The following is a 60,948-nucleotide window of genomic DNA, read 5'->3' on the forward strand; positions in this document are numbered from 1 at the left end:
TCCTCCCCCCCCCCCTCACCCACACACCATTCACTAGCTGGGACATGGGGGAAGTCAGGAGTGAGGGTCAGGCAGCTCCCCCCTGTCTGTGAAGCCAGCCTCTCACTAGTAATGCAGGGAGGGAGCTGTCTCAGACTTCACCATCCTCCCCCCCCCCCCCCTCACCCACACACCATTCACTAGCTGGGACATGGGAGAAGTCAGGAGTGAGGGTCAGGCAGCTCCCCCCTGTCTGTGAAGCCAGCCTCTCACTAGTAATGCAGGGAGGGAGCTGTCTCAGACTTCACCATCCTCCCCCCCCCCCCCTCACCACACACCATTCACTAGCTGGGACATGGGGGAAGTCAGGAGTGAGGGTCAGGCAGCTCCCCCCTGTCTGTGAAGCCAGCCTCTCACTAGTAATGCAGGGAGGGAGCTGTCTCAGACTGGTATCAGGGTTAGGGCACTGTGTGCAGGAAGATCACAACACTCCTGGTATTAATAGGGATAGGGCACTGTAAGAGATGACTGTAGTAGATTGAATAAAGATCTGATGTTTCTGCTCTCCTCACACCAAACAAAAACAACACACAAGCAGAGAAGCCCTTCTTACAAAGCTGAGCTAGTGAGTTAAGTAGGAGGAAAAGTAAACATACTGGTGCCAGTGTGGCTACTTAAAAAATACACTTACCAACAATCAATTACATATATTTGAACTGTGTACAGTTCCAGCCAGGACCACCTTTCTAAAATGCACAGTGATTGGCAAATTCAACATGCACTAGCATTTCAGGTGCCTGCTAACAAAAATAATAAACAAACAAGTTCTAGTCACGTGAGTGCTGATCATTACATTACTTTTTTTGTCAAGCTTCCAACTGTTTCCATTTCACATCCCCCCAACCATATTGGTAACATCAATAGATAAGAGCACAGCCAGCCAATAGGAATACATACATACATATTCATTCCTAAGTGACCTTTACTGACCTGGGAAGTGTGAACACTTTGTTTCATTTTCTGTTGGTGTTCGTTAGTTTCCAGTTCCATTTCCCATCCCCCCAACCATCACCTCAGTGGTAACCTTGGTAACATCAATAGATAAGAGGGCAGCCAGCCAATAGGAACACATATTCATTCCTAACTGACCTTCAGTGACCTGGAAAGTGTTTATTTGTATCATTTTCAGTTAGTGCGCACTAAATTGAGTTAGTGCGCACTAACGGGGAGTTAGTGCGCACTAACTCGAGTTAGTGCGCACTAACACGATTTAACGATTTTTAACGATAAATCGTTAGAATTTCTATTGTATCGTGTTCTATAACGATTTAAGACGATATAAACATTATCGGACGATAATTTTAATCGTTGAAAAACGATTCACATCCCTACACATTAAGGTGAATTTTCAAAAGGCTGCACATGGAAAAATTACCATATATTCACTTAAATAGCATATACTCATATGAATGCAATTTTTAAAAGTCAAACATACATACATAAATATGCACATGTAAAAATGGGGCAGTCTAGAGGTATTCTGGGACAGGGCCAAAATGAATATATTTAAGTTTCTACTTTATAAGAGTCATATGCATGTAGATTTGTCAATTTACTCGCATATATTTATACCTGCTGATTATCTAGATGAAGTGATATTAAACATTTATTGTGAATTACAGACCAGGTGAGAGGTCTGGGTAAACTGGGGGGAGATCAGATTGAAGGGCCCAGTAGGGTTTCGATGATCCTGGAGATGGATTGGGTGATCTGGTGGAGGAATCCAAAATCGGGTTCATTTCCTTCACGCACATGTAGATAGGGATTTATGCGGCTAAATCCTAAGGTAAAATCTCTGTGTGCATATGTTTAAAATAGAAAGTAGGAATGTACACGTTAAACTATATTATATACGCATACAGCGGTTCAACACCATGTGGCCGGATAAATATAGTAACATAGTAATGATCGCAGAAGAAAGACCAAATGGTCCATCCCCAAGCCTTAAGTTAAAGGTAGCATTATTTAAAATCAAAACTAAGCAACTGCCAAAACCCATAACAAAATTATTACAAGCAGCATTTTTACAAGGTGAGCATCCTTCTTAATAATTCAGACAGTGCTGCTTGAATGTGCTTTGCTTAGGACTTAGCTATAGAAGCAATCATATGCTTTATCCCTAATGTCAAACTTATATACTGATTTCTCACTTTATAAAGAACTTATGGGATACAATTACTGTATGAAATAAAGCAACCTTCATATAGCACTAGGTTCCTGAGAAATGTATCGGGTAACCTAGCAGAGCTGAAATAGCTTCTGTGTGCGGTGTTGTATAATCATAGGTTGCTTAGAATACTTTGTCAAGCTAGCCTCAGCTTAGCTATTGTAGTTAGTAAAGTACTTAACTTGAAAATTGTTGCCAAGTGCCGCAAAAAGTACTTAACTTAGAAGTTGTTACCATATGCTGCGATGTACTGTAAATCCAATGACAAGGTCCCCTTCAGGTACGCAATTATGTTTCCCGGCCGGGGCTGTGCATTAAACATCCTGCGAACGGATCCCTTTCAAGTCCTCATCGCCGCTTGCTGTCTAAACACCGGACTCTGCAGGGTTTTGGAATCTCTTCCTTCTTCAGGGGTGCAGCAAGCTGATAAATAGCGGCCAATCCTATGGATATGCAACTTAATATTTATGATCAGCGCAGAGTTAAAGTAATCTTCCCGTATGTAGCTACAGTAATCTTTGCACATACAGGGGGGGAACTGCATAGATCAACAAAGCAAACTGGAAAAAAAAATCATTGTGCAAAATTCACTAGAAAAAGTGTTTAAATCTGGAGGCCCAGCAGTTTTAACCATTAAAACAAATGATTGTGTTAACTTTTCATTGCAGTCAATAGAAAACGTTTCTGAAAAATCAACCCGCATTCTCCCTCTGTATGTAGGAGTAGTTGCTTTCAAGATTATAGACCTTAGGAAACTGGGGGAGCTGATGCATTGATTAGAATGCCAGAGCAGGGCATCACACTGACAGAACAAAAGCATGGACAACACACACAGAAGCAGACTGGCACTACTTTTGAAAAAAAACAAAAACCAAAGCACTGTTTGCAATTTCTTTTACCCTTTTTTTCTGCTTTTGTAATATCATTATTATTTAAAAAAAAAATAAAGGAATCAGTTTGGTAAGTGTATTGCTTCCTAGTAGTATGGGGTTCAATGTTCATATGCAATTTTCAGAATTATATATCTGGGACACTTACAGCTGGATATTAAAAATTTGACCTTTGCTTGGATATATTGCTTTGCATTATTTTATCATAGCCATGAGTCTGTTTTTCCACCTATCGTCATTATGGGGTAGATTTTAAAAGGTGTGCACGCTACCCTGCGCGCACACATGTACGCCCGATTTTATAACATGCACGCGCAGGCCTTAGTCATTTATATCTTATCTGGCTAAGTTACGATGTATATTCAGTGGCACAGTGAAGCCGCAAAAATATACGCATATAAATATATATATATATATACCTTTCACCCCCCTCTCCTATCCACCTGTCTCTTCCCTCCTCTTCGTTCTTAGATCCTCATATTTAATCAATTAATTGTTTTATTGTAACTTTTCTTCCATTTCCGCTCCCTCTGCTTCCTTTGTTTAATGTAAACCGATGTGATGTCCATACGAACTTCGGTATATAAAAGTGTTTAAATAAATTAAATAAATATATATATATATATATATATACTCACTTAGCCAGTTAAGTCTATCTGGCTAAATTTAGACCTGGTCTAGGGAGTAAATATACTTACACATATACGTATGCGGCTAACTCAGAATATCAGTAATTATTAGAGATGTGCATTCGTTTTTCCTAAATTAGGCACACTCACAAAATTAGGCACCTCACGAAATTGCCTAATTCAGTATGGTTCAGTGGAACTGAAAAATGAATAGAATTTTTCCAAAATTTCAGAAAAATTCATTTTGCGGGTTAGTGCGCACTAACTTTGACCCATTAGTGTGCACTATTGGGAGTTAGCGTGCACTAACAAGAGTGAGTGTGCACTAACCCGAAACAAATCCCCGAACCATGAGAAAAACAAAATTACCCACGGGGGGGCCCAAAACGATCAACAAAAATTATGCACAGCCTTAGTAATTATACAACTATCTCACTTTTTCCCCAATCCGCCCAGTACACACCTACTTTTTGTGCATGTAAATTTTGGTTGTATAAGGGACATGGCTAAGTGGCAACTGCTGAACATAGGCACATATTCAGCAGCTTTTGATATTGGGCCCTCTATATTTAATATCTGTGCAACCCTTAAATTTGGCACATGGCAAGTAGCAATGGGTGTAGGCTGGCTTTGCCATCCCTCCTGTCCAAGAACAGGAAGGATCCTCCAGAATGGTAACTCTGGATTTCAGAGGGGTGACAGAGGATTGGGGAGCTTAGGCCTTCCTGCAGAGAGGTACTTACAGGGCTTGATTTAGGGAGATGACTGTGAATCAGAGAAGAACTGTTTCCTGGGGTGGGAGGGGAACAGGGGGTGCAGGGTGCGGTTTATACTCCAGAGTAGTTTTATCACACTGTGGGAGAGTTCTGATTTTGGGAGGCTTTCACTGGGGGACTTTGACTTGTGAAACTTTATTAGTGGGGAGTGATATGACTCAGAGGGTACTGTAAGGGTGATGAGGCAGAAATGGGAGGCTATTTCTCCAGGGGGCTGTTTGCTGGCTTGGAGGGGATAGCTTTTTCAGGAGGGTATTGGTTTGTGGATAGGGAATCTTGACTCTTTATTTTTTGGGGTGAGGAGTTTGAATGGCAGTGATATAGTGAGGTACATGCTAATGAATGGATGCGGTATCCAGGGAGGGATTATGCCAGTTATCATGGGCTGTTCTAGTAAGCTAGGGAAGGGGAAATGATATTGATTGGGAGTGGGATGCTGATAATCTGCATGGTGGGAGGAGGGAGGAAATCTCCCCATCCCTGTTACTTGTTGTTTTTTCTTCAGGGTGGTGAGTAAGCTAGATATAAAGACTAGTGATGTGCTGTCATTTGAAACATCAAGATTTTCTTTGTCATTTTTAAAACTAAACAATTGAAAATACAAAATTTTATCTTTTCTTTTCTATTATTCTTTTACACGCACTATTGCAAACAGTGTGCACCAGTATCCCTGACAAACATCCCAACCAGGTCGTCTCTGGAGACCCCTTCTACTACCTCACTCCTCCACTCCTCCTTAGATGTGGCCATTTCCCCAGAAAAGGTAATATTTATTTACAAAAAAAAAATAGACCCCTGTAACAGGCCCCACTCCAAATCCCTCTCTCCTCCCCTTTATTTAAAAATACACCCTCCCCCAAGGAGCTGGCCACTATTGTCCAACCTAGCCCTTCATCCAAGCCCCTGTAGATTTAACAAATTTGCCCTAGTGTTCTACTGGGAACCTAGAGTGAACCCTCCACTCCTGAACCCAGAGACCACCATTTTCCAAAATGGTGCCAGATGGCCTTATGCTCCTATCATGTGACAGGGCTTCTATTGCCATTGTATTCCTTTAATTACATTTAATATTGTTCCTTGCGGATCAACACCTCCCAAGATTACATTTATTTCATGTAACATGAAGACCAAGAAAAAAAAATACCATTCATTGGGGTGGGTGGTACTGATTGGTGTTAATCCATGCAAACCTTAAATTATAGTTTTGCAACTGAACACGCTTATTGGGTATCATACTGTGGAAATACAGAAAATCCATAATGAGCAGCTCCAAGATCAAGTTTTAGGCACTGGTAGTTTTCTTAATAAAAGAGGTGCCGGGTCAGTGAAAGCTTTCAGGGCAGTGAAAGTTTCCACTTTTTACATTTTCCCCCAGTGAGGGAAATGAAGTAAATTTCTAAAAGTTTCTGTTTGTTGACCTGAAAGAGAATCGCATTTAGAAGCTGCAAAGAAAGAGCTGTGGAAAGTATTGAACAGATCTCCGCCCCAGCTCTGTTCCTCCATTTGGTTTTGCATGGGGCAATCCTCAGACATTCGTCTGTGCCACTTATCTCAGGATGAACTGGATAGAGCATCTGAAATCTCCTTGCTCGGGCCATTTTGGTTTTATTGCAAATCAAGCCCATGTGTTTTGTTTCCCTGTGAGACTAAAGCTATTTCACGATGTATGAGGGTTTTCTAAACCAGTTTGATGTCCAAAACTTATACACAGGCACAAGATCTCTTTGAGAATTTTCCCCTGGAAAGTCCATTATTTTTGCCTAGAAATTAGTGTCTTCCACTATAGTGAAGATGGAAGCTTCAAAGAATAAGTAGGATAGGGACATTTTTCATTGTGACTCACATAGCTTATTAGATAATATGGCATCTAAATGTTAAAATAAATACATAGAATGGAAGAATCTGTGAAGGTCAATTTTCATGCTGTTGCTGCTGCATCACAACTGAAAAGAAAACAATATAAATGGTGTTGAAACTGGGTGGGAGACACCGGGAAAATTGAGCGCCCGGTTTTCAACCTACGAGCCGCGGGCCGATTTCACATTTTTTTAAAAAAACTTTTTATAACTTTCGGGACCTCCGACTTAATATCGCCATGATATTAAGTTGGAGGGTGCACAGAAAAGCAGTTTTTACTGCTTTTATGTGCACTTTCCTGGTGCCGAAGAAATGAATGCCTACCTTTGGGTAGGCGCTTACTTTCTGAAAGTAAAATGTGCGGCTTGGCTACACATTTTACTTTCTGAATCGCGCGGGCATAACTAATAGGGCCATCAACATGCATTTCCATGTTGCGGGCGCTATTAGTTTTGGGGTGGTTGGACGCGTGTTTTCGGTGCGTTATTACCCCTTACTGAATAAGGGGTAAAGCTAGCGCGTTGAAAACGCGCGTCCAAATGCGGGTTAACAGTGCGCTTTACCGGAGCGCACTGTACTGTATCGGCTCGTTAGAAAATGAACTTTGATGAAACAATGTTGTCTGTAATTTGGATAGACAGGTCAGTACTGAAAGAACATAAGAACATAAGAAAATGCCATACTGGGTCAGACCAAGGGTCCATCAAGCCCAGCATCCTGTCTCCAACAGTGGCCAATCCAGGCCACAAGAACCTGGCAAGTACCCAAAAACTAAGTCTATTCCATGAAACCATTGCTAATGGCTAATGGCAGTGGCTATTCTCTAAGTGAACTTAATAGCAGGTAATGGACTTCTCCTCCAAGAACTTATCCAATCCTTTTTTAAACACAGCTATACTAACTGCACTAATCACATTCTCTGGCAACAAATTCCAGAGTTTAATTGTGCATTGAGTAAAAAATAATTTTCTCTGATTAGTTTTAAATGTGCCCTATGCTAACTTCATGGAGTGCCCCCAAGTCTTTGGGCATGCAATGTGTTTTAGATTTTTATATGCTTATAGTATTAATAGATAGGTGTAGGGCAAAGCCTTATGACTTTTGTTAGTGTCTTCATTTCCATAATGTATCAGTTCTAACCTGGTTCTCCCATGAACTCTTTGTATGATCTTGTGCATGTCATGTTTTCTGCCAAGGCCTCACAATATCTGTTTATTTTTCTATCAAAGGAATAATAATTATAGAGTATCAGAAATGTGTCATTGGAGAAAATTAAGATCCTTTGAAAATTAATCTTATTTGAATTAATAAATGAACTCCTTTTTCCTCTGATTTAGCTATTCTTACTTTTTTCAGGTTTAACACTGGAAGGATGCCAGGAGAAAACCAGACAAAAATGATTGAATTTATTCTCCGTGGAATTGCCACAAATGGTGGCGCACAAATTGCACTATTTATGCTGTTCTTAGGGCTCTACATCCTTACGTTGGTTGGAAATGCAATGGTCATCATGTTGGTGAGGTCCAACACTTCCCTTCACAAGCCCATGTACATCTTCCTGGGCAACTTGTCATTTGTTGAAATCTGGTACACAACTATCACTGTGCCGAAAATGTTGTGTGGCTTTCTCTATAAAGATAACTACATTTCCTTTACAGGCTGCTTCCTGCAGTATTTTTTCTTCTTCTCCATGGGTCAAACTGAATGTTGCCTTCTTGCTGTCATGGGTTATGATCGATATCTGGCTATCTGCCAGCCCCTCCGCTACCATATGTTAATGAACAGCAGAATATGCTCCATCCTCTCTGCTTTGTGCTGGATCAATGGGTTCCTCTGGTCTGTGGTTCCAATAACTGTAGTATCGCGACTGCCCTTCTATGGGGAGAATGAGATCGATCATTTCCTTTGTGATACAGGGCCACTATTGGAAATTTCATGTGTGAGATATTTTGCAACGGAGGTGACCAGTGCTGTAACCATTTCATTTGTGCTCCTTGTTACCTTTTCCTTCACCTGCATCTCATATATTTTCATTTTAGTAACCACTATAAGAATCCCTTCCTCATCTGGGCGTCGCAAAGCCTTTTCTACCTGTGCCGCCCATCTTACTGTGGTGATCATGTTCTTTGGATGTGCAATGTACATGTACATTAGACCCTCAGGGCACCACCCATTCTACTTTGATAAGTCAGTGGCTGTATTCTATACTATTGTGACTCCTTTGCTGAATCCTATAATCTATAGCATGAGAAACAAGGAGTTCATACAGGCAGTAAAAAAGGTAATCAAACATTAAAAATGGATTGGAATATAAGAATTTTTTTTCACTAAATCTTTCCATAGTAGTGTATATATTTCTGGAATGTGTCTGTACAGGATTTATTTTTCTATCCATTTATCTATTCATAATCTCATTGTTTATATCTATCTACATTTGATTTAATTTATCTTCTGCCTTTCAGATACTTCAAAGCAGATAGCATTCAGGTACTGTAGGTATTTCCCTGTCCCCAGAGGGCTTACAATCTAATTGGTGATTTTTTAAAAACATTTTATATTTATTACTTTTTTTTTTAATCAAAAATTACAAAGAAATAAACTTTGCAAATGCAATAATAGGCTGAACAACATGTGTTATCATAATCTAAACAAATAATAAAAGAAATTTTTTACTTTTTTTTTTAAATTTTTCTACACATATTCAGCACTTTTCATCATAGAGGTAATATGCAGGAGATTAAACAATGTAAATGAGGATTAATAAAAAAGAAATATTAACTAACTTACTATCACAGATAACTATGAAAGGCTCCAACTTAATAATCTAATTACCTCTTTCATTAATAGAAACTAGCATACTAGCATTCAAGAATTCTTGTAATTGAGTGACTTCAAAGAAAATATATATATTCCCATGCAGTTTTAATACACATTTACATGGATATTTAGTAATCATAGTTGTACTTAAAGCAATAACATTAGGCTTTAAGGAAAGAAAAGCCCTACATCTAATCTGTGTACTTCTAGCAAGGTCGGGGTAGATCCTAACCAAACCTCCCAGAAATAATGTACCCATATTCTTAAAATATGCCTGCATCACAGAATTAATTTCTTGTTGGGTCTGAAAAGTCACTAAGGGCCTCATTTTCTAACGCTAGCGCAATCATGCGCTAGCGTCATCAGGGCAGAGTCGGCCCCGTAAGAGGAGGAGTCGGGGATTCACCGGGGCCGACTCCGTGAAGAAGGCGCAGACAGAGAAAAGGTAAGGAGCCTTTTTGCTGCCTATTTCGCGCCCAATAACTACACCTTTTATGGTGTAGTTATTGGGCACGATGCCCTCAGCGATCGCACCGCGGAGGTGCAATTGCTGCCGGCTAGCGCAGGACCGCCCCGCCCCTCATTAATGCATTTTTCTAAAGTATCGCAGGCCTAAACATTCTAAAGTATCACAGGCCCTAAATGTTCCACAATCTCAACTTGTGTTTCCTCTAAATATTGGGTAAAGATTTTGAAAATCTATGGGTTCCCTAGGAAAACTATTGCTGATAGGGGTTTGTTTAAATGGTAAATGTATTAATTTTTTTATTTCAGGAATATTGTCTGAAGGAATTTTTAAAGTTTCCTTCAGATATTTTTTAATGGTAATCAACAAACTCTCCTCTTTCACCTTAGGAAAATTTAATATTCAAATATTCAAATGTTTAATTGTATTCTCAAGGAACTCCTTTTTCCTAGATGTAGCAAATCTTTCTCTGGTAATAACCTCTGTTAAATCTTTTAAACCCTTTACCTCCTCTTCCAAGGATAGAATCTGTGTACACTGTTCTGAAAGAATTCGCTGATGGTCTTGCATTACAGAATCAAGCTTCTTAGAAACTTGATGTAATATTTTTGATTGATCCTGAATACTATTTGCTAGTTTCTTCATTAAGTCTGCTAAGGACTCCAATGTTAGTTGTTTTTTCTTCAATCCCAGCTAGGAAGATATTACCCATCCTCAGAATGTGTTTCTGATCTTGACTGCTAGAAGCATTGATATTTATCTCTAGGCGAGTTTCCATTCTCCCAGGTAAATTTAAACTCAAGTCTGGAGTGGAAGTCCTAGCTATACTAATTCCTCGCAGTTTCCAGCTGGCTGGGATAGTACAGTAGAAGTATCTCCAACTATACCAGCAACTGAGGGGAAGCTTAGAGGGGAAGCTATAACCAACTGGCGAGGTACAGGGAGACTCAAATATATTTCCCCAGGGTACAGTTGTGTTCCTCCCACAACTTCCCCAATGGGTGTAGTCAAACTCTGTGTTACTGTCAGAACGGCATATTCAGGTATGAGACGTTGTTGAGAAGAAGGATTGGGTTCAGCTGGGAAAACCCTTATCTTAGCCTTCCCTTTATGAGGCAAAATATTTAAGGAAATTACAAACAAACAAAGTTTCAATTCCTAAAACAGCTCTCTTGCACAGTTCCGATATTCAAATGTATACTTCCTGCTGGGGCAGCCCCGGAGAATAGGAAATTGTATACTAGTTCTCAGGAAGATCCAGCAGTAAAACACCAGACAAAACCCAGACAAATCTGGGTGAAGCTGGGCCCCATGGGTGAAGCCATGCCGCGAGCCCCTTAGGTGCGCGGCATGGCTTTGGCAGCGTGCCGGCGGCAGTGGCGTGCCGCAGAAGTGTCAATCTTGTAGGCAGTTCCTGGACCCTCCCACTGACATCAGAGTCATAGCAAAAGGCAATTCAGTGAGTTAAAAACTCACCCGAAGTATAGAAACAATCCTGCCAGACTCCCGGAGGGTTTTTCAGAGGTAATTATTTCTCCAGCTGCCCCTAATTGGTGAATTTTAAAAGAGTTGTTCACATAAAAAGGTCAATATACATGAATATATGGGCCAATCGTGCACAACTGTTAAAAGCTGCTATATACATGCATATATGCAAGTGTGTGAGCAACAGAAGTCACATAAAAAAGGGGTAGCTAGGGGTGTTCATAAGTTTCAAGCTGGAGACGGAAGGGTCTTCACAAACAACAGATGGACTGTGCAAAGAGATTGTAAAATTGGTAAAACTGATTATTTCATTGCCATGCTCATGTTATAAAATCCCCTAACTTATACATGTAAAAGATGACTTCTGAGAAGTAAATGCATGAAATTAATGTGATTAAAATCTACTTGTGTATCTTTTTAAAATTTGAAGTACGCGGGTATATGATTTGCGCACACTTATCTGGCTAATTTTCAATTATATGGCTATGTAGCACCTTTCCTGCTACTTAGACGGACAGATTTGAATTTAACTGGATAAGTAGCATCACTTATCTGGTTAAATGCCAATTTATCCAGCTAAGCAGTAGCAGGACAACAAAGCCAGATAATTCAGAAAACCGCTACTTGTCTGTCTAAATCATGCTTTTCGGACTTATCTGACTACATGCTGTTACATAGCCAGATAAATTGGCATTTATCCAGATAAATCCAAACTTGCACAGCCAAATTTTTGTTAAGTATTCATTGAAAATTTTGGCTAGTTCTATCAAAAAGCTGGGTGGCCATTTGTTTCTTTTGATGTTTCTGCTAAATTGGCCTGCAGCACTCCTAGTCCAATCTAATATTTGCTTTTTGACAAACAGGAGATTATTCTGCATATTCCCAAAATAGAAGCTTGACTGCGAGCTGGAAAATTTTGAGAAGTGCAGAGGTAAAATTATATTTAATAGGATGCTCAATACTAAAGTAATGTTTTTTTTCCAGTTCTTAGAAATGAAAGTCTAAAGTATTATATTACATCAGCAAAGGGTAAAAGACTATTGCATGCCCCATTTGTATTTTATCAAAGTTCAGTGAGTTTCTTGATAGTAAATATAATTCAAATTTATCACTTGCATTGATGGGGGGGGGGGGGGGGTGTTTGAAGAAATTTGATTAGTTCTTTCATATGTCCTCATCTGGAAATGTTTTATCACATTTTCCACTTATTTCTGTACATAAAACAAGGTGAAGTTTAGGAAAGTACAACCAGAAAATATATTTGATTTATTTTGGAGATTTTCATTTGTTTATTTGTTGGGGTTTTTTGGTTGTTTTATTTTCACTTCTGTTTATCACATAATAACTCAAAATAGTACACACTATATCTGTTTCCATCATACTACTTTTATTTAGAATGCACTTTGATTTAGTGAGTATTATTTCAATTTTGTATGCACTAATTTTTGTTAGTGTGAACTTAAAAGATTATTGCACACTAAAAAAACAACAATAATAATAATAGTAAAACAAATGAAATCCGTAATGAAGATATGAACATGCAGAATTTGATATATCTGAAAATTGTAAATTTTCTTTGTAATCCACCTTGATCAATTTTTATTGGAATTTCACAGAATATAAAACTGTTTAAATAAATAAATAAATAAAAATAAATAAATATTTGTGAAGGAATTCCTTTTGCCTCTGCATTCTCACTGAATTATTTGGGTCTTTTCTGGTCATGTAAGCAAGGTTAGGGGTTACAGGAATCTGTCTGCTACAAGACACTGCCAGCTGTCCTCCCACCTTACTTGTGATCCTAAGTCAGGAAAAGACACTGGGGTAGATTTTATAAATTTACGCACGCGCGTACTTTTGTTCACACACCAGGCGCGAACAAAAGTACGCTGGATTTTATAAGATACGTGCGTAGCCGTGCGTATCATAAAATCCGTGGTTGGCGCGCGCAAGGGGGTGCACATTTGTGCAACTTGCGCACGCCGAGTCCTGAGCGTGCTGTCCATTCCCTCCGAGGCCGCTCCGAAATCAGAGCGGCCTCGGAGGGAACTTTCTTTCTATCCCCCTTCCCTTCCCTTCCCCTACCTAACCCACCCCCCTCTGGCCCTAGCTAGACCCCCTTACCTTTATCGGAAAAGTTACTACTGCCTCCAGGCAGTAGTAACTTACGTGCGCTGGCGCGGCAGGCCCCAACAAAGGCCGCTGTGTCGGGGCACTCGGCCATGCCCCCGGACCACCCACATGCCCCTCGGACACGCCCCCGATCCCTAACCGCGCCCCTGGCTACACCCCCGACCTCCCCTTTTTGCAAGCCCCGGGACTTACGCGCATCCCGGGGCTTGCGCGCGCCACCGAGCTTATGCAAAATAGACTCGGCGCGCGCAGGGGGGGTTTGGGGTAGGTTTTCAGGGGGTACTCACGTATCTTACGCGCGTACCCCTTTGAAAATCTACCCCAATGTGTATTCTCCTCAGAAATAGACTTTTATTTGTCAGATTTGGCAGGATATAGCATTTAGAAAATAACAACAATTCCTGTCTCTAACATCCTGGCCACTAAGCATAATTTTTCCCTAAAGAAAATTCTGTATCATGGGTGGTGACAGACATGCCATAAACCTTAGCCTGCTTATTATATTAACACATATGGCTAACTTACTTACCCCTGATTCAAACTTTAGGTAATACTACCTCTGTTCACCTCTGAAGTAGGCTCTGGATGCAGTGCTGGAGAGCATGACCAGGGGAGAGGCTTTCTTCTTGGGCTTGGTATTGGCAGATTGGGCAGGCTATCTCAGAAGGAGATTTGTTTCTGACTCTGGTACTGGCTGGATGTCTAGGCATGCTCTTGCCCCTTACTGTCTCAGACTCTGTGTCACTCTCCACACCTGAGCAGGCACCTCCTCTCTCCAGAATCTGGGCCACCCTTCTTGATAGCAGGGAGTGCTGGTCTGCTTCTGGCCCCCTCTTTCACTTGCAGGGATTCTTTGGCACAGCTTCTCACTTTCTCAGCATTCACTCTCCAAGATTTCTCCCAGGGTTTGTGCTCTTTTTCTCCTTTTCCTCCTTCAGGGGGGTCCTTCATTTCAAACTTTTTTCTCTGTTTTTCCTTCTTTCTTCTCTTTGTCCCCCTGTCTTATTCCTTCCAGCTGATGAATATGCATACTCTCATGCATAACGACATGGTGGGTGGAGGGTCTTTTGCCTCATTGCAGGGCTTTTCCCACTTCCCAATTATTTTTTAGGGGGGTCCTGCCCCATTGCAGGTTTTCTTCCCCCTCCCCATTTCTCAGGGGGTGGACTGCCACATCTGTATGCTAAGCTGTCTGCCAGTGTCAGCAATTTTCTCCATTTCTGACTGCCCCCCCCCCCCCTAGAGTGGGGTCTTCTGACCTTTGCTTGCTTTGGCTCATCCATGATTCCTGCTTATGAGTTTAAGTTGTAGTCTCTCTGTCTGCTTTGCTCCTATTAACAACAGAAAAATGCAAACAGGCACATTGATAAGGTATCCTTCAGAGTAACAGGACAAAATTATTCATTTTCCACTGAGACAGTGCAGTTTTAAAGTTCATCTGGGTAAAAGTATTTCTCTTGCTGTGACAGTGCTTGGGGCCTGTCAGTTTCTTGGTGTATGATTCATATTTGATGATTCAGTGGTAAACATGAGATATCTCCCTATGGTCATACATACTCTGAATGCACATTACATCTTTTTTTGACATTTTTTGAGTAAAAAGATTTTGCATTGTGAAGTACTTTATCATGTATTTTGCTAAATTGTTGAGTTTGGGGAAATGATTGGCTGTTTATTTTTCCCCCTTGTATATCCTCCATGTCTCTGTCATTCCCAAAACCACACCGTGCAGGGCATTTACCTGAACAGCTCAGGTAACCATTCCTGGCTCAAGGGCTGAATGTGTGCCTCCTTCAAAGCCACACCCTCATGGCTAGTAGTTGACCAAAAGTGGGTGCTTTTGTGAGAACAGCCATTTTATTCTTTAATTGAACCTGAGCACTATAGCACCACTCTGGATTTTTGAGGTCATATTTTATATCAGAAAAAAATATAACTATGTTGCAGATTTGATGTACAAGGTGGTAATTTCTTTTTAATATTTTTATCATGGAACAATTTTCACTTCACAGTAATCTGTGTTGCTGCAGTCTTCATGGGTACAAAGGGTAATGTTTCCTCTTCGGAACTGCTTACAATTTCAGTGGTTACAAAAATACCTAAGAAGTTAGTACCTCCTATTTCTATGAGCAATAGAACAGGAGTAAAAAAATATTCATGTATTTGGAAGCCCAAGGTAAGCACATTAGGATGTGTACTCATTAAAAACAAAATAGGACATGACAATGAAATGTCCAATTTCATTTCCTTTCATTCTCAAAACAAAATGATTGAAATTTCATTGGTATTCATATTTCATTTTGAAAGCCAAAAAAAAAAAAAGTCATCCATCAGGTTTAGGCCCAGGCCCAATACCGGGGCCTCAGGAAGGGAATAGACCAAGACCCAAAGCAGGGGACATGTCCGATGCCCAAATGTCATACCAGTGACTCAACCTTGGCCCAGGGCCAATACCTGGGCCTCATCCAAGAAAAAACCCAGGCCCCAAAACTTTTGCTGGGGCAAGGAAAATTATTGGCCCCACTTACCTTGTCCATCAGAGATCTGACTCTGAACAGCCCTGATTCCAGGACCTGATCCAGAGGCTGGGTCATGATGCCAAGGCCCAGGACATGCTCAATTCTAGGGCCTAGCCTGACCCTGACGCTGAGTCCCATAGCCCAGGCCGAAGCCCATACCACATACGTCAACATCTTCAAAATGATGGCATTCACTGGGGAAGTACATCTTCCTCCTTAGTGAATGGCACCATTAAATGAACTGCTGTACACCAAAATGGTGCCCTCCTCTGAGGAGGAAAGTGCCAGAGTTAATTTATTCCAGTGTATCCCTGGCAGATGCCTCCATTTTGAAGAAGAAAGGACATCAGCATTAGAGACCTGGGCTCTGGTCTTTGGCCTCTGGACCTGGGCCAAGGCTGAGGCCCAGGATTTGGAACATGGCCTCTGGACTGGGCCCTGGTTTCAGGCCTGGGCCTGACCTAAGGCTGAGCCTCGAGCATCGGAACTATGCCGAGGCATCGGGACCAGGTCTTATGCAAGGTCATATCAATCTACCATGAGCTAGGCCTATGCAAGGCCCAGGCTTCTGCCTGGTCCTATGCCTTGTCAGTTAAAATATTTATTTCATTTTTGTAAACTAAGTAAAACAAAACAAAACTTTAACAAAATTAAATTCATAGGAAAAAATACCCCAATAACGAAATTAAAAAAACAAATGATTTTTTTTTTCCCCAGTACATCCTAATGCACATTGTTTTCTCCCTTGCCCTAAATAGCACATGTGGAACACCTCTCCATAATTCAGTTGACGGTACATAGTAATATTAAGATTTTTAAAAGTTCATATAAAGGAAAACCATGCTGGGTAGTTTATAACAAAACATATACATTACAAATAAATATATGACAAACTGGAACATAAATGCAAACACAATAACAATTAAGCAAAGCATGATACAAAAACACGATTACTGAAAAATAATAGCAATTCAAGGGAAGGCCAGCTGAATGTAGTAAGCTTTCAACTTTTAGCCACAGAAAAAAATACGTAATTTGCCAGGCAATCTACACAATTGATATTCTTCCACCTTACGCTGAGGAGGATATAAATTCCTGTACTCGACCCAACACCTGTTCCCTACCCCACTCCAACTTACCTTAATTTTCAGCCCTTTTCTTATCACTGTGCTACATATCAGTCACAAGTACATCTAGAAACTGTTCAAGCACTGACCTCTACCAACTCGAGGCCTCTTCAAGCTTTGTCAACTTACTCTATGATTCTTTCAGGGCCAGTACTGAATCCAAAACTCAGATCCTCCCCCATAATTTATAGGCAATGTTTCTTATAATTCAGTTACCAAAACAAGGACAATTCAGGATTCCCATCCCAAAATGTTCTAACAATCCTCACAGCTGCCAAAACGAATAAAGTCATTCTCCAAAACATCAGACCTCCCCATGCTCACTGAAAATTTGGTTTTAACAATGGCCACTCTAAGAAGGTTACCCTAATTCCATCTTGGAAGTTCAATGCAGTCATACTACTGCTTCAGGGTTGCACCCGACGCTTCGTGCAGGCTATTTCTTGCCTATCCCATAGTCTGAAGTACCACTTGGTCATCTCTCTATTATCCCTTCATGACCCTGTGAAAGCTGGTATGTTGGTATGGATTTGGAGGGGGTGGGAGGGGAAGAGAAGGAAAAATAGAAATGATGGCATAAAAGAACCAAATGGTCCATCCAGTCTGCCGAGCAAGCTTATGGTAGTAACTGGTACGCTGTGCAGGTTACCCCATGTTTAACAGATTTCCAGATTGTAAAAGTTGGGCCCTCATTGGTTGCTGTTTGAATCCAATTCCCCATTACCCCCTGTCATTGAAGCAGAGAGCAATGTTGAATTACATCAAAAGTATCAGGCTTATTAGTTAAGGGTAGTAACAGCCGCATCAGTAAGTTATCCCTTTGCTTATTTTTTTCCCCATACCTTAGAAGTCGGACCCTCATTTGTTGCTGTCTAAATCCAGTTCCCCCTTTCCCCCTGTCATTGACCAATTTTGTTACTTTTCCTTCCCTCTCCTGTTTTGCTTGGGGGTGACATGCCAAATTCACAGGCCACCTCTTGCCACCCCGCTCCCTAGTTTAAATGCTTGATTGTGTATGATCTGAATTTTTCAGCAGAAGCTGACATTTGACCATATTGAAGGGATTCTGAGTGCATTGGGTGACTACTTCCCTTTCACATATCATTTTATGTTCTATTGGGTGATTACTTCCCTTTCAGGAATCACTTTATGTTCTATTGATGGGGCATATTTAAGAGTAACAGCTGAGAGATTCGGTATTTCTTCTTCACAAGCCTTATTCTGTAAGAGCCAACTGCAATCCAAAAATCCCTGGGATTTTGAATCTTGAAAGTCTGTGGGAATGGGTTTTCAAGATGCGGTCCAGTTTGGGAAAATGGGTATTATATAGTTAGATATTTTGTTCTACCAGATCCCACTGTAAACCATGTATTCTTGGGATTCAGAATCTTCTGTGGAAGCTGGGGAAGATATTCTGATTGCATCAAGATATTCTGATTGCATCAGGTCTTTGTGTTATTATTTGTGATAGTTGTGGGTGGATCCTTGGGCTGGTGGCAGATGACCATGCCCATGGGGAAGATCTTGAGAGAGACCACCGGTCAGGCTCAGAGTTGGGAGTCAGACACACACTAGTTCTTTTAATAAACTGTTTTAAAGAACCACCAGAGGTGGCAGTAGTGAGCTGGAAGAGCCCAGCTGGGCTGTAGTCCCTCAAGCACTGGAACAGCGATCCCAGGATGGCTGAGCTGTAGAGAAACTGAGATAGTGAGTAGGCAGGGTATGCAGAGTTCAGGAACAGAACCTTGATGGTAACACTCACACAATAGTCTCTTGAAGCAGCCCAGAGGCAGGAATGAAGTAGGCCCTCGAAGAGCGAGTTCCTGGTTCCAGGGAAAGCTCTGAGAGAGAGATGGTAACTCACTGTGTTGTAGGCAGTGGTGTCTTCCTGGCAGAAGTTGTATTCAGTAGCAGGTCCAGGAACGTGGGCCCTCGAGGAGCGAGTACCAGTTCGAGACTGCGACCTGAAAAGCAAGAGAGAAATCGAGGCCCCCAAGGAGCGGGTACCCCTGGTAAAGTCCGAGGAAGCAGAGTAGCAAGGTAAGCGGAGAGCGAATCCCATCCACAGCGATACCTGGAAGCAGCTAGGTAGGAAACCCTTTGCTAACTCGATAGCTAGCAAAACAAGAGACCTTTAAATATCCGGCGATGATGATGTCATCTCAGGGGGACACCCCTGAGGTTCACAGCACAGCTGGTACTTGAGTCGGGGCCATGCCGCACATGCACCCTTAGGCCTCAGGAGAAACATGGCGGAAGGCAGCATCTAGCTAGTCCGGGAACGCTGGAGGAGGTTGGCAAGATGACGCCGCGGCAGCCAAACTTCCATCGACCAAAGAGGCAGTCGCCAAAGAGGTAAGGTGGGTGGAGTGGAGACGTCGGGCAGCGACGGTCGCAACACTTTGGAAACCTGACCAATTCCACCGTCAAATGCATCACCTGCTTTTTCAGTGCAGACAGCTGAAAACAAATTGGACAACCCTTATGCTCCAAACGGTAAGCCTGGGACATAAGCACCACAAATGTTACACTGAATAAAAGCCATTCTGCTATTAGTAACTATTATATAAGTTGTTAGATTGGTACTTTAGTCTTATTATTCACTTTCACCAGATCTATTAATTACAAAATAGTTATTTCAATACACACTAGCCAAATTTCTAAAAATCAACAGCTAGATAAAGATTTTAAATCATGCAGCAACAGAGGAAATATAGCAGATAACAGAATAATGTCAGCAAGAACTCATTCTATATAATGGACCTCATTAACCCTACTATAAACCTATCTTTAAATCCTTTTTACATTCCATTCAATTTCAATACAGTCAGTATTTCAAAATACTGTTAGTCTATATATATCTCAGGGCTTCCCAATGACATCTAGGGGATCCCACAGCCAGTCAGCTTTTTAGGATATTCACAATAAGAACATAAGAACATAAAAACATAAGATATTGCCATGCTGGGTCAGTCCAAGGGTCCATCAAGCCCAGCATCCTGTTTCCAACAGAGGCCAAACCAGGCCACAAGAACCTGGCAATTACCCAAACACCAAGAAGAACCCATGCTACTGATGCAATTAATAGCAGTGGTTATTCCCTAAGTAAACTTGATTAATAGCTGTTAATGGACTTCTCCTCCAAGAACTTATCCAAACCTTTTTTGAACCCAGCTACACTAACTGCACTAACCACATCCTCTGGCAACAAATTCCAGAGCTTAATTGTGCATTGAGTGAAAAAGAATTTTCTACGATTAGTCTTAAATGTGCTACTTGTTAACTTCATGAAATGCCCCCTAGTCTTTCTACTGTCCAAAAGTGTAAATAACCAATTCACATCTACTCGTTCAAGACCTCTCATTATCTTAAAGACCTCTATCATGTTCCCCCTCAGCCGTCTCTTCTTCAAGCGGAACAGCCCTAACCTCTTCAGCCTTTCCTTATAGGGGAGCTGTTCCATCCCCTTTACCATTTTGGCTGCCCTTCTCTGTACCTTCTATATTGCAACTATACCTTGTTTGAGATGCGGCGACCAGAATTGTACACAATATTCAAGGTGTGGTCTCACCATGGAGCGATACAGAGGCATTATGACATTTTCTGTTTTATTAACCATTCCCTTCCTAATAATACCTAACATTCTGTTTGCTTTTTTTGACTGCTGCAGCACACTGAGCTGAAGATTTTAAAGTATTATCCACTATGATGCCTAGATCTTTTTCCTGGGTAGTAGCTCCTAATATGGAACCTAACATCGTGTAACTACTGCAACGGTTATTTTTCCCTATATGCAATACCTTGCACTTGTCCACATTAAATTTCATCTCCATTTGAATGTCCAATCTTCCAGTCTTGCAAGGTCCTCCTGTAATGTATCACAATCCGCTTGAGATTTAACTACTCTGAATAATTTTGTATTGTCCGCAAATTTGATAACCTCACTTGTCGTATTCCTTTCCATATCATGTATATATATATATATATATATATATATATATATATATATATATATATATATAGACATCTACACAAGTGCAAGAATGCGTGAGATCCTGGTGAAGTTTAAAGTTTCATGTAAGTCATTTTATTGCGGCAACTCCTGAATTCAAAATACAAACTTTGAATCGTGTTCAAATAGTAAGAAATTGTGCCCATCCAGAGTAAGTATCCACAGAATAAAGCCAAAGATGTCCAGAAGCAATAAATAAAAGTTAACTGTAGGAAAATAACATATATGTACTTTATGGGTTATATTAAATACTAGTAAATTGGGCAATTTTTTATGTGACTCAGAAATGTTTCATAAAGCGGAGAAAGATTTCAGGAAATTCCTATGAATCTCAACTTCAAAACACAAGAATAGGAGCATAAATTAAAGAGGACAAAAAAGCCCAACATTTTATGCAACCACTGGGGCTGAGGTCAGGGCAACAATAGTTGAGCACATCCTCTTGCCTCTTTTGAAAAGAACAGGCCCCCCTGCTTTTCTGTCACTTCCATGACTGTTATGATATATTTTCGTTTTTTTGTTTTTGTTTATATCTCATTTTAATGTGAGCTTATTGATTTTATCATATTTTATTGTGTAATCTTATACTGGCTATGTTTTTTTATTATGAATGTACTTTCGTGAACTGCCTTGATCTAACCACATTGTATAAGCGGTATACAAAAAATTGTGAATAAATAGATTTATTTATTTATTTATTTAAAAGTGTTTGTATACCGTCTTTACAAACAGTGTTTAATCAAAACGGTTTACATAACTAAATAAAAAACAAAAGTAAATAAAGATTTAAATTTAATAGATAAATAAACAGTCATTTGGGCCAGGCCTAGAAGATGCAGACCCAGGAAAAAGTCAACTGGGAAGTCTATTTAAAGGCACCAAGGTAAAAGCTGGAATCAAGAGGTAAGGAGGCAGAGGAATTTAAGGAGCAGAACAGGAACAAGCAAGAGGGCAAGGGAGAACAAGATTTAGCAGAAAGAAGCTGAGTAGGAAAGCAGCAGAACAGAAGAACTAGTACAGGAAGATATAAGATTTAAGGAACAAGCAGAAAGTGGGGACAAATCCCCCCCTCCCCCACCTTAGACCTTTTCAAAGGAAGCTTAGTTAAAAGTTTTCCATATTTCATCTTTTGCCCAATGTTCACATTTTCTGTAAAGGAAAAATGTAAAAACTATATTTAAAAAAAAACCAACAAACAAAAACCCCAAACAACCTTTTTGTTAACATAAACCTCAAGGGACCCTTGCTAAAAGGGCTAGCTTGAAGGACTGGGAAACAGCCCTTGGGCATTTTGTTGGACATCCCTGACAACATATGTTGAAAAAAAAAAAAAAAGCCAAACGCAAATAGAAACTTTGCATCCACTTCTTGACCCTCTCACAGATTCGCGGAGTATTTCATGCCAGCGTCTGCTAAAATAGTTATTTTGAATCACAGACACTGCCGTGCTCAAAGTTTATAATGTGGCTCAGACATTGCCACATTATAAACTGCAAATCCTGTTGAGATCTTGAATGGATGGCATATGGCAATCTATATTAATAAAAATAATTATTGCTGTCTTTGATATCCCCCTATATTTTGATAATCATTTTAAAAGATAGATTGTAGGCTGCAGCATTGCCTGAATATTTTCAGCCATTGTATCCTATGATGTCCGTAGCAGGTGTATTGGAAAGACAAGCTCCCGCGCCCCCCTCCCCCCCACCAAATACTTGTTGTGCTAATCGGTGCACATGATTACAGAAGAATTAATGACCTCCACTGGGCACAGCACTTCCTCCAAACTTCTATAACTTTTCATGGTGATGAAAGATCTAAAGTTTTATCTCCCTGGGTACTGCCAGGAACAAAACCCATTATAAAACTGTAAAGGGGGGAACACAGTCATCATTTGAGCTCCCTTGAAAGGAGAGGGAGAATTTCGGCCTGTGGCTGAAACCTTGGAGTCAATGTGATTGGAGTGATAGAGGTAAGGTGGAGACAGAAGTTTCTACCAGAAATAAGAGTAGAGATTTGCTCTTGAGAAGTTGCCCTCCCAGATTTTCCATCCCATCCAATCCTTCATCCACATGGTTTATGCAGATGAAGCATCAAATACTTCATTACGTCCTGGAGACTTCAAGACCTCACTCGCAGTAAGTAGCACAGCGATTCCTGTATTATTCTTTTCTTCATGAATTAATCGACCTGAAAATAATATTAAGGAACTATTCAATCACACCAGAGCAAAACACCAAATCAGATACTGCAAAATCATAGGACTTGCATGCAATTAAGTCTATGAATTGGTGGAGGATCAAGTGAAGTCAAATAAAAGGCAACAGTACAATAAAGAATAGTGATTCCTTTATACAGTGATCTCCACTGTACAGAATCAATGGCCACTCATCCAGGAGAATCATCTTTGACCTCTCACTGCCCTACAAGGAGTTCCTTTCCAAACTCCTGATGCAGAGATCAGTATTTCCCAAAAAGTTCTTCGTTTTTGTTTAAGTTCATTGTTATCACAAAAATACAAATTGATTGTATTTCTTTATCTTTTGTACTTATGTTTATATTCTGGAGGATTTTTTTTTCAAAGCAGACTGATTTATTTTTAGAAAGGTGATTTAGCAAGATAGCAAACTAAACAAAAACATAACTGGGAAGGGTGGAGGTATTGATCCGGGCATCCTAACAAAAGGCCAGCAGATTTCTTCTTAAGATGACTCATTAGGTTATTAAAATTATATGCTTATTAACTTTTTTCAATGTATGTATTTGCATTTTCCTGAAAGCTTAAAATCACCGCAGCCCCGTCTCTCCACTCCCCAACAGAATAGCTGCTTCCCCACTGATAATCCTATGGAAATCAGGAGTGCTGCTGACTTGATCAGAGCCCCATGGCAGGCATGGACATAGCACGGGCAACACACAGAGGGACACAGAGTAATAGTTTTCAAACAATTCACTTTTTATCTCATATGTTTAGCTAATGAAGTGCATTACTTTTTAGAATTGTGGCATTAAAAGTTTACATTGAATTTTTAATGTTTTGGATTGGGGAATCTTGAAGTTGCATAAGAACATAAGGCTTACCATACTGGGTCAGACCTAGGGTCTATCAAGCCCAGCATCCTGTTTCCAACAGAGGTCAATCCAAGGCACAAATACCTGGCAAGTAACCAAACATTAAATAGATTCCATGCAGTGGCAGCTAAGTTCCCCATTATAAAAATCCGACTATATCTTGAATCTGTTGTTTTGTAATTTTAATCATGGCCAAGAGTCCGCTCTTCTCTTGATCATTATTGCAGTCATACTTTAAATGTTCCAGTGTAATACCCACATGAGGATCTGATAAAAATCAGCTCTTTAGCTGCCTGTTGTGTACTCATATTTTACATGAACCAGTGTGATACCTGCATAGGGATCTGATGAAGATCTGCTCTTCAGTTGTTTGTGCTGTATTCATGCTTTACTTGTAGCACTGTTGAACCAACATGGAGGATTTCAAACTCACAGCTGGAAGAGGACAAAAAACAGTACTGGAGCAGTCAGTCTTGGTTGACCTAAGTCAGGTGGCAACCTTAATGATACATATTGCAATGCAGACACAGGTCATGCAGCCGTAAACTGTAAATGATGTTCATTTTATAACTGCATGACCTGTGTCTGCATTGCAATATGTATGTATCATTAAGGTTGGCACCTGATTCATGTCAACCAAGACTGGCTGCTCCAGTACTGTTTTTTTTAGAGAATTCAACTGGTAGGATGGTGGAATGCAGTTAAGACTGTGGATCCCCTCATGAGTTTTGAAACACATGTTGGAGACGGAGTAGAGTGAATACAACTCTCTTCACAGAGGTTTGCTCTATTGCTGCACAGATGATGTGTAAAATAGGAGCGAGCATGCATGCCAACTTGTCTTCATTTTGTTCAAGTATTTTCTTTTTCAATTCTTTTGTTGTTCCATTCTGTTTTATTTAAATAGCTCAGACTAAAACAAAACAGAAAAACAAACCCTGAAATGTGCAAGCATTTTGTTTCATTTCTTTTCAGAAACAAAACAAAGTGACACAAGAAAAATCTTACGTTCATTCAAATAAAAGCACATCCCTACTGTAAAGCACGAGTGAGAAAGATGGCTGGGGGGAGATAAATTTGCAAAAGGAAGAAAATGTTAATTGTGTTAAAATGCTTTTGGAGGTGTTATTTGACTTATTTGACACATCGGTTCCAGGAAAAGGGTATCTGTCTCCCTATTCTTTCCCAACAAATGTTAAAAAAAATGGGGTTGATAATCATAACAGTTGAAGAGTTCAACTGTATCAAAATTGATCTGATAGGAAATAACAGGAGCGGCTCTGGTCCAGACGTCAGCCCTGAGGAGGACTAAGTAGATGCAGTTCTGAGGACTCCAGGAGGTTAGTAAAAGATCTGCCTGCATCTGGGTAAATCAGTATTTGTGGGAATGTCTGAGAGAGTGAATAGTGCAGAAGGACTCATTATCCTGCACATTCTAAAGATTTCCTTTTTTTTTCAGGCTTCTATGAATATTTTTTTTTTGGGGGGGAGGGAAGAGTTATTCATATGACATAAATATAATATGATATGTCAACCCAAAAGCTACATAATTGATGTGGTTTATTTATTTATTTATGTGTTTTATATACCGTCATTCCGGATGAAAATCACTAGTTCATAATGGTGCACATTTGACACATAAATAAAAATGAAAGCAGAGGTAGACGTATGTACAGACAGTGAACTAGGTAAACATTTAGAGACAAAGGCTGCATTTCAGAGACAGATATGTTTAGGTAAACATAACTGGGTTATAGAGGGGTTAGGGGCAGGGGGTGATAATCATAACATATGATAATCATAACATAAGTTATGATTATCAACCCCATATATACTTATCCAAGTTATATCGACCTGTTCATTGTAAGACATTTACTTGTCAATGTTATTGTTAGAATGTAAACCAAATTGATCAGTAATTCTGTTATTGGAAAGTCGGTATATAAAAATGCTAAATAAATAAATAAATAAATCAGTATGGGCCGGATTTTAAAAGGGTTACGCGCGCCGGGCCTATTTTAAAAAGGCCCGGTGATGCACGTAAAGCCCCGGAACACGTGTAAGTCCCAGGGCTTGCAAAAAGGGGTGAGGAGGGGCGGGGCGTGGGTGGGGTGGTCCGGGGACGGAGGCAGGGTCAGGCTCCTGGCACAGTGGCCATATTTGCTGCTGTGCCAGGGATTGCGCGCCGGCAGTCAGCCAGCAGGCGCAAAAGGTAAGACGGGGGGGGGGGGGGGGGTTAGACTAGGGCTGGGGGGAAAGGTTAGGGGAAGGGGCTGGGAAGGTCAGACTAAGGGGGAAGGAACGGGGGAAGGCAGCGCAGTTTGGTACGTGCAAGGTGCACAATTGTGCACCCCCTTGCGTGCGCCAACCACCAATTTAATAACATGTACACGCCTGTGTGCACATGTTATAAAATTGGGCATACATGTGCGCGTACCGGGTAGCACGCCTATATGCCCTATATATCTGACTCATGGTGACCTGAGGGCATGGTGAACTGGGGGCATCTGTCAGACAGTAGGCATTTTTGAGTAGCCAAGTCTTCAACTCGCTCTTACATTTTTTATTGTTTGTTATTGTTCACAGGTCCTCTGGCATGGAGTTCCATAATTTTGGTCCAGAGACTGAAATCGCTCTTTTTCTAGTTTGCGTTAGATGAAAGTTTTTTATAGTTGGGATTTCTAAGAGGCCTTTGATTTGTGATCTGCACAATCAAGGTGGAACATGTGGTTTAAATGATATTTGGATTAATGTTATTGAATATTATGGTAAGTACGTTGTAGATTATTCTTGATTGTATAGGGAGCCAATGTAGGTTGATCAGCGTTTGGGTGGTCATATTTCCTTTTTCCAGACAATAGTCTAGCTGCAGCATTTTGCAGTAGTTGAATATGTTTTAGGTGACTAGATGGAAGTCCTAGAAGTGGGGACTCAAGGTTAGAGAAAATTAAAGATTGTAATTCCATTCTGAAATCTGCTGTGAGGTTTCAATCTGCTCAGGATTCGTAACTTGTAGAAACCAGATTTGATCAATATGTTAATGTGGGTTTTCATCAGTTTGAACTCCTAGATCTCTCACTTGAGTTGCTGGGATTAATTGGCAATTTCCAAGATCAATACCTGGTGGAATAGATTTTGGTGGGTTTCAGCTCAGCCAGATTAATTCAATTTTACTGGTGTTCATTGATATTCATTTGTGCAGGCTTTTCTTTTATTGTAAGCATATATTCAGAGATGAGTGATGCTGTTTTTTCAAATTATTTTTTAGTGAGATATAGAATTGCAGATCATCAGCATATAGAAAGAAGATTATTCCAAGGTCTGTTAGTAATTTGCAGAAGGGCAGCATGTATATGTTAAATAGGGTTGCAGATAAAGATGAGCAGACAATCACTGCATCCAACATTACTCTCTTTATCCTTCAGTCAACCCCTTCATAGAAATCCAGAGGAAGTCAAAAAGGAAAATACTGGTGAGTAAATTTTCAAAGGGGTTCCTCGTATAAAAATAGAATATATACATGTGAGTAACATGTACCCTAAAATATGCTATATTATAAACATCAAAAGGTGGCTATACCTATGAATCTCCCAGCCAAGCAAACATGGCTGGGAAATTCATAGGTATAGCCACCTCCCAAAATATACCTTGCTATCTAAGAGTTAGCCAGATAAATGTATCCAACTAACCTTAGACCTGCTCAACAGTAGGTCAAATTTATCCAGTTAACTTAGGGCCTGATTCACAAGGATGGTAACTTTTAAACCTGCATGTGGGCGTCCATATACACACGCACATGGACGCACCGATTTTGTAACGTGCGAGCGTCGATGCGCACATGTTACGAAATCCGCTACCTTTATATCAGTGTGTGCATGTGTGCTCGAGTGCCGAATCACGGGGGGATTTCACAAACTGCGCAAGTCAAAGCAATCGGCCCTATTCCCCATTGCCTCCCAGTTTACTCCAGTAAAGGAGCAGACTGGGAGGGAACTTCTTAATCCCCCTACCTAACCTACCTCCCTTTTCCTCTACTAACCCTGATCCCTAAAGCCCCACTGACTTCCCTATTTTTTCTTTAATACGTACTCTCTGAGACAGCAGCAAGTTGTGCGGGTCTGTCCCTTCCAGCATGCAATTCAGCCAGACAGTGCCTTAATGGCGGTCCTGGCCTGCCCATACCCTCCCAGACCCCGCCTCTGGACTGCCCCTTTTCCCCTAACTGATTCTTCGGCGCATGCTGGGAGATATGCACGTGGCCATGGGTGTTTGAAATTCCATGCGGCGCGCACATGTCCTGGCCATGAGCATATGCCTTTAAAAATTCCCATTCTGTGTCTGTGGAAAAATGCCTTGATAAATCAGGCCCTTAGCTGGATAAGGCTGAATATCGGCCCTTATCTAGATAAATTACTCAAGTAATAGCCCCTCCTCAGAACAGCCCTGCCCCCACCTTCCACTTAGACAGATAACTATTTATCTATTTATCTATTTATTTATCTATTTATTTATTTATTTATTTAAATGTGAGGGTTTTTTTTTATTTAGCCAGATAAATAGTGGCTAACTGGTGGCCATTGAATGTGGCTAAATATTGAAAGACTTTTGAGGGCATTTGCATACTTTTTGTTTCACGCATACATTTTACTGGGGGAAAAAGGGGCAGACTGAGGGTGTTTCAGAGCAGGATTCAAAAGCGCACAGATACAAGCTATATACACATCAGAAAATTTGTTCGTACACTTTTAGACCTGTTAATTGTCTTGTCTGTTGCCTGCATATTTTGGGTGGCGAGGTGTAATTGAACTAGTGAGGATTCAGGGTGAAGTGCTTGAGGGTCTAAATGAACGAAAAGGACTGGGTGAACTGGTGGCAGTCTCAGTGAACTGGTGACTCCAAGTACTCATGTTTACTTTTTAATATACCTTCCCACATGTTTATTTCTAAAATTAGCAGCAATCTTTGCGTATCCACTTACACTTACAAATGCCGTACTATGTATAGGTTTTGAAGTTAAGTTCCCTGCGTACGTTATTCGAATTGCCATTACAAGAAAAAATATTTCTTGACACCAGATTTGATAATCACCCTAAGCCCAGGGACAAGCACATTTCCCTCCAGAAACTTTTGAAGTTAGTGTTGCATACTTTCACCACTGAGAACCACATCATCCATTGGGTGTTTTATCCCTTTGATCAAAGAAGATGATCCATTATTGTCCTTCTTTATCCTGGTAAAATGATTGCTTAAGAATTCCATATAGGTTCCAGTGATATATTTGCTCAGTGTAACTATACTCCCCTCATGTATCTGTTCACTAAAGATAATTTCCACAGATTTCACAATTTTTCCAACATACTGTATTAATTAATTAATTATTAAAAATGTATACCTCACTTTTACGATATGCAGAAAAGAAACTTGCAGCTTACAACATGGAAAAGCCTGTGTGGCCCCTCAATAATCAAAGAGGCAATTTTCAAAATGCCCATGGGCTTGCAAGCTCATTTTCAAAGGGAAACTCACCACAGATTTTCTCTTTGAGAATGTGTTCCAGCTGGAGAATGTGGGTATTTTTGTACCCATATACCTATCACCTTCTTTGAAGCATGCCTTATCGTGGGTGTAGGGTTTCAAAATGAAATCTCTGCATGCATTTTCTCTTCTCTGACCTAACTCTGCCCGCTTATCTCCACATTAAGAGGGGGTGCAGTTTTCATATGCCATTTTTACATGGGAAAAAACATCCCTGCCCCAATTTTTCAAATATTGAAAATATTTTTTTTATTGTATTATAATGTGTGTCCAGAATGAAAACTTGCATTTCATTTTTGATCCAAACATAGCCCTAACCCTAACCTGAAACCCTATCCCACCTGACAAATCTATCACAGACTTTAACTGTGTACCCTAACCCTTCCCTTAATTCACTGATTCCAAAATTTGTCATCTAGGTACACCTAGACTAGCATGGTTTTCAGGACATCCCAATTAAACCCATCTTTCATAATTCAGCTGGTACTGTAGGATTTACCCAAATGCATATCCACTCCTCTAATTGCTTTTGTTGTTAAAATTTCCTGAAAAAAAGCCATGTGAGAATGCATGTGGGAGCTGCTTCTTCTAAATCTATATTCAAGCCTATGTATACATTATTTTATTGAGTTATTTAGAATTTATTACTGGAAATTTATGCATTTTCCAAGGAAGTTTTAGTATTTAGTTAGGCATTGAAAAAGGAAGTTGCATAAGCTGACAAGAAGTTTGGTGATTTTGAATATTTTTGCTTCTGCATCATAACTGTAACAAAATGTTAGTAATTGTGAAACTGGGAAGGATAGACAATGCAAAGTGATTTTAACTGGGGTGAAATAATAACATGTTTTCAGTTTATTGAAGGGAAGTATATAACAATTAATTGTGATAGAAAGAACTGTGCTAAACATAGGTTGCAGTCAGCAGGGAAGGAAATGGGTCTTGGGTTTGTTTTTCTGTGCATATAGTAATTATATATGGGGTGGGCATAGGATAATTCTCTGACCTTGGTAAAGTCTCTTTATTTCCATCTGGCTCAAATCCAGGTTCTATCTGTATGACCTTGTGTATATCATTTAATCTACTTAGGTCTCACTTTGTCGCAGATATACAGCAGGATTCATCGTTCCTCGTGGAACGATGAATCCGCGAAAAAGGGGGCGGGAAGAAAGGGGGGTGCGGGCCTGTGAAAGACCGCAGTCGTTTGCACCACAGTGGTGCGATTTCACCGGCTGTGGTACGGCCAGCTGAAGCCTTTTGCAGCAAGTAGCGACACCGTAAAAGGTATAGCTATTCACTGCGCTACTGCCAGCAATCATGTTCCTCACATTATCACCGGCAGTGGTACCACCAACACTGACTCCTCCCCCTCCCTGACTCTTCCCCTCACGGTCCTTCCTATCACATGGAAAAGGCCCTTTTCGCGTGCGATAGGGGTTTATCACATGCGTTAGGGACCTAATGTACGCGATAAACCTTTATTAAATAACCCCCATAATTTAACAATAATAAATAGCAATTCTTTTGTTAAAAAAAGCAAAACAAAACTATAACAACTGAATATCAGGAATATGTCCTTGAAATAAATGATTCCTATCCATTTAAAAAAACTCAGAAGAATTATTTAATGAACTTTACATGTCCTTACTTTAATTTTATTTTCTTCTTTCAGGTTAAATATTGGCATGATGCGGGGAAGAAACCAAACAGAAGTAAAAGACTTTATTCTCCATGGCCTCTCCATTAATGAGGGACCACAGATTACTCTATTTATGCTGTTTTTAGTGGTCTACACTCTCACCTTGGTTGGAAACATAATGATCATCATGTTGGTGTGGTCTAGCGCTTCCCTTCACAAGCCAATGTATATCTTACTGGGCAACTTGTCTTTCGTTGAAATCTGGTATACAACCAGCACTGTGCCGAAAATGTTATTTGGTTTTCTGTCTGAAAATAACTACATTTCTTTTGTTGGGTGCTTCCTGCAGTATTTTTTCTTCTTCTCTTTGGGTACAACTGAGTGTTTCCTTCTTACAGTCATGGGTTATGATAGATATCTGGCTATATGCCAGCCCCTTCGCTACAACATGTTAATGAGCAGCAGGATATGCTCCAGCCTTGCCTCTTCTTGCTGGATTGCTGGGTTTGTCTGGTCTGTGGTGCCCATAAGTTTAATATCGCAACTTCCCTTCTGTGGGGACAATGAGATTGATCATTTCTTGTGCGATACTGGGCCACTACTGGAACTTTCTTGCGTGAGAGATTTTGCGACAGAGGTGACTACTTCTGTATCTATCTCATTTGCACTTCTCGTTACCTTCTCCTTTACTTGTATCTCTTATATTTTCATTATACAAACCATACTAAGAATCCCTTCCTCATCTGGGCGTCGTAAAGCCTTTTCTACCTGTGCCTCTCATCTCACTGTAGTGAGCATGTTCTTTGGATGTGCTATGTACATGTACATCAGGCCCTCAGGGAACCATCCATTCAATGTAGATAAATTAGTGGCTGTACTCTATACCATTGTGACTCCTTTGCTAAATCCTTTAATCTACAGCTTGCGAAACAAGGAGTTTGTGGATGCAATGAAAAAAGTCATTAGTCATTAACATTTGGATAGAATGTACGTATGTGTTCAAGAAATTTAGAGGTATATCTTAAAAAAGTACAATGGATTTTATAAGATGCGCGTGTAGCCACGCGTTATCTTATAAAATCCGGGGTTAGTGCGTGCAAGGGGGTGCACATTTGTGCAACTTGCGCGCGCCGAGCCCTGCGCACGCTGCCCATTCCCTCCGAGGCCGCTCCGAAATCGGAGCGGCCTCAGAGGGAACTTTCTTTCTACACCCCCCCCCCCGCACCTTCCTTTCCCTTCCCCTACCTAACCCACCCCCCGGCCCTATCTAGACCCCCCCCACCTTTATCATAAAAGTTACTACTACCTCCGGGCAGTGGTATCTTACGCGCGCCGGCGCAGCAGGCCCCGACACAGGCCACTGTGTCGGGGCACTCGGCCATGCCCCCAGGCCGCCCACACGCCACCGGACACACCCCCGATCCCTGGCTATGCCCCTGACCGCCCCGTTTTGCAATCCCCGGGACTTACGCGCATCCCTGGGCTTGCGCGTGCCGCCAAGCCTATGCAAAATAGGCTCGGCGCATGCAGGCAGGGTTTGGGGTAGGTTTTCGGGGGGTACGCGCATATCTTACGCGCGTACCCCTTTAAAAATCTATCCCTTAATGTTTATATTTATAGAATGTGTCTACAAAAGATTTTTATTTTTTATTTATCCATCTAGTCATCCTCTCAGAATGTATATATAAATTCTATCTATTTATAAACTTCATCTATCTAGCCTTCCATTCATGTATCTCTAGTACAATGCTTTCCAAGAATAGAAATATAGAGACATGACAGCAGAAAAGGAACATATGGTCCATCTAGACTGCTCATCTGCCCAATTAATTTAGCTTTATAATTCCCATTACTACCTTATAGATCCCCTCTATTTATCCCATTCTTTCCACAAATATTTGCATTTACCTTTTCAGAGTTTATAAACTGCACTTTGCATGATCACCAGGCAATGTCTTTTTGTTGTTGTGGATTTAAAGTACTGTGTAGGCAGCAGCAAATTATAAACCTGCTTGTTCTTTTCATTTATTATTGCTTTCATCATTCCTCTCTGTAGACCTTGCAGGACTAAACAGTCTCAAATATTTGGGAGCCATAAACCAGTTGCAGAGGAATTATTTATTGCTGTCTTCAGAATACGTATTTAAGATATTCTACCTCAAAATTATCAAATAAAGCACACAAAAGATATTTCTGGGAACTATATTCATCCGTCATCCAGCTGAGCAAGTTGGCCGGCTATGCTGCATGTTTTTAAATTACAAAGAGAGGGCGGAATAAACAGCACCCGCATGCAAGTGAATATCAGCAAAGTAATATGTGGCAAAGAGTTATGCTGAGCAATAACAGTATTATATACCTGAGACTTTTATACTGGGCACAATTTAGGTGTGCATATGTAAAATTAAAAATCATTTTGTTAACTGTTATTGCTCAGCATAACTCTTTGCCACACTTCATTTCGCTGCTATGTTTTTAAATTATAAATTATATAGCAAGCTATTAGATAACTGGTTATTCTCAGCTCTCTAATTGTTTGCTGTATAATTTCATCCTTTGTATAGTAATGACCTGCCAATATGATGTAGCTACTTAATACATTATCACAAAAAACCTCATATATTTGTGGAAACTTAAATTACTTCTCATTTGTGAATGGAGACCTCATATATTGCAAGAGAGAGTTGTTTTTTTTTTAATCGCTCCTTCAGCGTTTAATCGCTCAGCCAAGCACACGAAACGATAAGTTGTTATTTTGCTTGCCACTGACTATAAAAAAGAAAAACATGATCTTTAAAAAAAGTATATAAAATTTATGAAATAGAGACCAGTGATTATAAAAGGAAAACTCAGTTATTTACTGTGACCATTATGTAGTGGTGTTCATTTAAATCAACCACATATTTGAGAGGGAGAGTATACAACAAAAAAACTCTCTCTTGCAATACATGAGGTCTTCATTCACGAATGAGAAGTAATTTAAGTTTCCACAAATATATGATGTTTTTGAGATAATGTATAATTTTATCCAGCTAACTTTAAACAAACTGAATAGTAGGTTTAACTTATTTGGCTAACTGAGGGTGTCATTTTTCAAATCACGTTAGGGTCCTAACACCCGGGATAATGCCATAACACATGCGATAAATAACGCACCATGAGATGAGTATGCACATTTTAAAAATGTAGTCAAGGGGGAGGAGTTAGGGCAGAGTACATGAAAATGAGGGGTTGCTTAATGTTGCGTGCGATAGCGTAATGCAAGCTATCATGGGATTTAATGCCAGAAATAACTACACATTGTTCCTGGTGTTATGTGGCATTTGCAATAAATATCGCAAATCCCATTTCGGAGAGGGGAGCAGAGAGAGAGAGAGAGAGAGCCTCTGGGGATGCACACATATTAGGCAACCTTTTATACCACTGTGAGGGGCCATTTCTCCCTCCCCCATCCTCTTGACCCCCCCTCCCCCCAGTCTCTACACCTTCTCCGTGCTTTCGTCGCCCCGGACAGATGTCCCCATACCTGAAGAACTTTTCTGTGAGTCCCTACTAGGTCATTCGCCTAGTAACTATTATACGTTGCTTGTTATTTATAGTAGCGCTATGTTAAGCTAATTCTTCCTCTCTTAATTGTCCTGAATTCATCACCCTGATTTTTGTAACTTTCTCCTATATCGTTGGTTGTCCCTTGCTTTGCTGTAAACCGGTATGATAAGATATTTGTCTTGAGTATCGGTATGTAAAAAGATTTTAAATAAATAAATAAATAAAATAACTAAATTCTGACCTCGGGGTGAGGTTTTGGTGGTGGGCTAGATTTTGTGGGCAGTTTTGCATGCACAGTCAGAGGTACAAATAGCACAGTAGACATATCAGTGAAGACTATGTGGCAGATTTTATAAATCGGCGCACACGCGTACTTTTGTTGGCGCGCCAGGCGCAAACAAGAGTACACGGGATTTTAATAGATATGCGTGGCTACGCGCGTATCTTATAAAATCCGGGGTCGGCGCGCGCAAGGCTGCCCAAAATCGGCAGCCTGCGCGTGCCGAGCCGCGCAGCCTGCCTCCGTTCCCTCCGAGGCCGCTCCGAAATCGGAGCGGCCTCGGAGGGAACTTTCCTTCCACCTTCCCTTCCCTTCCCCTTCCTCTACCTAACCCACCCCCCGGCCCTATCTAAACCCCCCCTACCTTTGTCGGCAAAGTTACGCCTGCCGCGCTCCATGTTCCGGTCCGGGGGGCTGGTCCGGAGGCCGCGGCCACGCCCCTGGAATGCCCCCAGGCCGAAACGACGCCCACAGCGCCGCCCCGAAACGCCACATCACTCGCGACACGCCCCAGAAACTTCACGTCACTCCCGGTACGCCCCGACACACCCCTCCATGCAAACCCCGGGACTTACGCACGTCCCGGGGCTTGTGCGCACCGCCAAGCCTATGCAAAATAGGCTCGGCGTGTGCAGGAGGGTTTGGGGTAGGTTTTCAGGGGATACGCGCGTATCTTATGCGCGTACCCCTTTGAAAATCTACCCCTATGTTATTTGGAGTGATGAAAGTATAAAAAGAGAAAAATTTGTACAATGTACTCTCGACCTAGCTTGATGCACTTTCTATCTTTTAACTGGGTCTTTTTTTTCCTGAAACCTATCATTTATATAGTGTCCTCCATATACGACATTCTTATTGATTTTCTTTTTCAGTTTTTATCTTATTTTTCCTGGGAATTTCAATGTTATAACAAAAAAAATCTGTGGAAAAATTACTGTTATAACAATCAGGAAAAAAAAATCAGTAGAAAAATACATTTTCTACTGATTTTTTCTGTTATAACATTGAAATTCCCTGGAAAAATAAAATAAAAACTAAAACCTATGTATCCTTAAATACCTTATAATCATATCAACTGGAAATAGAGAAAACATACAGAATAATTTGCTAATCCCCTGAAACCTTGTTTAGAGGTGAAATACTATAAGAAACAATCATAATTATAAAACAAACAGAAAAAACTGTTTGTTAAAAAACACTGCTCCATGCTTTCAAGAATTGACATCATTAAAAAATTAATTTCGCTATGAATCCATATACATAATTTTAGAATTAATGAGCCCCGTAGGGTGAACATTTCCCTTGCAAACCCTTAAGTTTTCTCTAGCGATTGAGATCTCAAATGTGGCCTTTCACCAGGGAACTCCAAGTGAGCTGGAAACGTAGTCCTTTATAAACACAGGCCCAGGACTGAATGGGTTAGAACCTGGGAATAGAAGGAAAGAGTTATTTTATCACAGACAACACAGACTCAAAGCAGATATAAAAGCAGTGTTTAAGGCTTCTGCCATCAGCACGAGGGAAAAAAAAAAGGTACTGTGGAAAGCTTCCATCCATGGTTTCCTCATGTAATCTACCAAGTCCTTCATCTGTGCGGCTGGTGGGGGTGTACTGGCGAATTTAGGGCCTGACTCACAGTAAGTAGCAGAATATCTTCCTTTACACGATGATCATTGCTGTAGAGATTCCCTGACAAATCTTAGGGGAGAGTCAGGTTTGTCCTTTCCCCAACCTGCAAATCTTATGCTCTTTTCCATTTCTGTAAGCATAGATCAACACTTCCTGGACAATAAATACAAAATATAAATTCTACTGCCCTGAAATCATGCACAAAATCAGGGAAGGAAAATGATATTTTAATATTGCAGTCCAAGCAGTTTTTTTTTATAATTCATGTTAAAATTATTAAGATCCCTTTTTTACCCCATTTAATCTTCTAATTCCTCAAAACATTTTTATGTACTTTATTTTCTTATAAGGTATCTTTTTTTTTTAAATGCATCCACCATTATGAAAGTGACTTTGGGTTACTTCTGTTCTGGTCAGAGCTCCAGGAAGGGCACCGTGGTGACACAGGCAAAGAGTGAACATATCCCCACTCACCCATCACTTAAACTCATTTCTATACACCCACCCACCCACCCACACATGCACATACAAACATAACGCAAACATAAGAAGTCCCATGATGGGTCAGACCAATCGTTCATCGAGCCCAGAATTCTGTCTTTGAGAGTGGCCGGTTCAGATTCTAATGGGGAGATCCATTCCCTGTTGCTCGTGCCGATGAGTAAGAAATGGTAATCCCTATGTCTACCTGGCTCATAATAGATCTCTCCTCTGGAAACGTGTCCGAATCTTTCTTAAGCCCAGTTATGCTAAAGGCCTTGACGACATGCTCCGGCAACAAATTTGACATCTTAATTGTGCATTGACTGAAATATTACTGTCTTCGATTTATTTTAAAACTGCTTCCAGTTAGTTGCATGGAGTATCCCCCCAGTCCTAGTACTATTTGAAAGGGTAAATTACACTTTGCAATAATGGGTTCCATATCACCTATGGTTTTATAAGCCTGTGTCATTGACTCTTTCCCAAACTGAAGAGCCCTAACCTGTTAAGGCTGTCTTCACAAGGGATCAGTTCTCTGATCATTTTTGTTGCTCATCTGTGTTCATTTTCTAGTTCTGCTATATGACAATACTGAAGGTTTGGCTGCACCGTCTATACAGGGGAATTATGATATCCTGAGTATGTTGTATTCTCTATTCCTTAATAAATAATTTCTGACATTCTATTTACTTTTTTTTTAAACTGCTACTGGACACTGAGTTGACGATTTCAGTGTATTGTTCACAATTACTCCAAGATCCTTTTCCTGAGTATTAGATCCCAATAGGGAACCCAACACAGTGTACAGTTAACATAATTACCTATCTACAGTAGGAAAACTGACCATCATTCAGTTGTATGCTTTGTTTCCTATCTTTTAACAAGTTACCTTATATCACATTGACTCCTATCTCATGACTTTTAAATTTCCCCAGGAAGTCTCATGATTGACTATATCAAATGCCTTCTGAAAATATAGAAAAACTATATTTTCTTATTCATATGTTTAGTCACATCTTCAGTAAATTATTACATTAGTAAGACATGATTCCTTTTGGGTAAATGTTTATTTCCCTTTAAACCATGTTTGCCCTCACTAATAATTTTGTTCTTAATAATAGCTTTTACAATTTTACTTACCACTGATTTAAGGCTTACTGATCTGTAGTTACCCCTGAGGCTGAAGATTATAAAAGTGACTTTAGCTACATTCCATACATGATTCTTCAGCAACAGTTTTCCATTCAACATCCCTCCTAAATTACACACTTCCCCCAATAATGAATCTAGATATCTTTTAGTTGCACTTTTATTTTTATTTTATTGGATGGTTCTATGATTTTTTATTCTAATCTAATATTTTTATTTATATTATTAGCATGTAAACTGTGGAGATAGAAACTTGTTTTCTGTATAACGGTATAGATAAGTTGTACAAATAAATAAATAAATAAACAACAGGAGGTTCCAGCATCAGTTATCAAGAAGAACAGACATTCTGATTGCCATACCCAAAGTACTGGAATTTTACTTTCATTCTAAAGCAAATGATTACAACAAAACCACTCCTTAATCATCCCATATCACTTCAAAAAGCATTCCTCTGGAAATTCTCCTGGTTTTGTGTTAAGTAAAAAAAAATTGCACATTGTCAGCATATAGCTTGTATACCTTACCTAGTGATTTTCAAGGGCAGGTGAAGAGTTGATTTGTACAATGTACTCTCTACCTAGCTTGATGTACTTTCTACCTAGCTGCAGTTTTTTACTTTTCATCAATCCAAAAGAAAATCTTCACTGATGTCAACTTTGCTGTTTGTACCTTTGACTGTATATGTAAAACTGTCCCTCCAAAACCTACCCCACCCCCCAAACCTCACCCCTCTCTCTCTCTCTCTGTATTATTCATCTTACATAAGTGACGTTGAGAAATGCAAACCTCTATATAGAGGAGATTATAGGAGCAGGAAAGCTCCCTTAACCCTGGTATATTTTCGAAAACTGAGAGGGCCCCTATTACTGAATCTACTTATTGTGACTGACCATCCTGCTGGACTGCTGCCTTTATACTGAACAAAGAATTCCTGACCTTCCTTGCATTTCTGATCCAAGCCCTTTTGGATGAATCAGGTTTAGAGTGGACATCTGCCCACAGATAGGTTTAGCCAGCAATAAATGAAGCTGTCTAGCTGCACAATAGCAAGAAATTAAGTGATGATCAGACCATGGTATGCTTTGGAGATGAATCAGCTAAAAATTTAGGAATGATGAAGATTAAATTAAATGCTAACCCTGTCTGTGAGTAGGGCAGTTAGTAATATGTTAACTTTCAAAACCAAAAACAAAAGAGCCCAAAAAAAACAAATTCCAGACAATCAAAATGTCAAACACAACAAAGGAACAGGTAATCCAACAAACTTTTTCATAGAAAGAATGACAAAGAAATTCTTATTTTCATGAAGACGCCGCATCAGCAAGCCTGTCGGCGTGTTCTGAGTCAGAACCACCCGGACTTCTAATCATTTGCGGCTAGATGACAATACTTGTAAACAAATTGAAATGCCGAATTCTTTAACAAATATTTGTAACTGTATGTCCCAAACAGTGTTCTGTTATTTTTGCATTATGTCCCGTCAATTGGTATACTTTAGTCCGCCCCGACAGCGGCCGGTGTTTCACTGCGGAAACACAGCTTCTTCAGGGGAGTTTAAATGACATTTCTGTAACTATAGAAAAATTGCAATTATAACAAGGGACCGAAAAAATTAAATATTTAGTACTTAACTGAAGTGTTGATGGAGAGCCCAACCTTTGTATCGAGGACGCCAAGTCAGTCAGTTTGTTTTAGGGTCTGCCGTCTTTCTACATCTTTAATAGATTACAAATATCATCCAAAGGACTTATTCATGCAGTTTCAGGCCAGATGATATCCGAGACGTTTTATTAAGCGAGTATACACACGAGCTAAATACAAAAAATTGCACATTGTCAGCATATAGCTTGTATACCACTGAAAAACTTACCTGTGTTTTACCTTCCATGAGCCATATCACGAAAAATACCATCTATAATCATTGGCATTTTCTACAATTGCATCAGGAATTTCAGGATACTCCTAGATTTAGCTTCACCAGAGCCAATAATTTACAGGACCAACTGGTACATTCTGATTCTTCACAATTTCATTCAATCACTAATAAAGAGATTGGATCTCATCAAGCCTGTGGATCTTGTTCGGTTTGCCACATAATGATTTCTACTTCGGTGATTTTTTTCACACGATTGAATTTTACATGGACATTAAAACAACACACTGACTGTTCCACTTCTGACGTTATTTATTTAATTCAATGCCCTTGCAATTTATGGTATGTGGGCAAAACATCACGACCTTTCAAAACACGATTAGTTGAACACTAGGGATGTGAATCGTGTCCTCGATCGTCTTAACGATCGATTTCGGCTGGGAGGGGGAGGGAATCGTATTGTTGCCGTTTGGGGGGGTAAAATATCTTGAAAAATCGTAAAAAATCGTTAAAAAATCGAAAAATCGAAAAACCGGCACATTAAAACCCCCTAAAACCCACCCCCGACCCTTTAAATTAAATCCCCCACCCTCCCGAACCCCCCCCCCAAATAACTTAAATAACCTGCGGGTCCAGCGGCGGTCCGGAACGGCAGCGGTCCGGAACGGGCTCCTGCTCCTGCATCTTGTCGTCTTCGGCCGGCGCCATTTTCCAAAATGGCGCCGAAAATGGCGGCGGCCATAGACGAAAAAGATTGGACGGCAGGAGGTCCTTCCGGACCCCCGCTGGACTTTTGGCAAGTCTCGTGGGGGTCAGGAGGCCCCCCACAAGCTGGCCAAAAGTTCCTGGAGGTCCAGCGGGGGTCAGGGAGCGATTTCCCGCAGCGAATCGTTTTCGTACGGAAAATGGCGCCGGCCATACGCGTATGGCCGGCGCCATTTTCCGTACGGAAAATGGCGCCGGCAGGAGATCGACTGCAGGAGGTCGTTCAGCGAGGCGCCGGAACCCTCGCTGAACGACCTCCTGCAGTCGATCTCCTGCCGGCGCCATTTTCCGTACGAAAACGATTCGCGGCGGGAAATCGCTCCCTGACCCCCGCTGGACCTCCAGCTTGTGGGGGGCCTCCTGACCCCCACGAGACTTGCCAAAAGTCCAGCGGGGGTCCGGAAGGACCTCCTGCCGTCCAATCTTTTTCGTCTATAGCCGCCGCCATTTTTCGGCGCCATTTTGGAAAATGGCGCCGGCCGAAGACGACAAGATGCAGGAGCAGGAGCCCGTTCCGGACCGCTGCCGTTCCGGACCGCCGCTGGACCCGCAGGTTATTTAAGTTATTTGGGGGGGGTTCGGGAGGGTGGGGGATTTAATTTAAAGGGTCGGGGGTGGGTTTTAGGGGGTTTTAGTGTGCCGGCTCACGATTCTAACGATTTATAACGATAAATCGTTAGAATCTGTATTGTATTGTGTTCCATAACGGTTTAAGACGATATTAAAATTATCGGACGATAAGAGAACACTGTTTGGGACATACAGTTACAAATATTTGTTAAAGAATTCGGCATTTCGATTTATTTACAAGTATTGTCATCTAGCCGCAAATGATTAGAAGTCCGGGCGGTTCTGACTCAGAACACGCCGACAGGCTTGCTGATGCGGCGTCTTCATAAAAATAAGAATTTCCTTGTCATTCTTTCTATGACTTACAAAACATCTGCTGTTTTGATGGAAGAGCTTTTATGAAAAAGTTTGTTGGATTACCGGTTCCTTTGTTGTGTTTAACTTTCAAAACCAAACATTATTGCTAAAATAGATTCTGCAGTAAACGAAAGGGGAACTTGCTCTGCATGAATTTTAAAGTCTGCAAGCACTTTTGTGGACTGTAGTCCAATGTTCGAAGTCAACAGTAGTTCAACAATTGGGGTGGTATTATGTGATAATAATCCTGGAGGACAGTAGACCAAGCAGATATTGGAAGTAATTAATAGGACTTCATAGGGGGCAGTTGAATCAATCTGTACTTCAGAAGGTCCACATTTTTTCTTAATAATCACCATCAGACCTCTGCCTTATTTATTGGGCGAGGAAGTGAGAATGCTGTGTAACCTGGGGGACAAGTCCATGTATGAGTCAAAAAGCCAGGCCTCGGTCAAATAGAGATAATCTGGAGATGCAGAGGATATAAAATCATAAATAACCGGGATAAGAGTAACACAGATATTGAAACTGTATAGGGAAAAGAGAAGAGGTTCTACCATGCTGCTTTGCCCAATGTGCCCAGGTCAGGCCACTTCCTGTTATCACTGAAATGGTGCAGTTCATCAAAACACCCTCAATTTCGGAAGCTTCAACACTGTACTGATAGACCACATGAAGTAAATTTTCACTCTACACTCAGCGTGCATGAAGGGGCAAGCTCCTTTATGCATTGGTGCCTCTGGTATCACCTTCAACTATAAATGGCCGGCACTTATGATGTCAGAGGGTGCAGAGCCAAGGATGTCCCAACAACAGTGTAGAGGAAAGCTGCTCAGTGGCTGGAGCATGGGCAGATACAAAGAGCAGGTGGAGCAGGTAGGAAGTGGATACAACAGAGCTCGCTGGTAGCTAGCAAGAATTCCTGCTGCGCCACCATGGACTATGAATGGATCTTAGGGTGCAGGGCCAAGTATCTAAAAGCCACGGGGTAAAGGAAGGCTATTCAGTGGGTGAAACTAACTTTAGATACATTTAAAGCATCCTAATTATAACAAAGTCTGCTCAATATAAATTTTAGTAGTCAATAAAAGGGAGATTTTGAAAGCCTTGTGAGTGCAAAAATGCCATTTACGCGAGTAAGTGGCCCGAGCGGGAGCTACACAAATTTTAAATAGCCGGGAAGGGCGCACCCACAAGAAGGGGATGGAAAAGGAGCAGGGCATGGGCTTCCAGAGGCAGAGCCAGGTACATATAACATACACCCGCCACTTTTCTACTGCTCCTTGTTAAGCACAGGAGTCGAGAGCGAGAGAGAAGGCTCTGTCAGATAAGGGGGCACTGATTTGGGGTGAGTTTTTGAGAGGTGGGTTGAGGTTAGGGGGGTGGGGTTACATTCAGATGTATCCATTGTAAAATCCACCTCATTAAATAATTTTTGACCTGCAGTCTGCAGGGTACAAATCAACATTTCATCACTTATAAGGTCAAAAATTATTATCTGACTAAGCCTTATAAAGAGGATTTCTCTCTCTTTCTCTCCCCGCAATGTTTTTCTGACTCCTGTGCCAAACTAGGAGCAGTAACAAAGTGGTGTGCGCGTATGTATGTGCGTACAGCTCCAGACATGCACGTGTGGAGAGTATTTTATAACTTATGCATGTAGATTATAAAATACTGCATATTTTTGTGCATGGCAAGATACGCACATTTATAGGCGCGTGCATGTGGCCCTTTTAAACTCTTCCTTTAAATTCAAACACTATAATTATCCTTACAGTAAAAGATTTTAAAACTACTTTTTTCAGCTATCTGTGCTGTAGTCATGTTTTAAGAACATAAGACGTGCCGTACAGGGTCAGACCAAAGGTCCATCAAGCCCAGCATCCTTTTTCCAACAGTGGCCAATCCAGATCACAATTACCTGAGAGGTAGATGCATTCCATTCTGTTTATCCAAGGGAAAAGCAGTGGATTTCCCCAAGTCCACTTGAATAATTGTTTATGGACTTTTCCTCCACAAACTTGTCTAACCTTTTTTTAAACACAGGAACACTCAGTGGTGTGCCTAAAGTATTTGGCACCCAGGGCAGATACTTCCTTTGGCACCCTCCACTTTCAAGGTTCACTCCTCCATCCCCCCTCAGTGATTTCTGGTTCCCCTCTCTCTCACACAGTCTCGCCCTCTTTCCCTCTTCCACACACACACACCCATCATACAGACTCTCTGTTGCACACACACATCCCTGCACAAAGGCTCCCTCCATTTCTTTCACACATACACACTGCTTCACACAGGATTCCTCTCTAACACACATACACACACACTCCCAGTCTCTTACTCACATACAAACACACACATCAGCACTCCCATACACCCATGCAAGCTCTCAATCGCTTACTCCCATACACACATATAAGCTCCTAATCTCTTACTCACATGCATACATATACACACACACACACACACACACACACACACACACACACGCGCACACACTCTCAGTCTCTTACATACAAACACATACATTAGCACTCCCATACACTCATGGAAGCTCTCAATTGTTTACTCCCTTACACATACTCACTCCCATACACACATATAAGCTCCTAAACTCTTACTCACATGCATACACACACACACACACACACACACACACACCTTCCTTTCTCATTCACAGAGGCTCACGTGCAGTCATTCTGGGCCTCTCCCTCTTCAGCTGCAGGCAGGAGGGACTGCAGCTATCCAGGATCTCTTTTTTGTATGTATCAATTTGATTTATTCATGGTGTATTACAGACTCAGGCCTATATTTACTAAAGTTTTTTTCCCATTCTGTGTCTATGGGAAAAATGCTTACTACATGACCCCCCACAGCGCGACATTATGCATGAAACTTCTTGTGCATCCCTATAATTTGTTATCAATCAAATTTGTTATGTTATTCCTTCTGTATCAGTTATGACATTAAAATAGTAAGAGAAGCCTTGTGAATAAACTCGGTTAATAAAATTAAATTAATCGACTTAGAATATGAACTTTCATTCTCCATATTTTAACTGTTTTTATTCCTTCCAGGTAAAAGGGATGAGGAGAGGTAACCAGACAGAAGTGAAAGAGTTTATTCTTCTTGGACTCTCCAGCAACCAGCGGGTACAGGCTGCTCTTTTCATACTGTTTTTAGTTGTCTACACCCTCACTTTAGTCGGGAACACTATAACTATCATGTTGGCTTGGTCTGATCCTCGCCTACACAAGCCCATGTACTTCTTTCTCAGTAACTTTTCTTTTGTTGAAATCTGGTACACAACCACCACAGTTCCAAAAATGCTTTCTGATTTGCTGTCAAAGAGCAAAACCATTTCCATCACTGGTTGCTTCCTACAGTTTTATTTCTTCTTTTCCTTGGGTACAACTGAGTGTTTCATTCTTGCCATCATGGGTTATGATCGCTATCTGGCCATCTGTCATCCTCTCCGCTATAATATGTTAATGAGCAGCAAAATATGCTCCTGCCTTGCAGCTACTTGCTGGATTATTGGGTTCCTCTGGTCTATAATGCCTGTAATACTAATCAGGCAGCTGCCATTTTGTGGTCCAAATGAGATTAATCATTTCCTGTGTGATCCGGGGCCACTGCTGGAACTCTCTTGCCTGAGGGACTATGCGACAGAAGTGACTTGTTCAGTATGGAGCTCATTGACACTCCTGGGTACCTTTTCCTCCACCTTCATCTCTTATGCTTTCATTATAAAAACTATCATAAGAATCCCTTCGGCATCAGGGCGTCGTAAGGCCTTTTCGACCTGTGCTTCCCATCTCACTGTGGTGATCACTTTCTTTGGATGCGTTATGTATATGTATATGAGACCCTCAGGCAACCATCCAATTGATGTAGACAAGGCAGTGATTGTGTTCTATACTGTTGTGACTCCTTTGCTGAATCCAATAATCTACACCTTGAGGAACAAGGAGGTCTTGAATGCCGTGAAGAAGATTGTGTTACGTCTTTAACAGTAACTCAAAATGTCTAGATAATTTTTATCAGGTTTTCTTAGTGGTATGCACAGACTTTTTTTTTTCATTTTATTTCTTATTTTTGTTTTATCTTTTGTTTTATTTCATTTTTTGCTTGTTTCATTGAATTTCATTTATTTAAAGCAAAAAAAAAAAAAAACGTGAAACAACAAACACAATTTTAGAAAGGAAAAATATGAAAGGAAAAACAAAACAAAAAGATTGGGCTCTTTGGATCAAAAAAAAAAAATCTCCTCACCCTCTTGATTGAACCTTTCTCCCTACCCATTCGAGTAAATCCCTGGTTGCTCCTGCCCTGCCAGAGGTATTATATGCTTAGAAATGGCACCATTTTGTACAAAAAGCAAAAATGATGTTGATAGCTTTGGTCTGCCAGCACCATTTCCAAGTGAATAATGGGGATCGCTTCTGCCATGTGAAGAAAATGAATTATATGATGAGATGGTTCAGGGGTAGGGGGATTAAAGGGGAGGAAGCCAGGAGGGATTTTTATGTGAGAGGCAGCAAAAAGTTTAAAACAAAATAAATGAAATTGTGTTCATTTTCCTTCCCTTTTTAAAAATGAAACAATTTTGAAAATTTCACTAACATTTTCCATTTCATTTCCAACAATGAAGTTTTATCCTCACTGAATCTGCAGTATTCCAAGAATGTCGTCCTTTTTGCTTTAGTAGCTGATAAATTCATGCTCCATAATACAGAAAAAGAGTGAGGATTAAAAAAATGGAAAATGTTGTGAAAAGCCAAGGTAGCTACATTTAAAGAGGATCCAAAAAAAATGACATAACAATTAAGATAATTCTAAAAAATAAAAAGAATATAAAAAAGTACTGGATTGCTCAGAAAAAACATAAACAATAAAAATATATTTCTTTCATATACTACTAAAATTCATTGACTACAGTCAGTAAATAGAGGTCAGTCTCTCTTCTTAACACTGAGCAGGTATTAACAGATGACTACTAGTTACAATTGTCTGGAAAGTTTTCATTCCACTTTGTATTTCCTTTTTTTACAGAGCTCTCAACAGGAGAATGTGAACTCTGAAATTCTGACTCCCCTTTCTCAGCTACAGTCAGAATTCTTTAGGATGAATTTTCAAAAGCATATATGCACAAAAGCTGCCATTTTACATGCATATACCATATTGATGTTTTGAAAATTAACCTGGAGGCTAACAAGTGCATTTGTAAAGGAGATGCATGTGTAAATGTAGCAATTTTCAAAAGCCATCTACCCTTCTTAAATCCTCCATAGAGCTTGGATGTCTAAACAGCAAGAATACATGGCCTGCTGATGGACCCTGCTGGCTGGAGGCAAAAAAACAGCCCATAGTCCCCCTCATGTTCAACTTGCCCCATAGCTTTTTCATCCTGGAGATCTGACATGCAGTATTTCCTCCACCACTCCCAAGATGTTGAATGTCTTGCCCGCCCCTGATTGCTTCCTTCATTACTAGATACAAGACTTGTCAAGTTCTTTTTCCCAGTGGGTGCAAGATGCTGAATTATCCATAAAAAGCAAGCAGCAGTTTCAGAACTCCATTCTTTCTTCTTGAACATTATTTCATGGATAATCTTTTGCAATCTGAACTATATAGTTTAGGACTTTGTAGTTTGGGACCAGCCTTGAAACTCCTTCTGGGTATTTCCAAGACATGCAGATTGATCCCTCTGAGAGGCAGGATGCTGGGCTTGATGTTTCTATACTGGTATGACCCAGCATGTAACTTGTTTTTATGTTCTTATAAATTAATTGTTTTGTGACTTTATTGTAGAACTATATTTATGGACATTGTTTTTTATTATATCTCATTTCACATGTTAGAATTTCCTTGTCAGAAGCAAATCACATGACACCATCTTCAAGCCACCTTATTATTCTTCTGCTCCTCAGGTGGCTAAATCAACTCAGATTAGGGATGTGTATTATTATTACTTTTTTAATGAATGGGCATTCTGAAATCAATGGGACCCTTTTCTTTTCATTCATGGGTCCCTGAAATGAATGGAAGAGTACCATGAATAAATCAAATATTATTTGTACCATTTGGGGCATAAACAATGAATGGGGATAAGGTGTAAGTAACTAAAGCAACAAACCCTTCCCTGTGAGTCACATATGTGACTACATAGACTTGTCAGATCCTGGTCAGGACATATTGTCAAGGAGACTATAGACACGACATATCGTAGTGAATAGCAGGTCTAACTTATCCAGTTAACATAGGGTCATTTATCAAAATGCATTAGTGCATTATCGCACGCGTTATGGGAGAAGGAGAGGGAAAGAAAAGCACTGTGGAGGCTCACTCATATCTGAACTTTTTACACCACTGTAAGAGGGGACATTATGAACTTGGGGTGAGGTTTGGGGGTGAGTTTGGTTTCGGGGGGCAGTTTTACATGCACAGTTATATGTATAAACAGTTACCATCAGTGAAGAATTAATGTGATTTGGAGAGGTGAAAGGTGAAAGAGTAGATTTGTACCATGTTCTCTCTACCTAGCTTGATGCTCTCTCTACCTAGCTGCAATCAAGCTAGAGCTAGAGAACATGGAACAAACCTTCTCTTCTTTCACCTTTCTTTGCTCCAAATCACATTAAATCTTCACTGATGGTAACTGGGCTATTCGTACATACGACTGTATATGTAAAACTAACTCCCTAAACCCAACTCACCCCCAAACCTGACCCCAAGTTACTAGTGCCCCCCCCCCCCCCCCCCATTACAGTGGTATAAATAGTTAATTTTTTTGTGAGTCTACAGGAAAATTAGCCTAACCATGCCCTTTTTTTATCATGGGTGTTATTTTTGCAAAATGATGAATCTAGGCCTTTATTTAGATTTATATTTTGTTTTTTTGCACTTTTTTCAGTGCTTCAGAGTGGATTACATTCAGGTACTGTATGTATTTCCCAATCCTCAGAGGGCTTACAATCTAAGGGGGTCATTTTCTAAAGCTTTCACACTGTAAAATCCAGAGAGCTCTACAGCTTGGAAAATCAAGCTCTAAGTTTGTACCTGAGGTAACAGTGACTTGCCCAAGGTTACAAGGAGCAACAGCAGGACTTGAAGCCTGGTCTCCTGGTTTATAGCCCACTGCTCTAACCACTAGGCTACTCCTCCATTCCAAATACGGCACATAAGTATCTCCTCCCCAGGATTCTCCCTCATGAAGACTTTAATGGCGAGTAGGTGCACATAAGAACATAAGAACATGCCATACAGGATCAGACCATACTGGGTCAGACCAAGGGTCCATCAAGCCCAGCATCCTGTTTCCAACAGTGGCCAATCCAGGTCATAAGAACCTGGCAAGTACCCAAAAACTAAGTCTATCCCATGTTACTGTTGCTAGTAATAGCAGTGGCTATTTTCTATGTCAACTTAATTAATAGCACATGTACACATGTATGCTGTCTCACATCCAGAGACTCAGCCATTTTATAACATACATGTGCATATGCATGCATGACATAAAATGGACTGAACTCATGTACTAGAGATGTGCAGTGATACTGCACTTCAGTTCGTGCTTTGTTTTTGGCCCACCATGGGAAATTTTGTTTTTCCCGCGGTTCAGGTTTTTGTTTTTTTTCGGGGGTGCCGATTTTCGGGTTAGCGCGCACTAACGGAGTTAGAAATTTTTGGAAAAATTGCATTGGTTTTTTGGGTCCTCCAAACCAGGATGAATTAGACAATTTCGTTGACATTGTCTAATTCGTCCAAAATGAATGCACATCCCTATGACATGTACATGTGTGCACAATTTTATATGGACATGCACATGTGTGTGCAAATGCCGCCTCTACAGCGTGAGTGGGGGGGGGGACTTTAAAGAAATGCGCACCACCGCAAATACCTCTTAAACAACTTCATTTCCCGTCCGCCCTGGTAAGGACTTAAACGCCATGCATAGCAGAAGTAATGTTGCACGTACGGTCTGATGTACGCTTGTGCATGTACGTTTTCATGCACTGGTTTCATTCATAAATCCAGGGATGCCCAGTCCAAGCCTATGCCCTGCCCCTTTTTTGGACTTTTTCATTTCACCCCATACTGGGAGATACGTGCATACTTGGGTGACTATTAAAATCCACTCAGCACGCACTGGCCCAACATATTCATGTATCTTCAGGTTGTGTCAGAATGGGCTATGGCACGGCCTGCAGGCCTGACTTCTGGCGTGGCTTGATCGGCTCTGCCATGACTTTGTAGACCTCTCTTCGGGCCACAGCAGCCCATCTCATTTTCTTTGGCAGGAAGCTTAAAAAAAAAAAATGAGATGGGATCATCCAACCCACTGGGAAGCCTGATTCCCCGATACGCCAATTTGTCCCTGATTCCTCCAGAACATTGCAATGAGAAAATGTGTCCCAAGAAGGATCAGATCCTGAAGCCTCCACTACTCAGTGGCAAGAAACCTTTCAGATTCCCTGTGGTTAAAGCAGTACTCAATCCATTAACATTACTTCAACTACTGTTTTTGGCATTAACACTAGAGTGGAACCATCATAGTGGTGCTGCTATTTGCCATGCTATTCATTCTCAATATTTGCTTTGCCACCATATTTTCCAGAGTATAGATGAGGGGGCTTAGCAGAGCCTTTGTGACAGAGTGCAACAAGGAAAGCACTTTAACGCACTCAGACATCCCAGTTTACGGTGTAAGTGCATGAACAGGGCTATCCCACAAACCAAAGAGGCGAATCATGATGGTGAGAAAAATTTTCTGACTCTCTGCAACAGAATGGGTGTACAGGATGGCAGCTAGGACTCAAAAACAAAGATAGAATATATACAGGGCACAAGCAAACAAATACTGGAGGCATGGTGACTCTACTGTTAATTTTTATTACTTTGTAAGGTAAGATGAATTACGCTGGATCTGCAGGATGCTAAGCTCCTGTTTAAAATCTTCCACATTGAGAAAATCACAGAGTTGTTTGAAACAAGAGTTCATAAACTAGGAGTAATGCCCCTGTTCTATATGATTCGGCGCCAGGCAGAAACCGTACATATAGAAATCCTACTAAAGAATGAGAGGAGAGGGGACAATGGTTCCTATGACAAGTTCAGCTTTAAAACATTTATTCAGTCAACTTGTTTACTCACAAATTAAGCTGGGAAAGCTAAGGATCAGGGAAACCCAATGGCAAGTTCTAGGTGGGAATGCAGGGTAATTTCCGCCTTCCTGATAAGCAAACTAAACTGCTGTCAAGTCAGTTCTCCATGAGCTTAGTCAGGGAAGGATCTTGAATTGAGCAGAAATTACAAGGGGGAGCACTGAGAGGAGAAGATCACCTTGCTGGTGGCTGAAAGGAATCAGTAAGTTTTTGCTTGGGACATTATCTTTTTTAAAAGTATTGTGGCAAAGTTAACTATTTGGGAATATGTTTGTGTGTTTGTGCTTTTAATAGTCAGTAAGATTGCGAATAAACAGAAGTTAGACTGTATTTTTAAATAGTCAGTAAGGCAGCTAATAAGCAGTAGTTAGTGTGTAATTAGTGTGTTTATTTTTAAAAGTCTGTAAGGCAGCTAGTAAGCAAACATTAGACTGTTTGTATATTAAAAAAAAAAAAGTAGCCAGAAGCTAGAAATAAGCTAGGAGCAGTGTATACCTAAGTAAAAAGGTTGAAAAGTTCAGTTCAGTTACTCACCTTGGAAAGGTGTTGGGGTAGTGTTATTTGGTTTGATTAGGTACCAACATTTGTTACTCAAGAGAGCAGTGAGTCACTCTGGCTGACTAACTGAAGTTAGACTGTTTGCTTGCATCAGAAAGAGGAACATACTGCATTAAAAAAAAAAATCCACAAGAAAGCTCTGTGATCTGTATCTTACCCATTACAATAAAAATCATATGTTAGAATAACTCACTGCTGTTTATATTTTAAAATAGCCCCTTAAAAAAATATCAGAATAAGAATTATGTCTGCTCTGACATAGTCCAAACATGAACTATTCCCCTGGGATGAGACATTCCTGGAAATGTTTGTGGTGCAGTTGTCCTGCAGGGAGGAGAAACTCTAACCTCTATATAAAACAAACAGATGTTTACTGTCCTGCTCTTGTTGGCATCACGACAGTGAATGAAATTATCACAACAACCTTTATATTAATTTTACCTCAGAATGTCACTTGTTCTGACTCTGGGATAAAGCCCGTCAGTTCAAGCTGCTGGTGACTTTGGAACAGTGTATTGTTGTACTGCCACCTGCTCTTCTACTGAAAATAATAAATGTGCTCAAACTAATAGGTTTCTTGTTGAATGAAAGTACTTACTGAAATATTTTATAAATGACTATCCGTTAAGCCCATAACAACGGGCTCAGTCCATTTCCTTCCCATTCCCTCCCCCTCATTCTCCCTCCTCCCTCCCTCTCTCCCCCCTCCCTCTCACTTCCCCCCTCTCACCTCCCTCTCTCTCCCCCCCTTCCCCCCTCCCTCCCTCTCTCTCACCTTCCCCCCTCCCTCTCACCTTCCCCCTCCCTCCCTCTCTCTCTCTCTCACCTTCCCCCTCCCCTCCCTCTCTCTCACCTCCCTCCCTCTCCCCTTCCCCTCTCACCTTCCCCCTCCCTCTCTCTCACCTTCCCCCCCTCCCTCTCTCTCACCTTCCCCCTCCCTCTCTCTCTCTCACCTTCCCCCCTCCCTCCCTCTCACCTTCCCCTCCCCCTCTCCTCCCTCTCCTCAGTCACTTCCCCTCTCTCAATCCCCTCCCCTTTAAGATCATCCACAACCGGCAGACGGAAGATCTCCGGGGGGGGAGATGACCCTCCCGCGCGCGCGGCACCGCTACTGCTCCTCCCGCTCCTGCTCGTCGTCGCTGCCGCCGCTACTGCTCCTCCCACTTTGCTTCTCGCCGCCGGTGCTCCTGCTTCTCACCGCTGCCGCCGCCGCTCCTGCGGCCCCAGCGCCATTTTTTTTTCGGGCACACTGGGCTCTGACCGATGTGCTCGCCCGCGCATGCGCGGTAGAGCTGCTCTCTACTGCACATTTGCGGGCCGTCGGTCAGAGCCCATTTATAAGGTAGATGATATATGTGGGCGCGGTCCATGGATTATATAACATGTGAGTGCCGGGTAGCTCTTTTTTATATTTTACGGGTGTGTACATATATATGTAAATTATATATGTAAATTATATTGTATATGTAATTGGGTACCCATGGGCCATTATGAAGAAAAATCCCCCCGGCCACTATTTTCCCACAATCCACCCCTGGGGGCTTCCCAGTCTTTTGCTTCGAGTGTCACATGTATGATTTTTTACCTGCCGGTGAGAAACTGTACATGTGCATGTGATGGAAAGAGCTCCTGGCTCTCAGAGAACTCTGGAGGCTAGAGTGGCAGACCTGGAGGCAGACAGAGAGGTATATAGATGAGACCTTCAGGGACATAGTAGCCAAGTCCCAACTTCAGACTGGCAGCCCTGGTGCTGCCTTGGAGGAAGAAGGTCTCATGATTGGAGAGCATCAACCTAGTGCAGCAGGAAAGGATCCTGTAGCAAGGACCTGCTCCCTAGGTGATGCATTGTCCTCTCACACTGAGGATATCTCCCCAAGGCCTACTGCCCAGGAGGGAAGGGTTAGGTCAGCCATCATTGTTGGTGATTCGATTATTAGGAATGTAGACAGCTGGGTGGCTGGTGGGCGTGAGGATAGCCTGGTAACATGCCTACCTGGTGCGAAGTTGGCGGGCCTCATGCGTCACCTACATAGGATTTTAGACAGTGCTGGGGAGGAGCTGGCTGTCATGGGACATGTGGGCACCAAAGACATAGGAAAATGTGGGTGGGAGATTCTGGAAGCGAAATTTAGGATAAAAAATTCTAACATCCCTATCAATTAAAAAGCAGAATGAAAATACAAACAAAAAACAAACTTTGAAATGTTTGTATGCTAATGCCAGAAGTCTAAGAAGTAAGATGGGAGAATTAGAATGTATAGCAGTGAATAATGACATAGACTTAATTGGCATCTCAGAGACAAGGTGGAAGGAGGACAACCAATGGGACAGTGCTATACCAGGGTACAAATTATATCACAAAGACAGAGAGAAGCACCCGGGAGGCGGTGTGGCGTTTTGTGTCCGGGATGGCAAAGAGTCCAACAGGATAAACATCCTGCATGAGACTAAATGCACAATTGAATCTTTATGGGTAGAAATTAGAGATGTGAATCGTGTGCCCGATCGTCTTAACGATCGGGTTCGGCTAGAGGGGGGGAAAAATCTGATCGTGGGTGATGTGGGTGATGTGAATCGGAATTGGTTCCGATTCACATCGTTATTTTTTTTGTAGTGAGGCCCGACCCTTTAAAATTAACCCCTTACCTTCCCCCACCCTCCCGACCCCCCCATCGGTGCTATTTTGGCTGCCACTCAAAAATGGCGCCGATGGCCCGATAAAAAAAACCCCCACCCGACCCTTTAAAAATGACCCCTTAGCTTCCCCCACCCTCCCGAGCCCCCCAAAACATATCTGGTGGTCTAGTGGTGGTCCCGGGAGCGATCTCCCGTTCTCAGGCTGTCGGCTGCCACTCATAAAGATGGCGCCGATGGCCCTTTGCCCTTACCATATGACAGGGTATCCGTGCCATTGGCCGGCTCCTGTCACATGGTAGGAGCACTGGATGGTGGCGGCCATCTTTAAATACGGTGGCGGCCATCTTTAAAGATGGCGCCAGCCAGCCAGTGCTCCTACCGTGTGACAGGGGCTGGCCAATGGTACGGATACCCTGTCATATGGTAAGGACAAAGGGCCATCGGCGCCATCTTTATGAGTGGCAGACGACGGCCTGAGAACGGGAGATTGCTCCTGGGACCACCACTAGACCACCAGGTATGTTTTGGGGGGATCGGGAGGGTGGGGGAAGTTAAGGGGTCGTTTTTAAGGGGTCGGGTGGGGTTTTTTTTTATCTGGCCATCGGTGCCATTTTTGAGTGGCAGCCAAAATGGTGCCGATGGACCGAGAGTGGAGATCGGTCCCCGCGTCCCCACTGGACCACCAGGTACTCGTAAAACGTTTTGGGGGGGGGGGGTTCGGGAGGGTGGGGGAAGGTAAGGGATTCGTTTTATAGGGTCGGGGTGGTTTTAGGGGGTTTTTTGGTGTGCCGGTTTTCCCCGCCCTCCCCCTCCCCCGATTTACGATTTTTCATGATAAATCGGGGGAATTTCTATTGTATCGCGACTTAACGATTTTTGACGATTTAAAATATATCTGACGATTGTTTTAAATCGTCAAAAAACGATTCACATCCCTAGTAGAAATCCCTTGTGTGTCGGGGAAGACTATAGTGATAGGAGTATACTACCGTCCACCTGGTCAAGATGGTGAGACTGATAGTGAAATACTAAGAGAAATTAGGGAAGCTAACCAAATTGGTAGTGCGGTAATAATGGGAGACTTCAATTACCTCACAAAACACGTTGCCAACAAATTTGAAAATTTTTATGTGCTTAGGAATTTATCTCACAATGTGGACCATCATACCACCCTTGGTTGGTTTAGGCAGTAAGCCACGCTTTCAACCTTAACGGGTCATATTTAATCATCGGTCCAGAATAGTCTATTAAATTTCTTTTAAATTTTCTACTTTATTAAATTTACTTTTTTTATCGTTTTTTGTCCATTGTTAATAAAATGTTTTTAATGGAGTAAGGAGCGGAATTGCCTTACTTGTGCGGAGCGCCTCCGCGCTTCCGAGATAGTGCCTTCACTCACTTGTGCAGACCGCCGCCGCGCTTTCAAAACTTCATTTTCAATGCTGCCGCGCTTAAAAGGCAGCAAATTCCGATCGAGGGTGCTCGTGTGACTTAGAGCTCCTGTAGTCCGACGTACGTTTCGCAGTTGTGCTGCTTCAGGGACTCTGTCCTAATCGGAAGGTTTAGGCTTAAGAAGAACACAAGGTTAGTTCCCGCCAAACTCTTTCAATATTTAAATGCCTTCGTATTTGCTTCCGTCTAATTCATTATAATGCCTACAAAAAATGACAATAGATATGAGGCCACTTATATTTTTAGCACCAATATTTCTCAACATTGATTATGCACTCCCAAATGAATTATAGACTAAAACACGTTTGTAATCTTCTCTTACCGCGTTCAGTCGCCTGATGCTCTTACCGGCATTCTGCTGAATTGCCGCGAGATCTAGGCTGATTTTATAGAATCACCCAACCACACCTGTGATCTGATTTGACAGAAGAGTGGATTCACATGAAGTGAATCCACTCAATTTCCTTGTTGAGGCCGCCAGGGGTCACTGTATGTAATTCGAAAATCCATCGTTCACATTGTTGCAGTTTTTTAATTCGGTCTCCCTTTCTCCAATGGGGGTGAACGATTTCTAAAATGGTCCATTTAATATCAGAGAATTCATGATTATGGTCTCTGAAATGTGTCACCAGCGGTTCTTCTATTCGTCCTGTATTGATGCAGCATTTGTGTTCAGTCAATCTAGTTCTGAACGGGCGTTTAGTCATGCCCACATATGTGAGTGGGCACGGACAAAAAATGGCATACACAACAAAAGAAGTTTTGCATGTCGCTGAAGGTAACGAGACTGTCCGACCTGATGGTAAAATGATGGTAGTCTGTGGTGATTTTAAAATACAATGGGCACAATTTGTGCAATTCATAATTGGATCCTCAACATTCCGGGACTGCTGGAGGCTAGAATGAACTACTTGATCTTTGATATTTCTGCCTCGGGAATATGCAATTCTAAGTGGTTCCTTGAATGAAGGGTGGATTTCTTGAAGAATTGCCCAATGTCTCTGTATAGCTCTGCTGATCATTGGAGCGGCTAGGGTGTACCTCATCACCATGGTCTGTGGGTTCGAATCCTCATGCTGTCTTGGCAAAAACATGAATTCCCTATTGGAGTAAAGGGCTCGTCGGTAAGCTTTTTTGACACTCGACAGGGGGTATCCTCGTTGCAAAAATCTTTCTGCCATGATTTGAGACTGTTTCTTAAATTCCGAATTATCTGTGCACAATCGCCGTATGCGCATAAACTGGCCAACAGGTAAATTCAACTTAAAAGTGGTCGGGTGAAAACTATCAAATCTTAAAAGATTGTTGTGATCACTGGGTTTTCGATACAGAGTGGTGACAACTGAGTCTTCTTTTTTGGTGATAAGAATGTCTAAATATGATATTTGTTGATCATGAAAATTCATGGTGAACTTAAGGCATGAGTTTAATGAGTTGAGCCAGAGATGGAATTCCTGAAGGGCTGTCTGTGATCCTTCCCATATGATGAACACGTCATCTATATATCTTTTCCAATATTTCAAAGATAGGGACCATGGATGTTGTTGAATATATTGGTTCTCAAATGCTGTTACAAATAAATTTGCAACATCTGGAGCCATGGCGGCCCCCATGGCGGTTCCCCGAATTTGTAAGTAGAATTTATCTTGAAAAGAAAAATAGTTGTGACTCAGAGCTAGATCTAATAATTCAATAATATAGGAAGTTGGTATCCTTTGCGGAATCGGACGGGTCTTTAAAACAGCTGATATTACAGTAAGCAATTCCTCTTGAGGGATTACTGTATACAGCGATTCTATGTCCATGGTGACTAATAGACTCTGACTTGACAGTTTTATAGTAGATAAAAATTGAAGCATATGGGACGTGTCCTTGATGTAAGAAGATGCTTGCGACACAAATGGTTGGAGTAACTTGTCCAAAAAAATGGAAATCGGTTCTAATACTGATTCTTTTGCCGATACGATCGGTCTTCCCGGAGGCTGTTGTAAATTTTTATGAATTTTTGGTACAATATACAGTACGGGGACCCTAGGATATTTGTTGATCAAGAAATCACTCTCACTCTTTGAGAGGAAATTCTGTTGATATCCATATTCTACTATACGTGTTATCTCCGCTAAAATATTATCCGTCGGATCTTCATCAAGTTCCCGATAGAATGCTGTATTTGAAAGTTGACGTTGTACTTCCTCAATGTATGCTGATGTAGTCATCACTACAACCGCTCCTCCCTTATCAGCTGGTTTTATTACTATATCCTTTCTGTCTTGTAATTGGTGACAAGTTACTCCAACCATTTGTGTCGCAAGCATCTTCTTACATCAAGGACACGTCCCATATGCTTCAATTTTTATCTACTATAAAACTGTCAAGTCAGAGTCTATTAGTCACCATGGACATAGAATCGCTGTATACAGTAATCCCTCAAGAGGAATTGCTTACTGTAATATCAGCTGTTTTAAAGACCCGTCCGATTCCGCAAAGGATACCAACTTCCTATATTATTGAATTATTAGATCTAGCTCTGAGTCACAACTATTTTTCTTTTCAAGATAAATTCTACTTACAAATTCGGGGAACCGCCATGGGGGCCGCCATGGCTCCAGATGTTGCAAATTTATTTGTAACAGCATTTGAGAACCAATATATTCAACAACATCCATGGTCCCTATCTTTGAAATATTGGAAAAGATATATAGATGACGTGTTCATCATATGGGAAGGATCACAGACAGCCCTTCAGGAATTCCATCTCTGGCTCAACTCATTAAACTCATGCCTTAAGTTCACCATGAATTTTCATGATCAACAAATATCATATTTAGACATTCTTATCACCAAAAAAGAAGACTCAGTTGTCACCACTCTGTATCGAAAACCCAGTGATCGCAACAATCTTTTAAGATTTGATAGTTTTCACCCGACCACTTTTAAGTTGAATTTACCTGTTGGCCAGTTTATGCGCATACGGCGATTGTGCACAGATAATTCGGAATTTAAGAAACAGTCTCAAATCATGGCAGAAAGATTTTTGCAACGAGGATACCCCCTGTCGAGTGTCAAAAAAGCTTACCGACGAGCCCTTTACTCCAATAGGGAATTCATGTTTTTGCCAAGACAGCATGAGGATTCGAACCCACAGACCATGGTGATGAGGCACACCCTAGCCGCTCCAATGATCAGCAGAGCTATACGGAGACATTGGGCAATTCTTCAAGAAATCCACCCTTCATTCAAGGAACCACTTAGAATTGCATATTCCCGAGGCAGAAATATCAAAGATCAAGTAGTTCATTCTAGCCTCCAGCAGTCCCGGAATGTTGAGGATCCAATTATGAATTGCACAAATTGTGCCCATTGTATTTTAAAATCACCACAGACTACCATCATTTTACCATCAGGTCGGACAGTCTCGTTACCTTCAGCGACATGCAAAACTTCTTTTGTTGTGTATGCCATTTTTTGTCCGTGCCCACTCACATATGTGGGCATGACTAAACGCCCGTTCAGAACTAGATTGACTGAACACAAATGCTGCATCAATACAGGACGAATAGAAGAAACCGCTGGTGACACATTTCAGAGACCATAATCATGAATTCTCTGATATTAAATGGACCATTTTAGAAATCGTTCACCCCCATTGGAGAAAGGGAGACCGAATTAAAAAACTGCAACAATGTGAACGATGGATTTTCGAATTACATACAGTGACCCCTGGCGGCCTCAACAAGGAAATTGAGTGGATTCACTTCATGTGAATCCACTCTTCTGTCAAATCAGATCACAGGTGTGGTTGGGTGATTCTATAAAATCAGCCTAGATCTCGCGGCAATTTAGCAGAATGCCGGTAAGAGCATCAGGCGACTGAACGCGGTAAGAGAAGATTACAAACGTGTTTTAGTCTATAATTCATTTGGGAGTGCATAATCAATGTTGAGAAATATTGGTGCTAAAAATATAAGTGGCCTCATATCTATTGTCATTTTTTGTAGGCATTATAATGAATTAGACGGAAGCAAATACGAAGGCATTTAAATATTGAAAGAGTTTGGCGGGAACTAACCTTGTGTTCTTCTTAAGCCTAAACCTTCCGATTAGGACAGAGTCCCTGAAGCAGCACAACTGCGAAACGTACGTCGGACTACAGGAGCTCTAAGTCACACGAGCACCCTCGATCGGAATTTGCTGCCTTTTAAGCGCGGCAGCATTGAAAATGAAGTTTTGAAAGCGCGGCGGCGGTCTGCACAAGTGAGTGAAGGCACTATCTCGGAAGCGCGGAGGCGCTCCGCACAAGTAAGGCAATTCCGCTCCTTACTCCGTTAAAAACATTTTATTAACAATGGACAAAAAACGATAAAAAAAGTAAATTTAATAAAGTAGAAAATTTAAAAGAAATTTAATAGACTATTCTGGACCGATGATTAAATATGACCCGTTAAGGTTGAAAGCGTGGCTTACTGCCTAAACCAACCAAGGGTGGTATGATGGTCCACATTGTGAGATAAATTCCTAAGCACATAAAAATTTTCAAATTTGTTGGCAACGTGTTTTGTGAGACAAGTGTGGTTCGTTGCACATTTCTTATTAACTGTTTCTGTATAGTAGACTTCAATTACCCCAATATTGACTGGGTAAATGTATCATTGGTACAAGCTAGAGATATAAATTTCCTAGATGGAATAAACGACATTTTTATGGAGCAATTGGTTCAGGAATTGACAAGAGAGGGAGCAATTTTAGATCTAATTCTCAGTGGAGCACAGGATTTGGTGACAGAGGTAACAGTTGTGGGGCCGCTTGGCAATAGTGATCATAATATGATCAAATTTGAATTAATGACTGGAAGGAGGACAGTAAGTAAATCCACAGCTCTCGTGCTAAACTTTCAAAAGGGAAACTTTGAAAAAATGAGAAAAATTAGAAAAAAACTGAAAGGAGCAGCTACAAAGGTAAAAAGTGTGCAAGAGGCGTGGTCATTGTTACAAAATACCATCCTAGAAGCACCGTCCAGATGTATTCCACACATTAGAAAAGGTGGAAAGAAGGCAAATCGATTACCGGCATGGTTAAAAGGGGAGGTAAAAGAAGCTATTTTAGCCAAAAGATCTTCATTCAAAAATTGGAAGAAGGATTCATCAGAAGAAAATGGGATAATGCATAAGCGTTGGCAAGTTAAATGTAAGACATTGATAAGACAGGCTAAGAGAGAATTTGAAAAGAGTTGGCCGTAGAGGCAAAAACTCACAGTAAAAACTTTTAAAAATATATCCGAAGCAGAAAGCCTGTGAGGGAGTCAGTTGGACCGTTAGA

The 60,948-nt window shown here is 41.1% G+C and overlaps 3 protein-coding genes across 3 annotated transcripts; all 3 read left to right on the forward strand.

The window, feature by feature from the left end:
* The first annotated feature begins 7,730 nt into the window (after window positions 1-7,730).
* Window positions 7,731-8,654, forward strand: LOC115077540 (olfactory receptor 11H4-like). Its single transcript, XM_029579833.1, has one exon. The coding sequence runs from the start codon at window positions 7,731-7,733 to the stop codon at window positions 8,652-8,654; it is 924 nt and encodes a 307-aa protein (XP_029435693.1).
* Window positions 8,655-24,402: 15,748 nt separating this feature from the next.
* LOC115077542 (olfactory receptor 6B2-like) lies at window positions 24,403-36,231 on the forward strand. The gene is made up of 3 exons (XM_029579834.1): window positions 24,403-24,530; window positions 31,197-32,128; window positions 36,209-36,231. The coding sequence occupies exons 1-3, from the start codon at window positions 24,403-24,405 to the stop codon at window positions 36,229-36,231; spliced, it is 1,083 nt and encodes a 360-aa protein (XP_029435694.1).
* Window positions 36,232-44,904: 8,673 nt separating this feature from the next.
* Window positions 44,905-45,831, forward strand: LOC115078312 (olfactory receptor 11H6-like). The gene has a single exon (XM_029581185.1). The coding sequence runs from the start codon at window positions 44,905-44,907 to the stop codon at window positions 45,829-45,831; it is 927 nt and encodes a 308-aa protein (XP_029437045.1).
* Window positions 45,832-60,948: the final 15,117 nt, after the last annotated feature.

Source organism: Rhinatrema bivittatum, chromosome 16 (assembly GCF_901001135.1).
Source record: "Rhinatrema bivittatum chromosome 16, aRhiBiv1.1, whole genome shotgun sequence".
NCBI classification, from domain to species: domain Eukaryota; kingdom Metazoa; phylum Chordata; class Amphibia; order Gymnophiona; family Rhinatrematidae; genus Rhinatrema; species Rhinatrema bivittatum.

Coding starts and splice junctions, on each gene's coding strand:
- LOC115078312 (XM_029581185.1), top strand. CDS start 44,905: ATGAGGAGAGGTAACCAGACAGAAGTGAAAGAGTTTATTCTTCTTGGA.
- LOC115077542 (XM_029579834.1), top strand. CDS start 24,403: ATGGAGGATTTCAAACTCACAGCTGGAAGAGGACAAAAAACAGTACTG. Junction 24,531..31,196: donor CAGACACAGGTCATGCAGCC/GTAAACTGTAAA, acceptor TTCTTCTTTCAG/GTTAAATATTGGCATGATGC. Junction 32,129..36,208: donor TGCAATGAAAAAAGTCATTA/GTCATTAACATT, acceptor CATGCTTTCAAG/AATTGACATCATTAAAAAAT.
- LOC115077540 (XM_029579833.1), top strand. CDS start 7,731: ATGCCAGGAGAAAACCAGACAAAAATGATTGAATTTATTCTCCGTGGA.